This window comes from Asparagus officinalis, chromosome 9 (assembly GCF_001876935.1).
Source record: "Asparagus officinalis chromosome 9, Aspof.V1, whole genome shotgun sequence".
Classification (NCBI taxonomy): domain Eukaryota; kingdom Viridiplantae; phylum Streptophyta; class Magnoliopsida; order Asparagales; family Asparagaceae; genus Asparagus; species Asparagus officinalis.
In genome coordinates this window covers 29,245,700-29,311,071 of record NC_033802.1, presented here as the reverse complement: position 1 = coordinate 29,311,071, position 65,372 = coordinate 29,245,700, and the positions used below count along the sequence as shown (strand labels likewise).

General features: G+C 38.5%; 1 protein-coding gene across 1 annotated transcript; it reads right to left on the bottom strand.

The window, feature by feature from the left end:
• Window positions 35,066–40,152, bottom strand: LOC109823331. Its single transcript, XM_020389613.1, has 8 exons — window positions 39,805–40,152; window positions 38,847–39,032; window positions 38,487–38,589; window positions 37,373–37,457; window positions 36,274–36,321; window positions 35,754–35,817; window positions 35,406–35,639; window positions 35,066–35,122 (listed from the first exon to the last, which is right to left on the bottom strand). Exons 4-8 carry the CDS (start codon window positions 37,423–37,425, stop codon window positions 35,066–35,068), a joined length of 456 nt encoding a protein of 151 aa, XP_020245202.1. The 5' UTR covers window positions 37,426–37,457; window positions 38,487–38,589; window positions 38,847–39,032; window positions 39,805–40,152.

The following is a 65,372-nucleotide window of genomic DNA, read 5'->3' as shown; positions in this document are numbered from 1 at the left end:
GGGTCAAGGATCAGAGCAGGATCAGAGAGCACCGAAACAACGCAGGTTTCAGGGTGCATGCTTTCACTGCTACAAATTTAATCACAGAGCCACATAATCGTGGAACACCAACAAGAGGCCAGCAGGACAAAGGTCAGATTAATCACCAGAGCCGAGGCCATGACCAACAATAGAGAGTTGTGAAACCACCATATGTTTCGAGGATCGATGGTCAAGTGCATGCTATTCAGGTGTTATCTGATACTCAGATAGTTCCGTATTCTGCAGAACCTTCAGCACAGCATACCAAAGCTTTCGGTCGAGCTTTTATAATGTACCACATGATCATGATGCGAACAGGGCCGTAGTGGAAGGTACATTCCTTGTGAACTCCTTCCTAGCTCGTATCTTTTGGATTCAGGGGTTTCGCATTCCTTTTTACATATTTATGCTTTCATGAATAGACTTCAGTTAGTTACAGATCCCTTAGACACTCTTTTATTAGTTTCTATTCCTTTAGGAGATATGTCACTATTAGAGAGTATTTGTAGGAGATGTGTTATCAGCTTAGATGAGTCTAAGTTCATATTCGATTTGACCGTCTTATGCATGTTCGAGTTCTATGTGATTCTTCGTATGGCTTGGCTATCTTCTTACCATGTCAATATCGACTATTTTTCAAAAACAGTAAGTTTGTGAGCATCCAATGACACTGAGTTGGTTGTAGAGACCTCACAGGGCAACTAGTTTGCGGAGTCATTTGAGGCATACGTCAACGAGGTGATATTGCGGGATTAGGATGCTAATTTGAGCAAGACCACAGTAGTCTCAGAATATCAGGATGTCCTTCAGGTCATAGCTAGATCAGCTCTAGTGAGAGTGTGTTGAGTTTTGCATCGAGTTATAGCCGCACACAACACAGATATCCCTTGCACCTTATTATATGACACCTGCTAAGATGAGGTAACTACAGACTTAGTGAGAGGAGCTCATTTCTTATGGTTTTATTCACTGGAGTAATTCTCTATTGGGAGCACCAGTCTATTTTGCGAAGACGAAGGACGACAGCCTTCGATTATGTATCGATGATCATGAGTTAAAAAAGATTACCATCCAGAACAGGTAACCACTACCGAGGATTGGTGACTTATTCAACCAGTTGTAGTGGGCACAATGTTTCTTGAAGAATGATCATTGATCTGGTTATCACCAATTGCAGGTTAGAAAGATGGATATTCCCAAGACCACCTTTTTTACTTGATATGGGTCTTTTGAATTCCTCGTCATGCTATTTGGGCTAACCAATGCACCCACAGTATTCATGAATTTGATGAACCGGGTTTTCCATCCATACTTGGACCAATTTGGGATCATGTTTATCGACGACATCCTAATTTATTCGAGATCAGCGGCCGATCACGAGCTACACTTTTAATTGGCATTGCAAACTTTACGGGAGCACCAGTTATATGCCAAGTTTAGAAAATGTGAGTTTAGGCTTTCAGATGTTAGATTTTTAGGCCATGTCATTAGCAAGGAGGGCATTGCAGTTAATCTAGCCAAAGCATAGGTAGTTCTTGATTGGGAGCCGCCGAAGACCGTTACTGAGGTTCGTAGCTTTTTGGGGCTCGCCGGCTTTTATAGGAAGTTCATCCAGGATTTTTTGAAGATTAATACTCCACTAACATGCCTTACAAAGAAGGGTATTCAGTTTGTTTGGGGTCCAGAGTGTCAAAAAACATTTAATACCTTGAAAGCAAAGTTGACTACTGTTTTGGTGGAAAGTTGGTTCTTTCACAAACGGACTCAGTACAACTTTCGTCATTACAATGATCTCAACAAATGAAAATTAAAATTTCAACTTTTTGAAAACAGACATAACGGACATTTATCACCCGCTGTTTACATGGGATCTTGGCATGTGTCGGGTTTATCAGTGGACCACTGACTGATCATATCCAGTATAACGATTTCATTGCCTCGCAAAGGAGACAAGAAACTAAAATAACTATCTCGAAAAAGGAAGATAACCACTCTTCTCGAAAATCCTGGCTAGGTACAATCTTAAGAAAATGGATGAACCGATGCAGATCTCTTAACCTCTTCCCCTCCTTATGCTGAAGAACTCACCAAGATCACTTCCTCCTCTCTAAAATTCGTGCTCCTCACTCCAATTTGACAGGGATTTGCCGAGGCTTGAGAATTCCGTATCTCTGTAAATGAAGGCCCTAAGGCTGTATTTATACCCTGTAGGGTGGGGTATATTATCACGTTACTTGCGGGACAATGTACATTGTCCCTCGTTTGTAAAACAGTTGAAATCGTCTCGTCGATATGACCAAACAATAGTCCTATCTGGCTAATTTGCCAGGTGAGTTCAACTCCTCGTTTTATCTTAGAAATAATCTTTCTAATTGTGTGTTATTTGTTTCAGTTGAGTTCTCGATGGGTAGATTCCCACTTCACACGACGAGTGGTAATAATGGAGAGACCTTCACTGCTAATGTTATGAGACCGCTTATTGACTTGACTCCTCAGTTTGCTCCAAATGGGCCTAGGGAGGTTCATCGCCTGGTACAAAGTAGGACTCATCGTACATTGCACTAGTAGATCACAAATGCTCCACTTACTGAAGATCCTAGATCCACTCAATCTCTAAAAAAGCAGGATTATTTGTTTAGTGATCATGTCAAGGATCTGGATATGTTGACCCTTGATGATGAGGATTGGCTGAATGATGATAAAGGAAGTCCCCTATATATCCCTTCCATTCCTCGCCAGTACTCATTTGCACACATGAAGAAGCAAGCTGTAGGACGAGAGATGCCATGACATCTTATAGATGATCGTGAGCAGGTTCATTATGGCTTCATTTCCCATCATAGGACTCCGAACTCATATGGGTATAACTATATTCGTGGTCTTCAACTGAGAATTTTGGGGCTTGATACGGCAACGCCAGATGAAGTGTCAATAGCCACCAGCATAGTAAGGAATCATCTTTCCAGACTTGGGAGGAAACTCCCCATGAGAGACTTTAGGGTCTATGGTTGGGTTCACTTGTCGCCTAGGAAGTGGTGGACTCACATGACGAGCTATGTCCTTGGGCGCTTAGGGGAACGAACTGAAGAGTAGTGGATTGTAATCTCCAGTATGCGCCACCATGTACGGCTTACAGATCATCAAACACCATTTCTAGGCATTGTTAGAGCTTTACAATCCTAATACTAACAGTTTTCTAACCCGCAATGGAGATTTAGGGTTGCCTCTTCATAAGATGCAGAAAGTTTCCGGCCTACCGATGGGTGACAAAAACCCGTATCAATAATATTTTCCTTCGAATTGGCAGCTGAGACAGTTGAAGAGGGCCTCTTCTAACATATACGACACGTTCTGGGATCTTACCTATCATTACCACACATCCCTGATTAGCGTAGGTTCACTAGAGAAGAAGAGGACATAAATAAGCTTGAAGAAGTTTGCCGATTAGTTGTTTCAGCACTTGGAGAGTAGTTTTGGTGAAGTCATTCCTGAGTTAGCCTCTTTGACTCCTTCAGTGATTAATAACTTTATTACGGTGATTGGCACACAGTCATTTACTTCTTCGGCTGTCGAGGATCCTTTTCTGGCAGGGACCAAGTTTTAGGCCTTTTTGTGGCATGCACGGAAGTGTATCCTGCTTATGACTCTCCTGGCAGGGTATCTCGCCATTTGGTTGAAGAAGTGCGTCATTCCGTATCAGTTTTCTGACTCTTTGTCGATTGAGGTTCTATTCTCGGATGTTCAACTTGCTCATGGGATGGACCTTTCTCTACTTTCGGTCATGGTCGCCGGTATTCATTGTGGGCTCAGGTATATGGTCGGCAACTTTACACATATAGGATCCGAACCATCGACAGAGATTCCTTTTGTGAAGATTTAGTTCCCCTATACATACCTTATGACATGGCTCATCCTTCATCGGCCCGAGTTAATATCGACACCAAGCTCTGCAGACACTTTAGTACCTCTCTTGTAGTCATTAGAAGAGAGTAGATGGTTTGCGAAGCACTTTACTGATGCCAAGCATGAGCTTCAAGTCTATAATGGTTAGGAATACTTCAAATGTTTTCCTTGCTTCTCGGGTCGTTATGACTAGGTATTGATTTATAAAGAAAAGCCAAGGACTGGTCGAACGTCTCTTGTTATGGGTTGCTTCCGATGGTTGGTGAATATCGGCCCCGAATACCTTATCCTTCGAGTGAAGGGTCGTAGCCATATAGAGCTATATTTGCCATATCGGTTCGCTTGTCAGTTCGGTTACGGCCAGCTATATGTTGGGAATTCAAACCTAGGCCTAAGGACCGAGGGAGGTCTTGTAGACGGTGTTCGAGCATGGCTTTGGACTATGATAGGTTGCACGGGTGCCACCTTCACTCTCCCTGCATCCAAGCACAAGTCTTGACTTACCTTCCTCAGCTGCAAGTGGCTTATTTCTGTGAATGAGCTCCTAAATATAAGAGACATCGTAGAGTTGGAGGCTAAGAATTTAGTTTGAGCTAATGTTAAAGCTGCTCATGATGCTGAGCTTTTGAAGAAGCAGGGGAAGAAGCCTGTCAGACTTTCCCACAGAGGCAGAAATAGGGTGGAGGACGATGAGGAGCTCCTTCCTACCAATGACGATAGGGAGACTTCCAAAGAAGACCTTCGAGCTATGGATATCAGACTTTGAGGCGATGAGGGAGAAGATGAGACAGGTCTGTCAGACTCTTTCTTCTCTAAACTACTGAGTCTCGTGTTTTCTCTTCGGTCTGTCATACTCTATTTTCCCTAAACTTACAAGAGGTTTTGTTTACTTATCCTAGAAAGATGACTCTTGTTACCCCAGGTAGGATGGTTGAAGAAGACGAGCCTCTTATCCTCCGTCGCGTAAGATTACAGTCTTCGACTGAGTCTACTACACGGGTTGAGGTACGTGCTAAATCCAAATATGAGAGACCTAGTACCCACACAGAGGCTCGCTTCCCTAAGTGGAAGAAGATGGTGAGTAAGTCGTATGTCGGTCCGTGCGTTTGCCAGGTAGAGTTACTTGGCCATGTACCCATTGGCTGAGAAGGTAATCCCTCACCACTATGTAGTCTCTAATTGGATCTCTTATGGATTCTTTGAACTTAATCATGTCTTGTGTTTCAAGGGGTCATGGGGAGGATCTTCTCCAACTTTAACCATTTCGAAGGCCTGAGCTTCGTGCAGTAGATGTGTGATGCTATTGGCGATGATCTCGTGCATGTCAGGGCAGGTGAGGGTGTTAGCCAGGGTAGCAATGTTGAACCGAGGATTCTAAGCCAACATACTTCTAATACCGGTAGTACACCATTCGAGTGGAAATTAAAGGAGTTAGGCAATTTAGAACTTGTTCTCCCTTTAATCGTTTCCGCACTTCATTCTCTTTTAGACAAATTGAAGGATGCGTGCACGAATGTCGGGGTAAAAGAACCTTCTGCAACTACTGAAGGTGAATTTGATTCCCGCTCTTATGAATTCTAGCCTCTTTCTCTTTTACTTAATGTTTAAGCTCTTGTGTAGATGCCATACTAGAGAGACCGGTCGAGGAGGAAGCATTTCATGGTGTGGATCCTGGAGGATTCAACGAACACGTATTTTTCTTAGTGTCGAGCTTCTTAGGATCTGATACTAGACTGCTCGTTGATATGTTAGCAAAGCAGGCCAATTGAGGAGCTGCAGAACCATCCGCTGAGGGTGGTTCATCTGCAAGATACAACTGATTCACAGATTGTTCTCCTTCATCTTTCAATGTTTTACTCAAACATATGGGAGTTTACTGTAGGACCAGCTTTTGGGGCTAATACAACTATGATCCCCGAAATTTCTAGCATGCCTGAGAGTTGTGACCCTTCATCATCGGAGGGAGCTATGGCTACAACTCAGCCGCATAGTCCTCAGCTTCAGGCTACTGTTCCTTCAAATCGGATGGAGACGGAGATTTTGAGGTCTCCTGGTGGAGTCTATATACCGATGACAGTTATGCCTACAGTCATTTCAGGGATCGCTGAGATTAGTTCCGCAAAACCTAGTATAGGACACCAAACTGAAGGGACCTCTGCTGGTGCTGGTGAGTTCATAACTTACTCTGAGTTTCCCCACTTGTTCTAATGTTTCTTATTATTCTATAAGATTATTTGTAGGGCTTCCATTGTCTATATATAAGGGCATTATGGCCTTACTATCTGATACTGATCCGTGCATAGACATGTTCTAGATAGACCTTGAGAGTTTCCTTACCTTCTTGGGCAAGATGGTCAAGAGGATCGTTCATCATGGATTCCATTTTAATCAGTATAGACGATCTCTTGACCGCTATATGATGATGATTAGAGAGGAGGGGTACCAAAAGCTAGCTGATTCCCTCATTGCAGATCTTGTCGTACTGGAGCGTGAATCCTAAGAGTTAGGGGAGTGGAGGACTAGAGGTGTTTCCACTTTTGTTACTACTTAGTTGGAATCTGAGTTGAAGTAGTAGCATGACTCCAAAGCATCCATTGGACATGATCTTTAGTCACAGGAGAGTTTTGTTATGCAGATGAAAGCTAATCTCTTGAGGAAGGACAAGGCTAAGGCTGAATTACTTAGCTCTTTAGCTTTGGACGACGAGGAGATAGCTAAACTCAAGAAGGTCTTGAAGTATACCGAAGAATCTCATGCTATTCTTGAGGACAACTTAAACAATGCTAAAGACTCTCGAAGACAGACATTGGAGAAATTGGAGCATGCAGAAGAGAAGTTGGGTATGTTGAGGACCGCAATCACGAAGACACTAGATACATTTAAAGATATCATTCGGACTGAGTTACAGGCTAAACTCGAGCGGAGCTTTGCTGATGATCTCTCTATGTTGGAACTTCGGATCCTCAGTCATGGATTATACTCGGAGCGATAGTTTCTACTTTTGTATTTTCATTTTAACTTTATTAACGAAACAAAGTCTTTTACTTAGCGCACTCTTAACTTTATTATGATCATTATCCAATCTAGGATGAATAACCACAACACCTAACCACAACACCTATAGGAGTTTAGGAAAATCCTCAGCCATCAACGGATTTAGCATGCCTTTATCAATTACCGTTTGAATCAGGCTAGTATGCAGATTGTTTAAGTCCGTTCTGCATGGGATGTTGTGCCAAAAGAATGAATTCTTTTAGACTTAATGTTATGATTTTGGATACATAGACTTAATCATCCCTTGCGAGATGCTCATAGGATTTTTGTCAAATCCTTAGCCATAACCAGATTTGGCATACCTTTACTGATTATCGTTTGAATTGGGCTACCATGTGAATTGTAGGAACCCGTTTCACATGTAATGTTGTGCTAAAATAATGAATTCTTTTAGACTTAGTGCTATGATTTTAAAGACATAGACTTGGTCGTTTTCACAGGAACGTACAACTCGATAGCACGTATTAGGTGCAGACTTACCTCAGTTTGAGGATTGAGATAAATTCCTCCAAGTACGAATACTAGTGTCTTTTTCACAAAAAAAAACTAAATGGCAACGCATGTTAAGTGTAGATTTATTTCTACTCAGGGTTCGAGATAAAATCCCCCATGCCAAAAAGGCATGGATTTTGGTTGCTACGATGGTGAATACGTAGACTTGGTCATTTTCACGGGAACATACAACCCAGTAGTACGTATTAGGCACATACTTATCTCGGTTTGAGGATTAAGATAAATTCACCTAGACACGAATCCTGTTGTCTTTTTCGTAGAAAAAACTAAATGACAATGCATGGTAGACGTAAACTTATCTCTACTCAGGGTTTGAGATAAAATCCCCCATGGCTAAAAGGCATGGATTTTAGATGCTACGATATTGAATACATAGACTTGGTCGCTTTCACGGAAATGTAGAACCCGGCAGTACGTATTAGGCGCAGACTTATCTCAGTTTGAGGATTGAGATAAATTCCTCTAGAAACGAATCCTGGTGTGTCTTTTGATTAAAAAGTCTAAATGGAAATGCGTGTTAGGCGTAGACTTATCTCTACTCAGGGTTCGAGATAAAATTCCTCATGTCTAAAAGGCATGGATTTTAGTTGCTACGATGTTGAATACATAGACTTGGTTATTTTCATGGGAACGTACAACCCGGCAACACGTATTAGGCGAGACTTTTCTTAGTTTGAGGATTGAGATAAATTTTCTCCAGGCACGAATCCTGATGTCTTTTTCACAGAAAAGACTAAATTACAATGCGTGTTAGGCTTAGACTAATCTCTACTTAGGGTTCAAGATAAAATCCCCTATGCCTCAAAGACATGGGTTTCGATTGTGTGGAAAGATTTTGTCTTTTCTTAGGGCAAAGATGAACCCAATGTTGGAGAGGAAGAATTTTATATTCTATCTCCAGGTCTTCTTTTGAGGTAAAGACAAACCCGATGTGGGAGAGAAAGAATTTTATATTCTATCTTCCAAAGCTGGAGATGAAGAATTTTATATTCTATCTCCATTATATAGAAGAAACTAAAAGTGGGATCTCCGCTTTGAGAATCTTGGAAGGTGAAACTAAGAGTGGGATCTCTACTCCAAGAATCGAAAAGATATGGATAACCTTAACTTTTATAGGATTAGTTACCCGATCAGAAGATGACTTTCTCGTTTATCGAGATAAAATCCCAACTCTGGTGTAAACCGTGGGAGGTTTAACCGAGTGGGGGTTTGAGACAACCCTAACTTTTATAGCTTTGATCGTTCAACTTGGGTGGAGGCATTTTGTTTATCGAAAGGAAATTCTGGTTTTGAAGGTGGACCTCTCGTTCATTAAAGGAATCGAGAGGGGATTTTGGTTTTAGTCCTAACTATAGAAAGGTTTGACCAAAAAACAGTGGTAGTGAAGATTCTGATAACAATAGGAATGTTGACTTGTATAAATCACTCAGTGAGGGTTTTCAATATCAAGTAATAATGACTTAATACGAAGATGGGGGTGTCACGTCAGACCTTAATAGTGTGAGTGTTAAAGGCTTGTACACAGTAGGAGTTTCGGTGGATTTAACCATGAAGAATTTGGTAGGCCCACAATCATTTAGTTTGATTGATAAGGGATTTTATGATGGAGGATCATAAATTATCAAGCACTCCACAACTTGACTGTAGGGGTTTCGTGAGGAAAGATTGATCAAATAAGGTCATCAAATCTCATCTCGATGAAAGAAGGCTCCAAAATACAGTGAGAGGTTCTTAATCATCATTTTATTGAGATTAATAATGACTTATCCAGACAATTAGTTTTGATCTTGGATAGTCAGTCGATCTTGGGTTATCCTTAGGAACACCGTGAATAGAGTTCTCCAGGAACTTCTCGTTAAATAGGTTATCTCGAACATACTACGGATAGTACTTTTTCAGGAACTTCTCATTTATTGGCATCATAAGCTTATCACCGTTTTGAGTGACCAGGCGATATGCGCTGTTTGAGTAAACTATCTCTACCACGAATGGTCCTTCCCATTTGAGTTACAATTTTCCCTTCTTCTTGGAATTGAGGATCATCGATCATCGAACGGTAAGGAACAAATATCCTTCTTTAAAACTCTATTGTCGGACATTCTTATCAAAAGCCCTAGAGATTCTGGCTTGGTAGAATTGAATTTGCTGTTGAACTTCTAGACGCTTTTCATCTAACGCCTCGAGTTCTTCAAGATGTTTCTGATCTTGTTAATCAGTCATCATCCCTATTGCAAGAGCAATACGCATGGATGAAATTTGAATCTCTAACGGGAGGACAGCTTCACACCCTTACACCAGAGAATACGAGGTTGCACCAGTAGGCGTGCGCACTGTGGTGCGATAGGCTCAGAGAGCTTCACTAAGTTTGTCATCCCAGTTTCGCTTGTTAGTTCTCATAAGCTTTGACAAAATCTTTATGAATGTTTTGTTCAAGGCCTCAGCCAATCCATTTGCAATAGGATTGTATGCCGTTGATGAAACATCTTCAATCCTAAACTTCTCGCAAAACCTGATGAAGGTGTTACTGACAAACTAAGGGCCGTTGTCATACATGATTTACCTTGGCACACCATATCATTAAATAATATGGTGTTTGATGAATGAGATAATGTTGCTCGTCTTTACTTCTCTGAACAGAATAGTTTTGGCCCACTTGGAGAAATAATCAATAATCACTAAGATGAAATGGTCGCCTTTAACCGATGGTGGGAAAATAGGGCCAATGATGTCCATTCCCCATGTCTCAAATGGCCATGAAGTGATCGAAGGGTGTAAATGCATCATGGGTGGGTGCATGTAGCTTGCATTCATTTGGTACACATGACACCGCCGGACATAGTCAACTGCGTTCTTGACCATGGTTGGACAATAATATCATATTCTTTTGAGACGATCGCAGATCTTGGGACCGGCCTGATGTGCACCACAGGTTCCGTCATGCGCTTCATTGAGAGACTCTTCCGTTTCTTTGGTTAAAAGGCATCAGAGTAGCAAACCGTCATATGCATGACGATACAGTGTCTGGGTCATCATGTTATAATAAAATCTCGGTGCTCTTCGTCGGACCGAGTCTCTTTCTTTTATATCTTGCAACAAAATACCATGCACGACGTAGTCAATAATGGGGAATCGCCAATCTCGAGGCTCGAGTTCAATTCTGGTCGCGTGCGCTACTTTTGCATCTAAGGCGTAGTCTGGTATGAAGAGTTGGTGAGTCCTTAGGATAACTAATTGTTCAGTGTCGGGAGGCTGTGCTAGAGACACTGCTAATGTCGCTAGTGCATCTGCATGCGTATTTTGGAGACGCAGGACATACTCGATGTAGAATCCTTCAAATGAGTCTGCCATCTCAATGGCTGCTTTATGGTACAGAATCAAGCTCTGGTTTCTAAATTCATACTCTCTATGTATTTGGTTGACTATTAGTTGGGAATCGTCAAAAGCTTCAAGGTACTCGGCCCCTAGCTCTTTGGCGAAACTGAATCCAATAAGCAGTATCTTATTTCTAACCCTTTTATTGAAGTCGGGTTATCCTTAAGAATATTTTAATATTCTTCATGAACTTCCCATCAGATACAAGGGAAACTGTTTATACTCATATACCTGTTGGAGTTTCGGAAGAAACAGTTTATACTCATATACTTTTTGGAGTGGTCACTGATACTTACTTGGTTTGTTATCTGATTATGACGTCAGCCTCAACTAGGGCTTGGATTCGATTTTTAAGAACGAAGCAAGCCCTAGTGGGATGAATGACCCTCCTATGAGACGCACAGTATTTTTGGTCTGAACTTCTGTGGGCTTCCTCCTAATCTTTTAATAGGTGGCAGCTTGATTTTGTCGTGGTTCAGGAGGTACTTGAGTATGGCTGAAGCTTCATGATCTTTGAAAGGGTACTGTTGGGTTTGAGGCAACTGTTGTGGCGATTACTGTTGTAATGTTTGATTAACAGTAGTCACATGCACTGTTAGTTGGTTACTCTCAGCCCTCTTTCTTTTGAGAATGTGTTTGGCCGAGGTGGTGACTGACTCTCCATCCTTCTGCTTCTTGTCCTCACCTTCATCTCTCATTGAGCGATGTTGAGGAGAAGTAATCGGGCTACTCTTTGTATCATGGGGGGTGTAATTAAACAACTCCAAGTGTTATTAAAGGGTGTTTCAATCTTGATGACTTCATCCATGCTTGGATTGCTATCGTCTGCTCAATTTTGGATGGGTGTGATAGGTATAATGCGACGACTAGACTCTGATGACTGGACTCAGGTAGTTGAAGCCTTTGAGCCTGTACCTCCCTTATTTGTTACATGGCCAACTCTATCTCAGCTTCAAATTTTTCATTCTGCTTGGTTAAAGCTTCTTAAACTATTTAGGTTAGCTATTCAGGAATGATCGTGAATGCCTCTCTGGTACTTTTAGAAAGATGCAATAACTCACATAGTGTTATCTTCGCTAGGATGTTAGTCAGTTGGGTCATAACATCGAAGCGGTATGGAGTGTTCGAACTTCCTGGTTTATCTCCTTCAATCGAACGATTGAATCGAAACTGCTTTAGGTCTGAACCTCTTGATGCTAGGGATCTTTATCTTTCTACTTGGCTGCAATCTCCTTTTGTTTAGGGGTTGGCTAATGCCGATAAGTTCCTTCAGAAGGATTAGGAGTGGTCGTAACCACCCCCTGCTTAGCTGGCTGATCGGCCATCTTGGAATAGTCGAACCGATATTCATTTCCACTTCTAGTGGAAAAGGTCGGTTCTTCGCCGGTAGCAAAAGCTTCATGCTCATCATCGAAAGGTGGGAAGGTAGTGATTCCTTTATCATTTTCCTCTAGAATAGCTGTAGTTGCACGACAAGATTTCCCCTTACCTTTGGACTTGGATTCCTTCTTGGAGGAGGATCATGTCCATTGCTCATCTTGAAGTAGATTAAGATGAATCCAAAGAATTTCACCGTTGGGAGCCGTGTGTGGGACTAGCCCTTTCTGGCATTGTCCATGAGGATCCTCATTAATTGTCTTCATCCCTACCCTTGTCACAGGTTCTGGTCAAAACCATATAAGGGGAACAGAGCCAAAACTGATGCTTACGGCATTTGCACCCACTTCCTTTTCCTTAGGCTACTTTACAGTGATAATCCCAACGTCAATCAATGCTTGAATTTTAACCTTAAGAGCATAGCACGTCTTGGTGGGATGATGAACTGCTCTGTGGAATGTGTAGCACCACGGATCTGTAGTCTTCCTAGCTTCCTCATGATTGGTGATTGGAGGTAGCTTGTTCTTGTTGTTTTCTAATAAGTATTTGAAAATACCGGAGACCTCGTCTTCCTTAAAGGAGTATTCCTTCAGGAACTTTGGTTTAGAAGCCTTCTGTTGCCTTGGAGATTGTTGCTGCCATTGAGGCGATTGCTACTTGGGTGCTTGTTGTTGTGACTGTTGTTGGGGTTGCAATTAGAATGTTTGATTTGCATCCATCACATTCGTCTGTGCCTTCCCTTTACTACGAGGGGTGAAGTTCTGTTTTGGGGCATTAGTCGCGACTTGACCTATTTCAGCTTTCTTCCTTTTGAGGAAGGGTTCAGCTTGCTCCCCGCGTACTTTTAACTCTTTCCAAGTCTTAGATAGTGCGATGGTCATAGCTTCTAGTACGTCTAAGTAAAGGTTGTTATAACATATTTGGAGGATGAATTCCTCAGTGACCGGATCTCGGCAGTTCATCGCCTTATTCTCGAAGCGCTTGACGAAGTTCTCGACTGATTCTTGATCTTTTTGTTTCTCATCAAATAGTGTCCCGATTGACACCTCCGTGTCATTATCTAAGAAGTTGGGGAGAAATATGCTCTTTATGTCATCCCAGCTATTGATACTTTCTGGCTTGAGATGGTGGTACAAGTCGAAGGCGGTCACACGAAGGGTCCCCACGAATGATCGTACCATCAGAGGTTCATTACGTAAAATGACCCCTATGTAGGACTTGAAGTAAATCAAGTGTTGAGTGGACGAAACCTTTTCGTCGAACGACGTGAAGTTAATCGACTTAAACTTTGCTGGTTACGGAATCGATTCCCACTCCCTCAGATAAGGACATGGAATGTCGGTCTTCTTTACCTCTTGAGCAGACATCAAAGTATTGATTTTGCTTTTGAGGTCTTTCATCTTTAGATCTTCGCCTACATATTTCGTTTGGCAACCTTGAAGAGGAATGGTAGGACCACCCCTAGTGTTGTGTAGTTAGTGGGGTCACCCCCAGCGTTGAGGCCATCTTCAGTATTTTTATCATCAGAAGAGGTATCGATATTAATATTCTCCTCAACTTCTAAGTCGCTATCTACCTGATTGGTGGTATGGCGACGACTACATTCACTGTGCTGATTTGATAACTCTTGGTACTGCATGACATGTACATCCTTGACCCATTGTATGACCATCTCCATCTTGAATTTGAAATCCTCCTTCTGCTTAGCCAAGGCTTCTTGAAGGAGATAGGCCATCTACTCATTAGTGATCATGAACGCTTCTCGAGATCGTCTCGTACTAAACACGATGTTATCAGAGCTAATTGCAGAGCATGTATCTGATGTCTCATCATCTAAAGATCGTCCTCTATTTGGTCTAGGTCTAATAATCCCGGTCCGTACCCAAGTAAGGCGCTGAGATGCTCCGAGGAAAGGATCGGGACTAGGACGCCGAGTTGACTTCTCCTTATCGACCATGTTAATGGTGAATTCTGGAAGTTTGACACCCTGACCAACTGATCTTCACTTACGGAAGCACTTTGGCTTAGGTTTCAACATTCCAGTAGAGATCCTTTCGAATACCGAGACACTTCGTGGAGCGGTCTTGAGGCAGCTATATTATGATAATAATACCTTGATTAATCTCTCAAAAGGATAGTGAGAGTCAACTTCTGGGGTATTTCTCTATCGAGACTCACCCCCAGTTTGATAGTACAACTCATCAGTGTTACAGCAAGAGCAACCTATTAACTGTTCACTTGTTCTTTCAGGTATAATGCTATCATCTGTCAGACGCATCTTCATCTAATTAGATAACGCCTTATTGGCGTTCACAAGAGTCACTCATTTGGAATCACGCCTTTGTAAGGGTGAAACCTTAACAAGCTCCTGGTTTTTTGCACGCACACCCAAGTGGGTAGTTACAATAATAGTCTTGTTAGGAGGTCGTGTACGACCCCCGATCTCAAGAGTCATTCGGGATTTGTTCGCTGGTCCTAAGCATTCTTTGATAGGAGTTTTGCCTCGATCTTCGTGTAGAGGACCCAGGCGATCCTTCAACGGATTTCTAAATTTGTAGGGATCCATGCTGTTATAGGGCTTCACCGAAGGTGCGAGAGCATGAGGAGCAAGATAAAATTGATGAAGGATGGGGAGAAGCCTTGGAAGTAGAACTGAGTGAGAGACATGACTGGGGTCTCTTGTCAGGTAGAGACACCTTAACTATCTTCAGTGCAGCTTTAGGAGTTGTCTTGGGCTTTAGCACCCAAACCTGCTTAGATCATGGTGATTCTTTGACCACCTCTTCTTTTTGTAATTCTTGTGCCTTTCACACAAGGATCCGGGCATGTGCAAGAAGTACACGGCACTTCTGGATGCGCTCCTCGAGAGTAGAATGGGTTCGTTTGACACGATCTCATTTGTTAGTCGGCGGTTAGGAGGAGGATCCCGATGCTTACTGTGGAGATGGTTTAGCCACTTGGCGCCTTCTAAACTTTATATTCACTTGGTAGAGGAGTCCATCCACCTGTTCCAAAGCTTTAGCAAATTGGCGGGAAAGACGTTGGCGGCGCCTCTGGCGAGCTTCTTCATAGACACTGGTGCGCCCTCGACGGGCAACTCTGTGACCTTTGAGGACTTATCACGAGCGTCATATTCGGCTTTCTTAGAGGATGGAGAGGAGTCTTCAATAACATTCGGGTGAAGATTATTATCCTGAGTTTTCAGATCTGAAGGCTAATTAACCTTTTTCGAGTCCATCCACCTGTTCCAAAGCTTTAGCAAATTGGCGGGAAAGACGTTGGCGGCGCCTCTGGCGAGCTTCTTCATAGACACTGGTGCGCCCTCGACGGGCAACTCTGTGACCTTTGAGGACTTATCACGAGCGTCATATTCGGCTTTCTTAGAGGATGGAGAGGAGTCTTCAATAACATTCGGGTGAAGATTATTATCCTGAGTTTTCAGATCTGAAGGCTAATTAACCTTTTTCACGGAAGTGGTCTTCCTGCGCTTTTAGGGAGAGGAAAATTTGGAGGAGGAGGAGGACGAGACGTACTCCTCGAACTTCTGCTGGTCGAAGTAGTTTTCGACCTCTTAATCCACCAGGATCTTAATCAGCGGCTATGACATGATAGCCTCAGCAGCGAGGCTGTTGGCTTTCACTGTGGTCGCCAGTGTGTTTTGGTGAAAAGTTGGTTCTTTCATTAACTTACTCATTACAACTTCAATCATTACAATGATCTCAACAAATGAAAATAAAAATTACAACTTTCTAAAAACACACACAATGGACGTTTATCACCTGTTGTTTGCGTGAGATCCGGGCCTGTACCGGGGTTTATTCATGGACCATCGACTGATTAGATATAATATAAAGATTTTGTTACCTCGAAAAGGAGATAAGAAACTAAAGTAACTATCTCAGCAAAGTGAGATAATCACTCTTCTCGAGAATCGCAGCTAGGTACGACCTCAAGGAAATGGATGAACGGATGCAGATCTCTCGAACTCTTCCCCTCCTTATGCTAAAGAAATTTCCAAGATCACTTCCTCCTTTCTGAAATTCATGCTCCTCACTCTTAAATTCGATAGGGCTTCACCGAGGCTTGAGAATTATGGATATCTGTAAATAAAGGCCCTAGGGCTATATTTATAGGCTTTAGAAACTTGGTTTTCGGATAAGAACGAACGATTTGATCTTATCCTTAGTTGTAACCACTTAACCACGTTCAAAGATAACTCAGTTGGAGAGGCTTTGGATCAGAATTGGAGCAGTTAATATCAAAGAAATGGAAAAAAGTAGCATTTTCGGGACCAAGACTGTCTCGGCCAGGACGAGACTGTCTCGGCCTTGGTCATGACACAAATGTGTCTTGTTCTTGGTCGAGACGCCGTTTTCCCCTTTTTGACTATTTTCTCATAATTTTCCGATTCGGTTTCTGAATGACGTGATTCAAACTGTGTTAGAAATCTAGGGAAATGATCTACATTCTCCCATGGGTGAATCATATGTGGAATGGACGAGACACGAATAGTGTATCATCTTTTGTGGTCTAAACATAACTCCCGATCGAGTTGTTTCATCACCGTTTGATCGTCTTGTTGACTTGTACGCATGGTCAACTTATTTCATGTATTTGTTGACAATAGATTATCCTCCTTGACTTAGATAATGATGTTCATCATATTCTCTCTGCCTCGAGTTGCGTACAGTAACCCGTAGGTAATTTTTGACGACTATAACTACTACACCAGTGTTGATCATTCTTAGCAATGACAAGACCTTTGTTGTCTACATGGATGTATCTTTGTCAGAACTAGGAGGCGTTTTGGTGCAGACTCAGAGAATGGTTGCATACATTTCACGGCAATTGAGGACACATGAGCAAAACTATCCTACACATGATTTGGAGTTGGCAGCAATGGTATTCACACTTATGACGTGGAGACATTATCTTTATGGAGATCAGTTTGTGCTATTCACCGACCATCTGAGTCTGAAGTACCTCTTCTTTTAGAAAAAACTCAGTCAAAGGTAGCAGTGATGGGTCGAGTTCATCAAGGATTACAAGTTCACACTACAGTATCATCCAGGGAAGGCGAACGTCATAGCTGATGCTTTGAACAGGAGTCGTCATCATGGGCTTGAATCATTGAGGTGCTCATTGTATCGAGATCTTCTTACCCTTAGTCAGTTTGACTTTAGGCTAAAGATTGGTGGGAGCAGCATATTTTTAGGAGCTTTAGCCATACAGCCGTCGTGGACTAATAGAGTGGTTAGTGCTCAGGCGAAGGACTATTGGATTCAAACCTAAAAGGGGGAGGACTATTTGACCATCAGAGCAGACGGAGGCCTTCGGATGAAGGGCCGGTTGATAGTGCTGGATAATCCGTAGCTTAAAAAGGAATTATTTGATGAGGCACATCGGACCAGATACACAATGCATCCAGGTACAACCAAAATGTACAATGACCTGAAGAGACATTTTTTGTGGAGCAGTATGCATAGGGATATCACAGAGTATGTATCTAAATGTTTTACCTATCAGCATGTGAAGGCAGAACATCAGAGACCCGCAGAAGCCCTATAGCCTTTACCCATTCCTGAGTGGAAGTGGGCAGATAACTCGATGGATTTCATTGTAGGCTTGTCGAGGTCTAACAAAGAGAACGATTCGATTTTGCTGATTGTTGATCGACGGTCAAAGTTAGCGCACTTCTTACCAGTTAAGAAAACTTACACGATAGAGACTTATGCGAGGATCTTCATCCAGGAGATTGTGAGACTACATGGAGTTTCAAAGATAATTGTATCAGATCGAGGCACAGTTTTCACATCCCATTTTTGGAAGAGTTTTCAGAATTCTTTCCGCAGCCAGCTACCATATAGTAGTGTTTTCCACTCGCAAACAGATGGCCAGACAGAGAGGGTCAACTAAGTGTTGGAGGACATGTTGAGGGCATGTGTTATCGATATTCATGGTAGCTTGAAGGATCATATCCTATTGACTGAGTTTTCATATAACAACAGTTATCAATCGACGATAAGTATGACTCCTTATGAGGTGTTGTATAGGAGACCATGTAGATCCCTAATTTCTTGGCAGAGCCGGAGGATAGCTTGCTACATAGACCACATTTGGTTAGACAAACTTCGAAGAAGATAGCATTGATTTGGGAGCGTATTCTCGTGGCCAGAGTCGGCAGAAGAGTTATGTGGATCAGAGGCGACGACCATTGGACTTTTAGGTTAGAGATTATGTTGTTTTAAAAGTATCACCGATGAAGGGTGTTCAACGGTTTGGCAGACAGGGAAAGCTTGCCTCGAGGTTTATTAGACAATTTCGGATTGTGGAACGTGATGGAGCAGTCTCATATTAGCTAGATCTTCCATCATCGATGTCGAGTATGCACGATGTTTTTCATGTTTCGATGCTTAAGAAGCACTTATGCGATGAGGAGCAACAAAGAGTATTTGATGCGCCAGATTTAGTGCTTCAGGCAGATTTGATCATCTTGGAGAGCCTAGTTTGTAATCTTGCCAGAGAAGACAATAGACTTAGAAATAAAGTGATTTCATTAATCAAAGTGTAGTGGAACCAGAAAGGAGCCGAGGAAGCTTCTTAGGAGCGCGAGGAGGATATATGCCGTGACTACCCATACGTGTTTGAGCAGGTATAATGTTAGCTATGATATTATGGTGTTCATTTTGTCTTTATAGCCATGTTTACATTTAACACTAGAATATGGGTATTAATACTTAGATCCTAATCATTCGGAACATATGATATATACATTAGGGTTTTCTTGTTTACAATTTTTGCCCGACGTAATAATTTCGCTAAATTAGGGCTTAAGTATGAAGATTTACTTTAGTGATTAATGAAGTGAATTCCTAAATACAGTCGGGTTGGATTCAAAATTTCTACTGCTAGCAACTAAGCAGATAGACTATATGTATGAACAATTATTTGTTTTTCACTAGTTTGACTTGGATTGTTAACCTCTTAAGATGTGGTTTTATTTAGAGATTATTTTCTTAGCACTAAGTTACATTCTTTCAATTCTTGTGCAATATGCTTATATTTTTATTTCAATGTAAGCAGGATAACATATGAAGATCCATGTTTATCATTCTTTGTGGGATTTGTTTGTGGTGAAGATTTAGAACTTAATCATCTCAATAGAGACCTTTTGACTTTTTGATTTAGTAGTAGACTTTTTGTTTTAATCATGGAGGAATTTTAATATGTACTTTGGACAAAGCAAAAACTTGTGGTGAATCTAAATCCTATTGCTATAATGTTATTCTTTATTGTAATGAATTGTTCATTATGTTAAGATAAAAGTTTGGTTAGTTTGTGTGTAAAACTTGGACTGTTGTTTCTTTGTGATAATATAAAGTAGGTAAAAATCGCTGCCATATAAGGGGTAGCATTTGATTTTTTTAAACAACATGCCTAAACCGTTACCGTTGCTCTACCGAATGTTACCCATGCTATATATAAAAATAGGAAGACAACTACCCCCCTTGCAATCAAGTCGTACCCATAGATTCAATTTCAAAAATGATACCCTTGCAATGAAAGTGTTACAAAAGCTTCAAAGGAAACCCATTCCCATTGCCATAAAATCATTCCAGCAACAGCAAAATACATCGTTCTCATTGCCAACAAACCATTCCCATAGCTTAAAATCAGATCATTCCCATATCTATAAAATCGTCATCATAGCTTGAACGTAGAACTGTCCCCATAATGCAACTGTCCCCCTATGACAGCAATGAGAACAATTTATGAACCACGCTAATAGGATTACTAACAATCACCTTAGACCAAAGAGAATGACAGTATCTGAATCGGATGCGGAACCATTCCTGTAGATGTCACCCAATGGTTCTTTTATCTAAGGATACGGATTGCAATCGTTTCGATGGACCTAAAATGTGGTAGTGACTCTCTAAAAATTTTTAAGCTTCATCGGGCATTTATCTTCATAAAATTCCCTTGACACATGGATTCTATAGAGGCTATGAAGAATAATCCAATCATTTGTAAATAAGAATATCCTTAAACCTATCAACAAACTTCTAGAATGACTCCCTTAGAACTATCTTAGAAATTCTAAATGATGTTTCTAAGCTTAACTATTTTATGGATTTGAAAAAAATTTCTTTAAAAAAAGTAATAAATTCATGACCATTTCTTGGCTTTTTTTCTTAAGAGTAAATGTGATAAATCTAAGATTAATTGCTTTCTCAGATAATTCTCGAATCTTAATTACAAGACAAACTTTCTCAAACTCAGATATAAAAATATAAGCATCTTCCGATTCATTTTCTAAAAAGTTTGGAAGCATGTTTATGAAGTGGGTCTAAGAATAAAATTAGCTTATTTAACATTGGTAGCTAAATGCAAGACGGGATTGCATTCCTAGTGGGATAACACATGTCTTGAAGAACAGGTGCATTAGGAATTTCTATTTTTTTAGTCTTTAAAATTGGTTCAATACAGATTGAACAATTAGTATTATATCTAATCCAAACTCTTATACACTAAACAAATTCTTTTTAGAGTTCTTTTGATATTTATAAAGAGAAAGTCAAAGAAAAAGAACTAGGAAAAACACAAGTTAGTAAAAAAATTTCCTTTCTTTTTTCCATTTTAAGGAGAAACTAAATGACCTAAAAAATAAGTGAGAGAAAAGAGGAAGGATAAAAGAAAGATCTAACTAAAAAAATCAGAAGCAACCACTTTGAAACAAACACCCTTAATTATAAGGTTAGCCTACACTCAACTAGACCAGCTCCTAACTAAAAACTCCTTGAAAGAAAAGATTGAAGTTTAATTGGTCGGTTAGTGAGCTAAGGAGAGAACCAGAGGGAGGTCAAGGAGCAATTAAATACCTCTTTCCTTATGAAGAACTATTCACAACCCATAAACCTTGCCTTAGATAATAACGGATTCAAATTAACATAAACTAGATCACTTACGAATTTCTTGTTCTCTAATGAGATTGACTCCTTAGGTGCCAATGTCTAATGAGTTTTAGAAGTTTTGGGTTTGTGTAGTGCGACCTAGTGATTTGTGAGCTAAGAAAAGGGTGATAAAATCCCCCACCTTATCTTAATTAGGTGGTTTTTGCCCTTAATAGTATTTTCAAGTGAGTGCTCAAATCAAAATGTTCAGATCACTTTGATAAATTTCTATTAATTATATGCAATGTAATCATAAGAATTAAAAGCAACTACAAAGGATGCAAAAAGAAAATCTTTTCATTTTTAAATTTAGATTAACAATAAAATAAATTTGAGAAGGAGAGCTCTTACTTAAATTTATTATCTTTTTAGTAGTTGTTTAAGTGCATGTGGATTTTATTTGGATGGACAAGAGATTTTTTTTTATTAGTTCCTAATTGTTTCTAATGTGAAGAGCCTGAATTAGAGGGTTTAAGTTTGTAAGCAAATCTAATCTTTAATCTTTAATCTTCAAGCCTAAAGCTTCAACCTTTTAGTTTAGTCCTTCACAAGAGAACGTACTAATTAAAGAACCAAAATAGAAAAATTCTAATTACAAGCACCTTTTTCGACAACGGTGTTAAAAACTTCATAGCAGGGTAATACATGCACAAAAATTATAAGAGGATAACCATCAAGTTATAATAAAGTTACAATATCTATCCTAAGAGGAAGGTGCGATAAAAATTCTAAATTGAATCCCTAGAAATATGTGTAGAGAAAGATGAGTGCAAATATAGAGGTATAGAGAGTGTATGATTACGTATAAATAAAATAAAATAATAACAAAAGGGGAAAAGAAAGATACTAAACAAATAAAAGAAAATAAAAAATAAATAAAAAGGAGAAATAAAGAAAATAGAAAAGAACAAAATTAAGAAGAGAAAACATAATTAAAAAAAAATCAAAATAAGTAAAAGACGTAGGAAATCAAATAGAGAAGATATGAATATAGAATTGAATCCACTAGTTAATTTCATTTAGGATTTATGAACTATTATTCTTATCATATTTTATTTTAGATTTACTAAGCATAGATTATCAAACTACTAAAAGAAAACATAATCTATTAAACTATCATGTAAACAAAATTTCATTCTTGAAAAGAACAAGAACTAAATAATAATTTATGAAATCATAAGTATAACCTATCAAACTACTTAAAATAAGTATATATTATCAAATTCTTCTTCTACTAGTTAGTTCTCTAGTTGATTATCCTAAATATGATTATTTTAAGCATAAAAGAGCACTCTAACCACTCACCCTCTACCCTTATTTATAGCCTATAGAAATCAACAAGAGTCAATTTTTTGGCTTGAGATTTTAGAAATAAATTTTAGCCATACGTTGTTTTTGTTACGAACCAACCAGTTGGCTAATCGGTTTGCCAATCGCTTGGTCAACCAATTGGCCAATTGATTAGTGAACTAATTAGTTCTTAAAAAATTGATTTTTAGTTGACTTGTTAACTAAAATTTTTCTCGATTCTTTTGGCTTTAGTAGGCCTCTTTTGGGCTTGATATTGCGCTTCATAGAGTGGTAGGAAAGTGACAGAATTTGGTTCTTTTGGACTCTAATACCTTAATACTTCTTCCTGCAAATTAAGAGAAAAATACGTTACTAGTGATATATTTATTCAAATAAAATATATAATGAGAGTTTAAAAGTATAATAAAATTTGATGATCAAACTATTTTGATGACCCATCTTGTTTTTTCTTTTGAAACTTTTTGAAACCACTTTTTTCTTTCTTTGTAAACCTTTATCACCAAAAAATTCTCATTTTTTAATTTTATTATTTTTTTATTTCTCTAAAAAATGCACTAAAAAAAGGTCATTTTCGGAGAGACCCAAAAGGTAGTTATGCTTCCCTTCTATAGATTGTTAAAAAACAAAAAAATATATCCTTTTCTTTATTATTTGATCTTGCTATAATTAATCTTCACCTAATCTTTAAAATGATTCAAAGATTCTCAATTCGGATAAGACATGATCTTAGATCTCAAATTTTAGACCGGATATAATTTTCAATGTTCCAAATTTAACTCTTTTCTTAAAAAATGTTCAACTCTTTTGTAGACCCTAATATGGAAATTATTATACCTAATAGTAAATGAAATACTAAAGCACAATAAGATCTCTCCATATGTCCTCGAAGGATCTCCATGACAACTCTGTGACCTTAGAGTACGGGTTGATGGTATTTCTCTATGTACTAAAACACCAACACATTATTGAATTTTGTCAACTATTATTTGACAGGCAAATTATCAGACCATTGAAGAATAGCTCTAAAACCTTTTTGTGCATGTTTTGACTCAGGCTTGCCCGCACCATGTCGTCCCAATCCATTGGAATCAGTCTTCACACCTATGATGAAGCGATATTAAATTATAGCATATAGTATAAAAATGAGATTGGATACAAGAGAGATATTATATTTACCTCTTTCGACATGTCCATTTTTCTTTTGTAATTTTAGCATGTTTTCTAGCCTGTGTCTTAGGCTTCAAGTCCTCTAGCTTTTTTAATGCAAGTTGGTGGCTCTCAATATGAAAGAGTTCAAATAGAAATAAAAATCTAGAGTATCGGTGCAGCCCGAATAGAGGCCCTTTTCACTATTCTCTTATAGTTTCATTATTCAATCCAAGTCCTCAGAAGCATGCACATCGTCAAAACTTTCCAACGACATCTTCGATCTCTGCTACATCTTGGACGTCAACCTTGGTATCACTATCATCGTTGATATCATATTCAGTATGGTCAGGTATAATATCATTTTGAAGATGTCTATATTGTCTATCCTAAAACCATCAGCTATACCTGCTAGCAGATCTCGTTCTTCATCTTTAATATAGCCTTCTCCGTAATATGACCTATCATTATATTCCTTATAAACCGTGAATTTGGTAAGTGACTCCTTATTTCCTCTTTATTCTCCAATTTCATATTCTTATACCTACAATAATTGCAGTACATTGCACAACTATTTCAATATTTGGATTCATTTCGGCACACTTTAGGAAGGTTCCACATCTATTTTTATATCATTAATAGCAATATCATTCAATCCTTGGAATATTTATCCACGATCTGTCTGGAATTATCATCATCTTTAGATAATATATAATTAGAAACTCTAATTATTCTCACTACTATTAATAAATTTTTAAGTCTTCAATACAATGTACATATGTACACATATCATGGTAATACGCTTCATTCGTTTAACAACAAAAAAATATTTTTCCCTTCTAAATGCAAACTTAACTATAGGTTGATTTGAACACTCTAGCGACTGCTTTATGAAGACTTCTATCCCGTTAATAATATAGTAGTGCACATATATAACTTTATATTATTTGTGCATTTTTATTTCTACAAAATTTCGGTAGCACCTACCTACTATACTCCAAGTATAATGTGCAGATATTATTATGTGTATTGACAATGGACCAAAATGTAGAACAATATACCCTTATTGTACACAGAGAACAATGAGTACATATTGAAAATATTTTCTAGAAATGAGAATGTAAAAGTATATAAAATTAGATAATGCACTATTATATTCCTAACTTATCGAAACTGGACTGATCCAATAAATAATGACATTTCTTTCTTCTTATAACATTAGATTTATGATCCATTTTTTAGGTAGAAAACTTAATTTCATATCTTAATTGAGTTATCTATCTTATATTTGAAGTCCAAGAAATAGATATTAATTAATTGACAAAAGTCTAAGGATAACGTTAAATATTTTTGTATTCATCTAAATTGGATATATAACACATTATTGCATTATATGTCACAATATTTTCAAAATAGTTATATTTTCAAAAAACTAACTGATTAAACCAAACATTGTCACAACATAAACAAACTTATAAAAACACAGATATAGCAAATATATTAAGAATATAGTTAGAAATATGGTTAAGTTAGTATTAGGGTTTCTAATTAAGGTTAGCTTTTGGAAATTACTCAATTAGGATCAATTTCTAAAACTTGTTCAACTACGGTTAGGATTAGGAGAATTAGGGCTAAATGAAATTCAGCTAATATTATTATGGTTTAAATTAAAACAATAAAAATCAAAATTATTAATAAGGATTGTGGTTGAGTCAATAGGGGTTAGGGTTTAGGGTATTTGTTCGAGAATTTGACCTTGTGGTAGTGATAGAAGCAGTTTGGTTGTGATCAGAGGAGCGACAGATGTGATAGAAGTGGCAATAGCAGTAATGACACATCAACCTTTGAATTTGAGATAAATCGAGGAGGAGATGAGGGGAGATCAATAGCGGCAATAGTTTATCGATTTAAGGAGAAGCGAATAATACGTGATGTCATCCGCATCAATTTGAGGAGAAGATGGGTTACGTTTTCTTTAGGGCTTTATCAGCAATGATCTGTGTGTTCTCATTAGCATCGACTTGAGGAGAAGAGACGAAGAGGAGATCGGGTGGGGGAAGGGGGGAGAGAAAGAGAATGAGAGCAACGAGAGAACTGAGCAAAAGAAAGCGGGGGCATAATTAAAAATTTGGGTTGGAGTTCTTCTAGACGTGAGTCCCACTATCCTAGATGAAAATTTCAATCTATGATAATGGGACACATATAAAAACATGTTATTATTATAATTTACTATCTAGGATGCACATCCTAGATGGATCTTCATCTAGCATGTTTGCATCTTAGATGGAATGGTTCCACCTAGAATGCCTGCACCCTAGACGTGATTAATTCTGTCAAGAATATTCTTTCTAGGATGAGTTGTTTTCTATAAGTAAATGGAAGGGCTTTTAGGTGAATTATATGCCCTATGTTATCTCTTTGAGAGTATAGATTCTTATAAGATTACTTTCCCTGCATGAAATGTGTATGCACTTGCTTTTTCCTAAGACACTAATTTGTATTTTACCATCATGATTTTTTCTACTAGGATATAGTATCTCTCAAAGATTGAAAATTTCCTTAGAGAGGCCAAGTCTTTGGTACCTTTTGTTTTTAAGGATAGATGTCACTTTTGTTAAATAATGTTGTTGTCATAAAGAGTGTGCATAGAGTGTAATATACCAGTTTTGCTGGAAGTTTGTTTTTGGTTTGGAGTATTTTACCCATATTGAGAATCATAATTAGTTTTTTAGTAATTAGTAATATATTGATGTATAATTTTTATTATTTTTTAACTAATGCTTTGGATCATGCAACTAATCTTTTGTTTTTTTAGTCTCATGTGAATTTTGTTAAGTATGAATGTAATATGGATTTCCCATCATATTAGCCATTATACATTTGTAATATAGCATAAAATTATATGTCTATTAGATCGAAGTTCTAAATTACAAGTTGGGATTTTTAATATGTCTGATAGATCAAAGTTCTAAAATCTGTGAGCATAACAAAATTCAATGCATTATCAAGTTTGATATTAGTCCCCAAAAAGTTATCATCAATAAGTAGAAGTTTAAAAATATGATCTTATTTTATGCAATAAATTCATGGTAAGCATGAACTATTTCACCCACACTACAACAAAATACAACATTGCCGACGAAACAAAAACGTAGGCAAAAGTTTAAAAAACGTCGGGAAAAATCTTTCCTGACGCAAAATGCAGCGTCGCTAACGCGTCGTCAAAAGTGCGTCAAGGAAAGTTGTAGGCGTATAAAACTACATATGGGTCCCTTAACACAGCTCAGCACGGTGATTCGATAAACCAACGAACCATCGGGCGACATATCCAAATCAGAGTTCAGATCAACAATAAAACTTGGATAAACCGCAAAACCGGACAACGGACGTAACGGCGAACACCCGGCCAAAAACCAAGCCACCCAAGGGTGGCTCGGTGGCCGAGCCACCCAAGGGTGGCTCGGTGGCCGAGCCACGCTCTGACCTGGGCCTAGATCTGGGCCCATATCCACTTCCAGAGGCTATAAATAAAGGGGGAGGTTCATTTTTTAGGAGGTTGGACCTTTTGAGCCGAACTCCTGCCGGATTGAGAACTGAATCTTGGATTTTTGAAGCTTTGAAGACTTGGACATTTTCAGATCTGGTTCTTGGTGAGCATCCACGTCAGAAAAGGCAGGACAGTTCGAGAGAGGAAGATCAGATCTGAGATCCACACGGTAATACTCGGCGATCAAAACTTGGTTTTTGATGCCTGAGAAGGCTATTATTTCCTTGGTGAAATAGTACCTCGACTGTTATTTCCTTCGTGAGATACACGCACGCTAGCCCTATACGTGTAGATCGCGACGGGATCTAGATCGCCGGTAGTCCACGGCGATTAACCCCGGCCAAGCAAAGAACCCACAAAAGCGAGTGACCGCAAACAGGAGCTCGTGATTCATTCGACAAACAAGGAAGATTGTAACTTTTTCTTTTTCTTTTGATTTTATTGTAACCGGATCTTATAAAAAGACCGGATCTTTCTGTAACCGATAAACTATTACCAAAGAGTGCAATGACGTCAATGAAAGCAACAATTTTTCCCGTGAACAATCTGGCGACCACAGTGGGAGCCACCGATCTCGCTGCCGAGATCGTTGCGTCGCAGACGCGGATCTCAATCCCGGTCGAGGAGGAGGTCGAGTATGAATTCAACAAACAAAAGTTCGAGGAGTATATGTCATCCTCATCCGGATCCACCTCCCCTCGCAAGTCCAAGAACTTCTCCTCTAGGAGAAAAGTTCGTTGGTATGAAGAAGTACAGAACGCCAACGAAGCTCTCACCCCAATTGTCGCCAAAGTTGCGTCGGGTGAAGTTCCGCCAACCTCCAACCAGGTCAACCCTATTCTCGCTGATGCCTCCACCGTTGAGGGCGTTGTGACTCTCTCAAAGAGAGCCCGCCAGAGGCGACGTCAACGCCTGGCATGACAACTCGCAAAAGCGATGGAGTCCATGGACGGAATCTGCTACCACGCGGATCTGAAGAACAGGAGAGGCAAACAGCCTCAATAAACGGTGAATGGTAGCTCCTCCAAGCCGCCAACTAACGAATGGATCCGTGTCAAACGGAATCGTTCAACGCTTGATGAGCGCATTCGCAAGCGCCGCGCACTGTCAGCGCAAGCATGGGCTCAAGTCCAAGAAGCACGCAGAAGGCTACAGAAGGAAGTGGCCAAGAAGCCGCCACCAACCCGCCAAGTATGGAGGCCGAAGTCTGAAGCAGTGATTCAGGCTAAGGCACAATTGTTGCAGCCTTCAATGCAAATCCAACCTCCGGCGAAACACTCTAAATCGCCGATAATTCCCATGGCTACTCCGGGAGATCACGCGGAATCATCCTGAAGAAAGAAGTTAGTTCTGGAGCGCCTCGGTCTATTTCCCGATGAAAGAAGCAAAGCTCCAGTTCAAGAACATTTGGGCCCGATGAAGAAGCCCCTAACGACTCAACATGCTGGGGGTCGCCGACACCTCCAACATGACAAAGAGATCAGGGCAACTAGGCGTACCAATTTGCGCATTGAAGTCCAGGAGCCCGCTGAGAACTCACACCCGCAAAGGTATGTTTCGAGGCGCGTGACTTTTGAAAGCCCAAAGAAGGCAGTTCACCCTCAGAAGAAAACATTATCGTCTGATGACGATAGTGTTATACCTGAGAAGTCGTGCCAACACACGATAGGTCACTCCGACATTCAAGCAGACGAATTGTACTATCGTGTTGGGGGTATGAGTAAAATCAGGAAGAGGAGTCCTCGAGAACAAGAAGCTCAATGGCCATGTTCCAAACTCATTCGGACAGTATTGTCTGAGTGTAACTGCATCAAGACAGTTCCTGAAAGAGTTTCGGCTTTCGAAAGGCTCAGTACCGAAATGCCAAAACCAAGGCCTAGGCGTTTCCGATGAAGAAGAACGGTGGTTGAAGACGGAGAATTTCTGAGGGTCACCACTAACATGACCAGTAAGGGGACATCGGCATGGGATAATCTCGAGTCGATTCTGAAAGCACCCCGACGTATAACCCGTCTGCAGTCCGGAACCACTAAACGAGCAACTTATGGTAGGGTTCGGACAAGAATACCTTCAGAAGATGAAGAATCTGATGCCGACTCCGCGGTTGCATCAGATAATACGGTATCCAGCGAGGGACAACCCCGCGAGGCACTTATGATAAGTGCGGAACAAGTGGCCAAGATGCTTGAAGAGGCCATGGCTAAACAACAGGAGAGCTTCAGGTTCGAAATGCAGATGGTCATGCAGAACATAAGAGAAATGCATGACCAACAAATCCAAGCATTGACGAACCAGCAAGGCGAGCCAAGTCGTCGTAACCAGGTTAATCTGGATGATGAGGACACAAATGCGAATGAGACTCATAATGCCAATAATCCTCCCGTCAACGCAGGGGGTGGTAACGAGAATACTAGTGAAAACACAAGTGAAAGCTTGAAGATCAAAAACCTTGAGAGCAAAATCAATACATTGATTTCCGCTCAAGAGATGAAGAAAACAGGCATTCCTTGTCCATACCCAAGAGAATGGGAATCGATCCCATATCCGGCGAAGTTCAATCTAATTAACTTTACGCCGTTTAATGCGATGGGTTCACCCACTCAGCATTTGATTTACTTCAAATAGCACCTGGGGGTTATCTCGGGTAATGAGCCTCTGATGGTACGGTCCTTCGTTGGCACTCTTCGTGGAGCCGCCTTCGATTGGTATCGTCGCCTCAAGCCATGAAGTGTGAATAGCTGGGACGACATGGAAACTAAGTTCCTCGCTAATTTCTTCGACGATGACACTGAGATATCCATCGGAACGTTGCTCGATGAGAAACAAAAAGACGGGGAATTGGTCGACACCTTCGTCAAAAGGTTCCGAAACAAGGCGATGAACTGTCGGGACCCGATCACTAAGGAGTTCATTCTCCAGTCTTGTCACAACAACCTCGCATTGGACGTATTGGAGGCAATGGGAACATCACCGTCTAACACTTGGAAAGACTTGAAAGTGCGCGGTGAACAAGCCGAACGCTTCCTCCGAAGGAAGAAGGCCGAGAGGAACCTACCGACGGCTAATCCTCTGAACTCAAACTTCGCCTCTCGTGGTAAGGGCAAGGCACCTGCAGCTGCTGTTGGTGCTAATCAAACGTCACAACAGCAATCCCAAAGGCAGCAAAAGACTTCAGACCCAAGACTCAAGAAAAAGTATTCCTTCAAGGACGAAGACGTTCCAGCCATCTTCGAATCCCTCCTTGGAAGCAACAAGATCAAGCTACCACCTATCACAAATAAGGAGGAAGCTGACAACACTACGGACCCAAAGTACTGTGCATACCACAGGAGGGTCGTTCATCCCACCAAGGAGTGCTTTGCTCTTAAGAATAGCATCCAAACCTTGGTTGAAGCCGGCGTTATATCGCTCAATTAAGTCGAAACAACACTCCGAAGAGTATACGAGTATAAACTGCTTCTCAATCCTCCAACAGGTGCATGAGGTTAAACTGCTTCCTTATATACTCCAACAGGTATATGAGTCTAAACTGTTTCCTTTCTTTCACGGGAAGTTCCTAGAGAATACCATGCCTGATATTCTTAAGGATAACCCGGATACCCAACTGAGTACAATACCAGACCTAGTTTTGCAAAGAAAGCTGGGGGTGGATGATTCATTTAACGGGAAGTTCCCAAAAGAAATCCATATAGTGTATTCTTAGGGATAACCCGGTCACCACAGCAAGGTGATGAATAAGAAACTCACATTCAAATTCTCACCGCGTTTGTGCATTCAACACTCTCATTGTTAGAGTCTGGACATAATATTCGAAATTGGTCAAACATTTCTACAGTTAGGACCAAAACCAAAACCCCCTCTCGATTCCTCTAATGAACGAGAGGTCCACAAATCGAGCGATCTAACCTTCCTACAGTTAGGATCGCCTCAAACCTCCTAATTGGTCAAACCTTCTTACAGTTAGGACCACAGTCAAAATCCCCTCTCGATTCCTCCAATGAACGAGAGGTCCACTTTCAAATCAAGTGATCAAACCATCCTACAGTTAGGGTCACCTCAAACTACCATTTCGCCAAATCTTCCTACAGTTAGGGTCAAAACCATAATTCACTCTCGATAAACGAGAAATTCACCTTTAGTTCGGTAATCAAACCTTCTGACAGTTAGGATTATCCGAATCTTTCGATTCTCGGAATGGAGGTCCCACTCCTAGTTTCACTGTTCCGGATTCTAGGGGTGGAGATCCCACCTCGAGTCTTCTTTCCAACTAGAAATAGAATATAAAATTCTTCCTTTTCAGAATCAAGGAATAGAATATAAAATTCTTCCTTCCTTGTATTCGGGTTCGCCTTCACCCTAAAAGAAGACCGGGAGATAGAATATAAAATTCTTCCTTTCTAGGATTCATCCTAGGAAGTTTATCCCGAATCCTAAGCAGGGATAAGTCTGCGCCTAACACGCGCTGTCGGTTTAGTCTTTCTCCGTAGAAAAAGACACCAGAGTTCGATTCTGGGGTATTTTATCCTGAAGCCTAAGTAGGGATAAGTCTGCGCCTAACCTGGGCTGTCGGTTAGTTCTTAACCGTTAAAAAGAACACCCGCCCACATATTCAACATTGTGGCAGATTGTTATTAATAACACCAAAATACATGCCTTACACGCATGGGGAATTTCATCCTGAATCCTAAGAAAGGATATGCCGACGCCTAACACGCGTCGCCGGTTTAGTCTTTTACCGATTGAAAAAGACACTTCTCCATAGAAAAAGACACCAGAATACCAGTCTGGGGTATTTTATCCCGAAGCCTAAGTAGGGATAAGTCAGCGTCTAATACACGTTGCCGTGTAGCCTATTCCCGTAACAATGGCGAAGTCTATGTATTCGATATCATAGCACAAAGTCTCAAAGAATTCACTCTCTTAGCACAACGTTACATGCGGAACGGATTTAGATAATTCGCATGCTAGCCCGACTCAAACGGTAGTCGGTAAAGGCTAATCAAATCCGTTGAAGGCTGGGGGTTAGCCAAAAATCCTAAAGTCAACACCTAACACGTGTCGCCGGGTAGCCTATTCCCGTAACAATGGCGAAGCCTATGTATTCGACATCATAGCACAAAGTCTCAGAGATTTCACTCTCTTAGCACAACGTTACATGCAGAACGGATTCAGACAATCCGCATGCTAGCCCGACTCAAACGGTAGTCGGTAAAGGCTTATCAAACCCGTTGATGGCTGAGAATTTGCCAAAAATTCTATAAATTCAAGTCATTGAAGCATCATCTTCATTAGTTGGTCTTGTGACTTGAGCATCTAACAACTTCAGGATAAGATCCATACACGTAGATGAATCGACTTTCATAGTTGGTCCAGTAACTCCGACATTTAGGACCGCCATGCTCTAATACCTCAAGAGCTTAAACTGTGTATACTCCAACAAATGTCAAGCGATCCGAAACCCTAGGGTCAACGCCGATCAACGCGTAACCCTAGGTCAACGCCAGTCAACGCGTTGCGATCAAAAAGTCAACGTATGACGTTCGAAACCCTAGGGTCAACGCCGATCAACGCGTAATCCTAGGTCAACGCGTAATCCTAGGTCAACGCCAGTCAACGCGTTGCGATCAAAAAGTCAACGTACGATGTTCAAAACCCTAAGGTTAACATCGGTCAACGCGTAACCCTAGGTCAACGCCAGTCAACGCATTGCGATCAAAGTAGTCAACGCACGACGTTCAAAACCTTAGGGTCAACGCCGGTCAACGCGAATTCCTAGGTTAACGCCATTCAACACGTTGCGAGCAAAAAGTCAACACGAGTCAATATATCATGACGGAGATAAATCAGTTCAAATGAGGCTAAACCAGTCTTGAACCAGGTTGAACCAATCTGAACCAGATTTGAACCTGATTTGAACCAGAATTCAAATTGAAGCTGAACCGAGCATCGAAACAACTTCAAATCGACCGAGGGTTCAGTCCTTTGTTTATTCTTTCCTCTCCCACACATTCGGAAGGGTCGGAAGATTTTTTGAGCCTAATTACTGCCTTTTTTAGGTCATTATTAGGCCGGTTCGGCTTATTCGGGCACGAAAAATACTCCAATAAGGTATACGAGTATAAACTATTTCCTATTTTTGGTTGAGAAGTTTCTGGAGAATATTTTTCTAAAAATATTCTTAAGGATAACTCAATAACACTTCGCCGGACAACGCGTCACAAATGAGAACTCAACGCCAACAATCGATGGTCAGTTCTATGTTGAACCAGCAAACACGAGCTAAAGATCAGAAAATCAGGAATCGACTTCAAGTTCAAAATTCTGACAATGGTCAGACAATAAATGCAGCACCGGAACCCATACAGACATTCGACAAAGTACCAAATAGCCTGAAGGATTGAAGGAATCAAGAACAGAAGCCATTCCAAGGTCCCGTTACACCGACTGAAGGTTGGGACAATCATATCCAAAGTATTCCAGACTCTTCTATAAAAGAATGAGGCTGAAATACTTTGGAGGGGGTATCTGTAGGCGTATAAAACTGCCTATGGGTCCCTTAACAAAGCTCAGCATGGTGATTCGACAAACCAACAAACCATCGGGCGACATATCCAAATCAGAGTTCAGATCAACAATAAAACTTGGATAAACCACGAAACCGAACAACGGACGCAACGGCGAACACCCGGTCAAAAACCAAGCCACCCAAGGGTGGCTCGGTGGCCGAGCCACCCCAAAATGGGTGGCTCGGTGGCCGAGCCACCTAGCCGATGGCCGAGCCACGCTCTGACCTGGGCCCAGATCTGGGCCCAGATCCGCCTCCAGAGGCTATAAATAATGGGGGAGGTTCATTTTTCAGGGGGTTAGAACTTTTGGAGCCGAAACTCTGCCGGATTGAGAACTGAATCTTGGAGTTTTGAAGCTTTGAAGACTTGGAAATTTTTAGATCTGGTTCTTGGCGAGCATCCACGTCAGAAAAGGCAGGAGTTCGAGAGAGGAAGTCTAGATCTGAGATCCACACGGTAATACTCCGGATCAAAACTTGGTTTTTGATCCCGAGAAGGCTATTATTTCCTTGGTGAAATAGTACCCTCGGCTGTTATTTCCTTCGTGAGATAACACCCGCTATACCGTGTAGATCCGACCGGATCTAGATCGCGCGGTAGTCCACGGATTAACCCCGACGCAGGCAAAGAACCCACAAAAGCGAGTGATCGCAAAACAGGAGCTCGTGATTCGTTCGACAAACAAGGAAGATTGTAACTTTTTCTTTTTCTTTTGATCTCATTGTAACCGGATCTTATAAAAAGACCAGATCTTTCTGTAACCGATAAACTGTTGCCAAAGAGTGCAATGACGTCAATAAAAGCAACAATTTTTCCCGCGAACAAAAGTATTTGGCGACGCAAATACACTACGTCGCCAAAAGTACACTTTTGGCGACGCGTCATGCGTTGGGAAAAGTATATCTTTTAGCGACGCATAATAGTTTGCGTCGGCAAAAGTGTACTTTTGGCAACGCATGCAGCGTCGGCAAAAGTGTAGACGCATGCAGCGTCGGCAAAAGCTATGTGTTGGCAAAAGTATAGCTTTTATCGACGCAAAATTGTTCGTCGCTAAAAACTATACTTTTGGCGACGCAAGTTAGCGTCGGCAAAAGTGCAGCTTTTAACGACGCAGAGTGAAGCGCCGCTAAAAGTTATACTTTTGGTGACGCAAGATAGCGTCGCTAAAAGCTATACTTTTGCCGACGCATACTCTGCGTCGCTAAAAGCTATACTTTTGCCGACGCAAGATAGCGTCGGCAAAAGTATAATTTTTGACAACGCATAATTATGCATTGGTAAAAAGTATAATTTTATCGATACTAATTTGCATCGCCAAAAGTAATATCTTTTCTATCAACTACAAGCCTACACTGAACCTGAACATCCACAAAAAAATTGCTCCCATTCACATCAACAAAGAAACCAAACATCAAATTATACTCCAAACAAGTTGTATATTATGATAAACAAAGAATTTGCTCCAATTGCAAAATAATTACATTCATTTGCATTTCTAAGTCAACACTCAAAGGCCTGTTTAAATATTCCAGTTTGTCATATTCAGTGTTTTCCATTTCAGAGAATGACACATTATAAGATTTACAGGAAACTAAACTAAGTTGAAAAAAAAAGAAAACTTGAAGTGAAAGAACGGGACACATTATAAGATTTACAGGAAACTAAACTAAGTTGAAAAAAAAAGAAAACTTGAAGTGAAAGAACGGCACGATAAGTGAACCTCTTCACAGATGAAGGTATATTCTCTTGTAGAGTTTTTGCGACTCTATCTAACTCCTGTATTTGTTGCTTTGCAGTCACTCTGTCAGGACCACAGTACATATCCATAAACTCTTTCATGTGTGGTAGCCTTTCCATCAGTTCTTTGATTATTTCCTGTTAGAGAAAATGCAACGTCAGATTATCAGCTACATATTCATTAACTGAATACCTAAGCAAACCTTGAAGTTTCAAACCAAATACACACAAATTCATTCACCCAATTTTTACCTGAACCAAAGCACTACCTTTATCAGAAACCTCAACAGGGGGAAGCCAAGTTCTATATGAATATCTGCAAACAATGCTCAAATTAGCAGTAGCACCTGCAGGCTGCAGCAATAATCATAACACCTGTATCCCCAGGATGAACAGTCGACGATGAGACACTCACTTCTAATACAGTAATATTGCCAAGGGAAATGTAAACACTCCCAATGAGTGGAATCATTATTGATTTCTCAACGTCCTTGAGTTTAAGAGGAACAAGAGCTCTAAGCTCCTGTTCTATTAGCAAGTCCTTCACAAAATCGAGACCCTTTTCAGAGATTATAGCAGAGATGGACCCAGAATCATCAGATAGGGATTGGGCAGCAACGGGACTAGAGAAAATTGATAGGAAAATTAAGAAGAAAAAGGCTTTCATGGCTTATCAAGAGTTTATAATTCAAAAAATTGACGGGAAAATTAGGAAGAAATTAATCAAATTATAGATTCATCAACACGTGCAATTTCAACATTGAATATGCACCTTACAGGTTTGTGATCGCTGTCCGTGGCAACCATTGAAGCTTCGTACCTACCCAAGTTAATGTTCTGAGTCAACTTATTTGCCACAAGGATATAGATTATCATGTAAGTGTTGCCTCCTAAGTGAAGTAGGAGCTCTAAGATGTCTGGCCACAAAATGAGGTCTGATTACCCAATTGTTTAAGCTTTTGACAAATGTTGTAATGGTTACAACAAAAAAGCAAATATTTATTATTGATTTCTATTGCAGAAATATATTACATAGGTCAACCTAAAATAGAAGCACATAAATAAGAAGACAAGCATTTAGAGCTCGCTCTATTATTTTTTGTACAAAATGCTTCTGCCATACACTATAACACTTGCCATACACTATAACACTGCCAGTAAACCCTTTAAGGGCTTTTTGGTTGTTCTTGGTAAAATTTTGTATTTATGACACAACTTAGAAAGTTATTGTCCACCTCACCAATTTCACTTGTATACTTTTCTTTATTTGTTTTTGATTCCATTGGAATCATAAATTGCTTGTTTGGTTTGCAAATGTAACTTTAATCTTTATTTGTTTTTGATTCCATTGGAATCATAAATTGCTTGTTTGGTTTGCAAATGTAACTTTAATTGTTTGTTTATCATAAATTGCTTGTTTGGTTTGCAAATGTAACTTTAATTGTTTGTTTGGAAAGTGTAAAAAGTTGTCTCAACGGTCAAATGATCATATTGGTTAGAATTATTTTTTATTATTGTTTTCTGACTTCAACGTCAGCTTTCTCCTAAAATTATGTCTTTTTTTTATGAAATCACTTTACAAGCCACATCAACATATGAAATCACTTTACACTATTTTTACAACTAAAAACAAATAATTGAAAGTGATGAAAGCTGACATTAGGACTCACTTTTTTATACTTTCCATCCTTTTACATGGTAAAAACATACAACCAAACAGCCCCTTAGAAAAAGAGCCTCGCCTTGGAGACCTAACAGACCATTTTCCTACTTTTACCATCCTCTGCTATCGCATCACACTAACATTTTCCAAATAAAGTACCAAAATATGATTAAACATGCGTAATAATTGAATTAAGTGAAACTAGTACCTTGTTCCCACTTGCCCGCCCAAATCCACATGCCACTGCTGCAGCATCAACATCACCAATATTTGGCCTAATACTTTTCAGAGCCCTAGCAAGTGACAAAAGGTATAACCCATAAATGCACATATCGACCAATAAGCATAATAGCTTTAAAAGAAACAAAAGAATAAATAAGACATATCAGGATGCGTCTCTAGCATCAATAACCTAATATGGGATCAAAATGTTTAATGAAAATATTACCATGCACAAATAAACAGACCAACCAATTGCCTAGAACCAACACGTTCAAATGATGACCCATCATCTAGGGTCTTTCCAATAGGAGGGGTGATAGGGGCACACCTCCAACCACACCCTCCACCACACCTCCTCTCCCTCTATAGTGCATTGGGCCCCACATTAAATTTTTTTTAAAAATTTGATGTGGGGCCCAATGCACTATAGAGGGAGAGGAGGTGTGGTGGAGGGTGTGGTTGGGGGTGTGCCCCTAACATTTCTATTCCAATAGTGTCCAACCACCATTGTCCATTAGCACTCCCCTCAAGTCCTACCTAATATCAGTTTAATAGCTGTAAGCGATAACTTGTTGAAAATCAAACATTCAGTTACCGAGACTGTATACCAACATATATGAAATTTTGCAAAACTGTTTACAATTTACCACACAATATTGACTGGAACAAGTATCTGCAGTCTGTTCATAGCAAACAATTTATGGTACAATAGAAAATTGATGTATGTCAGCCCTCTTATCAGAGGTACTTTCTTACAGATACTCTGCACATCATGATGATAACAAAAGGCGAGAGACCACTATATTGGTCAAATCCTCTGGCGCAAAATTTTGAAAACGCTTCGATCTTGTTGAAATCAGACTTGGACTGCAATTGAATGTTTTCAGGAGGTCTTATGCGGAGAAAAAAAATATGTAACCAATTATGGTTAGAAGTCCAATCCAGACTGGATAAGGATATCGGGAACCAGATATATGATTGTAGGGCAACTTTGATCGACTCATCTTTGGTTTAACAACCAATATAAAATATATTATTAAAATATATCACAACAAATAAAATTAACATGACAATTTAATAAAGTGATTTGAGATCTATACCTTTCATTCTTCAGTTTCCCACACATCGATCATCGATACCCAATCAGTCTTTTCAGTGTCATCCAACATTTATCCATATGAACCATTTGAAGCCCGACTGGATCTGACAACTCGCCGCTGTTAGTTAGAGCCCCAAGTAAGTATAACTGCTCCATAGATTTAACAATGCCAGTCATGTCAACAGTTTCAGATCCATATGAAGATTAAGGAAATTCTAATTATTAGAAACAGAATGTCATCAGCTAAACAAGTGACCTATTTGAGGAAACAAATATTATAGTTATTGATATTGTATCGCAGCCAAGTATATCAGACAACAAGTTAACTGGAAAGCGTGAAAGATAAAAAGAATGAGGGAACCTTGAAGGCTTTTCCATGAAATCAAAGGAGAAGATGTCCTTAATCCCAAGTGCTTTGAGCTGTAATACAACGTTTGATAGGTTGCACCTCTTAATTTCAGGAACAGCGGAATCCATAAGTTTGCCAAACTCACTTTCTGGGTAAAGCCGAAAGCACTTACCAGGCCCCTCACATCCAGCCCGTCCACTGCATTATGCACACATTTAGGATGACATATTCATAAAATATTTAGTTAAGGATCATATATCCCATGTCATAAGTGCAGTCAAACACCAGACGCATAATATATAACTAGTGCATCTGTCCGTGAAATTATATAGTCGAATCATATATCAGCATTTAGCATTTGCAAACTTTGCGACGACATCGTACTTTCATTAGGAAATGTCACAAAATATAGGTCAGGTTAGCAACAAAATGCCATTACCATGGTCACTCTTTAAACATTAACCATAATCAAGGTTTGATATGCAGCAGAATACAGACAGATACCCTACAAAATGATGGGACAAATTATACCAAGTAAGTTCAGGAAAATACTTTGCTACAAAAATTACAAGTAAGTGCAGGGCTAGCCACAAACTTATCAGCTCAATGGTAAGAAATATTACCTAATAGATCACAAACTTTAAGCCGATGTACCAAGCTTTTCAAATTACCTTAACTAACAGGTATTCTAGGATGAAAATATCATGGGGAAAAAACCCTCCATATGTGACAGTCCCACACAATTACCTCCTTTGAAGAGCCTGTGCTTTTGAGGTTGGGATGATAATTAATGATTCCATTCCCGTAACTACTAAAAGTATTTGTATTCTCTGCGGACGAATTTTCTCAAGTAAAAAAAGACATGCCTTGAAAATAAATCAATAGTTAAAACTATAAGAAAATTTAGTGATTTTATTTGACAAAATACACGATCACAAATGTAGAAATGTACAAAGAGAATCAGATTTACCTTGCGGCTGCCAAATGGCGCTGGCTTAAACACATTCATCGGCGAAAATGAGGAGGAGGAGAGGCGGCGAGATCCGATTTGGGAAGGAAGAACTAGGGTTTTTTTATGGGGATTCGTCGGCAAACAACAGAGTCGACGGCGGCGGCAAACTTCAGGGCTCGATGGCGGCGGTGAACTCCGACGGAGGGGCGATCTCCGACGGTAGCGGCGAGTTCAGAGAAGGCGCACGGATTTGAGGCCGGTTTTCTGATGAGAGAGAGAACGAGGGCTGTGGGGGGTTTTGGGGTTTTTTCTCTCTTTTTCGCGAAAATAAATGGGCGAAATTTCCCTCCCTTCTGCGTGTAGGGTAAAAAGGTGCGGGGTTCTTTTTGGCGACGCGAACGAGTAAAAAAGCGTCGTTAAAAATACGCCTTTCAGCCACGAAAAGCAGATACATTGGGAAAAATAGACTTTTATTGACGCTTACCTACACGTCGCGATATATGCACATTATTAGCGACGCCAGCTCTAAAACGTCGCTAAAAATATATATTTTTGCCGACGAAAATAAAAAAACGTCGGAAAATCCATACACTTTTACCGACGCTAAGCTAAAACGTCGCTAATAATATATACTTTTAGCGACACTAATTATAAACGTGGGAAAAAATATATGTTTTCCCGACACTAACTAAAATCGTCGGGAAAAACATATTTTTTTGCGACGTATTTAACCATGTATCGGGAATAAGCGTTGGGAAAAGTGTAATTTGTTGTAGTGCCATGAGTTATAGTAAACTCATAAATCTATTTCTAATTTATGTTTCTCGAAAAAAACAAAGACATAAACCTGAGAGAAATAATCAAATTAGTTGTCTAGATGCAATGCACATGTATCCCACCTAGTTCAATATAAACCAACAGTTCTAAGCAATTTGCGAAAACATATTTTTGGTTCTTAACCTAGAAAGTAAAAACATTTTCTTAAATTAAAGGCTAATTATTTGGAACAATTATTCATTCCCCTGAATTGAAAAATATGTATTATGTAATTTTAGGATTGCTTGAGGATTTAGTTACTGTAGCACGTTTTTACAAACAATTGGAGGATTTATTGTAGTAAATAAATTTGTTCTTATTAGATATTTTTAATATTTGAATATACAATATGTCAATTATAGTTATAACATAACGTATTACCATTTTTAGTGCTCTTTTGGATAGCTTAAGTTCTAACTTTGGTATTACTAAATAAACAAACTATTATTCAAATCCTAGGACCATTGAGATTCACTAAACTTTTCATCTCTTATCACATTGCATTTGCATACATACAAAAATTATCATTGCAATGAGCACATTGACCTTATGCATAAATATAGAGACAGGAACAAGTGCAAAGAACATGCACCAAACTAATCATTATTAAACAAAAGTAGAGCAATGCACAACCTTTCATCATCATCGAAAGCTAAAAATACAACATGATAACAACTTTCACCCAAGCAAAGTAAAGAACAGCCAAAAAAACTCCTACATAATACGATACCCAAATGGCGCAGTATTAATTTTGATGATACTATTTGAGACTTGGAATACGAGATTAAGTGATTTTTATTATTGCCCCTTGGTTTGAGGATATATTGGAAAACTCCAGTTCCATGGTTTGTACTTCTAATACCTCCCCCGCCGCTGCCTACTCCTCCAACTTTTCCTCCTATGTTTAACTGGCAATCCCTTGAGTTGCATGGACAGGTTATGGTACAGTTACTGCCGCACCTCTAATGAACAAGAAAGTACAAGTGTTACATGGGGCAACTCCATGAAAATTCCGAAAACTACAAATGTTGTGTGGGGAAAATAAAGAATTCAAATCCTTTAAATTTTTATTTTTTAGATTGGCATTTTGAATTCTGAATCCAAATTTCAATCACATCAGATTGGCATTTTGAATTCTGAATCCAAATTTTAATTTTTTGTCTATAGTATTAATATCTACATGTTGAATGCTATTGATAGTAGTCTACCTCAACTTGTAAAGTAAAAAGAATTTATGTGGAGAAAATCAGAAAAAATCAGTTTTTCTCCATTTTCAGCATGTGGGTCAACTCATACATGCATATGAGTCGACTCATCAGGTTGAGTCGACTCATGCCTGTCATGGGTCGATTCATGAAACTCAGTCATTTTGTATGAAGTTTCTGACGAGTCGACTCACCTCAGTCATGAGTCGACTCACTTGGCATGAGTTGACTCATGCCTATCATGAGTCGATTCATCAACGGTTTCCTGGTTCATTTGGGTTTCTGTTTGGATATAAATAGGAACACGATTTTCTAGGGTAAAGATAGAAAAGATATAAGAAAATTGAGTATTGTGAGAGAGAGATATTATGAGCAAGTTGAGAGCTTTGGTTGAGGGTTAGTTGGAGTGATTTTGTTTTATTGTAACCCTTTTGTACTTTCCTTGATTTAGTAGAATCTCCTCATCCTCTCTCCGTGGGTGTAGGCAAATTGTCGAACCACATATATCTCTGTGTTTGATTGGGATTTGTCGTATTTAAATTGGATTGTGCTTGTGTGTGGTTCACTTCTTCTTAGTGATCTCAGACTCGTTCGGTGTGCGCGTGCACGCTTCCGCATAGGTGCATGACATTGGTGATCAGGTTTACAACAAGTGGTATCAGAGCTCAGATTTCAGATCTAGGGTTTTAGATTTGGTGGAGGAAGATTCAGTTGGAATCTTGGTTCTTGGAGTTCTAGGCTTCGGTGGAGTTAGGGTTTGAAGTTGCCATTGAATATCTCGGTTTACTCGTGTGGTTAGGAGTTCTATTTGAATCAAATCTAGGGATCAGTTGGGTAACTTCTAAATTCTATAAGTTTGATTTTTTCTTTGCAATTTGGAGTTTGTGATTATGGGTGAAGATGATGGTGAAAGCAGCAAGATGGCGGGTACATTTCAAGTTGGTTTTCAGAATACTAAGATTAGTGTGGTGAAATATTACGACAAAATAAATTTTGGTTTGTGGATGAGTGACGTACAGGATGCGCTCAATGCTCAAAATTTGGAGGAGACCATCATGGTCAATGAGAGGCCACCTAAATATGAAGAGGCGATATGAGAAAAGATAATTAGGAACGCTTGTGGGATGATCAGGTCTTGTTTGGAACAGGAACTAAAATATGATGTGATTGGGGTGACGTCTGCAATGAAGATGTGTGAAATTCTCAACAATAAGTACCTTACGAAGAGTGTTGAGAATCGTTTGCACTTGCTGCGAAAATTATTCAGATTTCAGATGTCCAGAGGCACCTCACTTGTGGCTCATATAAACAACTACACTAAGTTATTGCCGGACTTGACGAACGTGGATGAGAAGATTACGGATGAGTACAAGGCTATTATTCTTTTGGACTCCTTACCGGATGAGGAGTATGATACCTTCATGCTTACTTTGTTTAATGGAATATCTTCTATCACTTATAGTTAAGTGACTAACGCATTGACGAATTACGATTTGAGGAGGAAGGATAATGAGACTTCCCGTGCTAGTACTTCAGAAGAGGCCTTATCGACAAGAGGTAGAAGCCCATATCCGAAAGGTGGAAATAGAGGAAGGTCAAAGTCAAGAGGTCATCACCAGCTAGGAAAGAACCAATGTGCATTCTGTAAGGAATAAGGGCATTGGACAAGAGATTGTCCAACGGTTAAAGAGAAGGAGAATAGCAAGAAAAAGGGCCCGAAGGCCAATTAGGTTTATGTTGCAAAATGCGATGATTTTAATGATTCGAGCTTTTCTCTTTTGATTACTCCGAAGGTGAACCATTTGGATGCATCAGATTGGATGCTTCATTCCGGCGCTACTTATCATGTAACCCCTAGATGAGATTAGTTTGTATCATTTAAGAGACTTGATGGGGGTGTTGTTGTCATGAGAAATAATCAATCCTGTGGCATTTGTGAGATATGTACCGTGCAGATTCGGATGCACGATGGGGTAGTCTGTAAATTTAAGGAGGTGAGATTCATTCCTCAGCTGAAGAAGAATCTTATTTCTGTTAGAGTTTTGGAGGCTAAGGGATTCAAGGTGACCTTTGAGGACGCTATAGCAAATGTTACTAAGGGATCTTTAGTGGTGATGAAGGGAGTGCGCAGTCAAAAGTTATATTATCTGAAGGGGAGTACCAAGGTTGGCCAGGTTGCTTTAGATATTTAATAGGAGGGCATGAGCAAACTTTGGCACTACAGGTTAGAGTACACAGGAGAGAAGTCACTGCAGGCTTTGTGCAAGCAAGGGCTATTGAAAGGAGCCAAGAGTGAAAAAGTGGATTTCTGTGAGCACTGTGTTCTTCGCAAGAAAAGAAAGGTAAAGTTCGGGACTGCTATTCATAAGATAAGGGGTATCTTGGACAATGTGCACACAGATGTTTGGGGTCCCACCAAGACGGCATCACTTGATGGTTGACATTGGTTCGTCACATTTGTTGATGACTATTCTACGCGTTGTTAGGTGTACACCATGAAGCATAAGTATGAAGTCCTAGATTTGTTTGTGGAGTGGAAGAAGAGATTAGAAATGCCAACTGGGAGAAAGATCAAGACGTTGCGATTCGACAACGGCGGCGAGTACTCTTCAGACCCCTTTCAACAGCTATGTCGAGACGAGGGCATAGAGAGTCACTTCACAGTTAGTCATACACCACAGCAAAATGGGGTGGCAAAGAGGCTGAATCGGTCTTTATTAGAGAAGATCCGATACTTATTGGCGCATAGTGGTTTGGAGAATATTTTTTGTACTGAGGCACTTTCATATGCGAGCCACCTCATTAATAAGCTTCCTTCATCTGCGATTGAGGGGAAAACCCCAATGGTGATGTGCTCAGGAGAGACAACACATGACTATGACCAGCTTAAGGTATTTTGTTGCCCTGCATATTATCATGTTAGAACTGATAAGTTAGAACCTCGAGCTAGGAAGGCCATATTTGTAGGATTTAAGCATGGTGTCAAAGGATACAAGCTTTGGGATCCAGTTGATAAGAAGATTGTGCTGAGTAGGGACGTTACATTCGATGAGGCTTCTATCTTGAAGCTTCTCGGCTCTCATCAGGTGGAGAGCGACCTGACAGAGGAGATATCACAGGTGGTGGAGATTGATACAGCTCCATAGTTTCCAAATGGTACAATATCCATTAGAGTGCCGACTGAGGTGACGCCAGATGAGCATGATGATGACACGGAGGATACAGGTACTGATGTACAATATCAGGGACCGACAGCTCAGGTTCGGGATTCTATTGCGGTTCGGAGACAGAAGAGAGACATACGGGTGCTAGGATGGTATACCGATACAGTTGCGTATGCACTTCTGGTGGAGAGTATCAATGAGATGATACCTACTACATTCAGAGAGGCCAAGCAGATTTCGGAGGCTAATTTGTTGCAGGTAGCTATGCAGGAGGAGATGGAGTCTCTTCATAAGAACGATACATGGGAGCTTGTTGAGCTTCTAAATTGAAAGGGGGGGGGGGGGAGAATAATTGGTTGCAAATGGGAATACACAAAGAAGGAGGGCATTAAGGGTACTCCATTGAGGTTCAAAGTTAGGTTGGTTGCGAAGGGGTATGCACAGGAGGAAGGTATTGACTATAATGAGGTTTTCTCTCCGGTGGTGAAGCACTCTTCTATTCGGATTGTGCTAACTTTGGTGGCATAATATGGATTAGAGTTAGATCAGTTGGATGTGAAGACTGCATTTCTTCATGGTGATCTTGATGAAGAAATTTATATGACTCAGTCATTGGGATTCTGAGCTGTAGGATAAGTTGGTTTGCAAGTTAAAGAAATCGCTATATAGATTGAAGCAGTCTCCTCGATAGTGGTATAGGCGGTTTGATAGTTTTATGCTTGGTTATTCGCACACTAAGAGCCAGTTTGATCCTTACGTGTATTTTCACAAGTTGAGAGGATGTGTGTACATTTATTTGTTGTTTTATGTCGATGACATGTTGGTTGCCTCTATTTCCAGGTTGGCTATACATGAGTTGAAAGTTTAGCTTTCAAATGAGTTTCAGATGAAGGACTTGGGCGAGACAAAGCACATTTTAGGGATGGAGATTGACAGAGACAAGAAGAGGGGCGGAATTTGTTTGACACAGATGGCTTATTTGAAGAAGGTTTTACAGCGATTTCATGTTTGCATGATACAAAGCCAGTTAGTATACCATTGAGAGTCTATTTAAAGCTTTCAGCTGATCTTTCACCAAAGTCAGTTGAAGATCGAGAGTTGGTGTCGAAGACTCCATATGCGAGCGTGGTTGGGAGCTTGATGTACGCAATTATGACGCCCCTGGTTTCAACAAGGCTGCAGTCCGAGGTAAAACCAAGAATGTCAAACCTTCCATACACTACACCATACAATAACATATTTTACCATCATAATAAATATCTATCTAGTGAAATCAACAACATGTGTAGGTACAAAACAAGTAAAAGAGAATATACAGAAGAAATATTAAACAATAGATACTCTGAAGGAAATAACCACCACTGATATGAATTAATAAATCTCTAAAAAAGGAACAACCTCTGAGCTGAATAGAAATGTCTCGACATAGAAAATCATATGAAATGACATTTAGGCACATCGCCTTTACAAAGCTACAAATAACATCTCAATGTTCATAAACATAATCATCATGGAGTTTTAACAATAAACTACTAATAATATCTATAAATAGCTGTTAGAATAACTTTATCAAGCTACAGCTCTCCGTGCACCTGGCTCGTTACCTGAAAGTGGGGAAACAACGAGCGTCAAGCGCTAGCGAGTAACATCTCAACCAACCCCAGGGGAAGGGCTAGAACCATATGAAAATAGCTGATAATACATGTAGATAGTCAAACATCAACTCTGAAATAAAATGGAGGTTTGATATTTAAGAATTTACAACATGTGCATGGGTAACTCCAATCCCATAAGCTCATATTGTAAATAGCTAAATGCCAAATCTGAACTACAACATGGAGTAATAACTCCATCTCCAACCATACCATCAATGATCTGTCATATGTCAAAATATTCCAACCTGAAATACCTAAAGTCCAACACGAGGATCGTAGTAAATTATAGTCCAACACAAGAACTTCAATAGCTTATAGTCCAACACGAGGACTTTCATAGTTTATAGTCTGACACAAGGACTTCAGTAGCTTATAGTCCAACATGAGGACTTTAATAGTTTATAGTCCAACACAAGGACTTCAGTAGTTTATAGTCCAACACGAGGACTTTAACATGTGAATAATGTCAAAACCAACATAAATACTGTTCACCCTCATACCCCGGTAAAAAAATCTAAGACCCATGTCTGTAGTCAACTCATGTATACCAATCTCAGTGTATAACAAACCCAAATAACCTAGAAATCAAACCATCAACACAACCTATGCACAAACTGAACCAAGCAAAAAAAAAAGTCACTTGCGGTCGACCGTCGTGCCCACCACGGTTGACCGCCCAGAGAGCAGGAACTTTCCTGTTCTTTTGTGCTCCCAGTGGTCGACCATCGTGCTAAGCACGATCGACTGCAATCAAAATAGAAACTCAAATTTGGCTTGTGCACGCTACGCGGTCGACCGCCGCGTCCACCGCTGTCGATCGCGTAGAAGCAGAACCCTATTTCCAGGTTCTATTCCACATGTTTTTTATCTCGAACTTCGTGTGTGATGTTTATAAATACTAGCAACCCTATACATGTGATTTAGCATATCTGGAACATGAGATAAATAGTCTAATCACTATAGACAAAACAAAACAATTTAAAACATGCATATATATGTCGAAACCTTCAAAAACAATTATCTTTCTTTCAAAACTCTTGTTTTAAAATGTTTTCAGATCTAGATCTACATTAATAAATTCGTTAGTGGTCTTATTAACTAAAAACTTATTCTCTTTGCAATATACAACATATAGATCTATTTTTATACATAAACTAGCATGTTAGGCACATAAATCATAAGAAAACATTGTTAAAAACATTTAGAAAACTAGGTGTAGGATTGGGCAAGATGAAACTTGCCTGAGAGGTGAAGAACTACTATAAAGAATGACATAAGAAGGTTCTGCTCCGCTGAACGCCATTGGATCTCACTTAAACTCCCAAAACCCGCCAAAAATCACCCGAAAGAAGAGCTAGAGTTTGCAAGAGGAGGGGAGCAGGCTGCTAGGGTGTACTCTGATGAAGAGGACGCTCTCACTAATATTTTAATATATATATATATGGGCCCACAAACCCGACCCTAAACCCAAACAAAACCGAACTGGAAACTAGAAAATTTGGCTGGAGTTTGCAAGAGGAGGCTCTCACATAAATACACTTGTTTGATCCCCAAACTCTTGTTATCATATTTATCGGCAAAATTTCCAGATTGGTATATTTTTTCGAGGCTTGGTGACATGTTGATATATTTCCTTTTAGTTTTGTCAGATTGATATATATTTTCAACTCTGACGCCATATAGGCCTTAAATTTGACCGGAGTTACTGTTTCGACCAGGACTGATGTGATTTTTTACAAAAAACTCCATCATCAAATACAATTTCCTATTTCTAACCCCCCTCTCCCTCCTCCTCCTCATCCTCTTCCTCCTCCTCTTCAACCTCCCTCATCAAATACATTTCATCGTATATGGATTTAGCTAGCTCAAGGTGGGGTGGCTCCTACAATATGCCAAGAACTACTATGAGGTCATCGTCCTCATCTTCGCTCGTTGTTCCTTCCTCATTAGGGCTATTCACTGGCTGGGGCACAAACGGGGTCTTCCGGTTCTTCATCACCTGTCAACTGGAGCACTCGCGAGATGATACCTCAGTGTAACTACACCAGCATAGATTGGATCTTGGACTCGACGCCACTACCACTATCGTCATCATCTATAAAGGGTGAGCGGTTGTACGATAACTCATGGTAATCTTCATACACTCCGTCGTCGAAATCTTCGAGGCCGGTTTTCAACTATAGAGGCCTGATGGTTGAGCGTCCTGCTGCACCCTCTGCAGGATCTCCAGAGTTGACCTCCTCATTTGGTGGGAAGGACCTCTTTAGGATTTTGAGGAAGTTTGTTACATCCCCATCCCCATAGTGGAAAAAATTGAGGGGTCGTTTGGAAAATGGTGATAAAAGAAAATGGACTCTATGGTTGAAAATTGTTTGTTGTTTTCTTCTGAAATCTTTGTGATGTCTAATTTTATAATATCTTAAGTGGTCTTGCTGGGGTTAGTTGTGTTTGGGATGCATGCTGTAACGCTGTCCTTTACCATTATTCTTGATGCATCGCTGAAATTGGTCTTTGAATCTCTCCTGCTTGCAGGAATGGCTCTTGAATTCTGCTGACTGAAGCTTAAAAGTGTCAGGCTGCTGAAGCTTGAATAATTATGTCTTCTACTTATTTACTTTGTTTTAATGGGTTAGTCGTGAAATATTGTGATAGTACATAGGGGCTTATGTTTAATTTACCCTAGTATTCATGAGGAAATGGTAGATGACATCGGAAATGAAGTTCTTTCCTGTATGGACAAATTACCGAACTATACGTAATCTTCTTTTGGGTTTTACTCTTTCTCGGAAGAGGAGGAGGAGGAGGAGGAGGAGGGGGGGTTTGAAAAGGAGGAGGAGGAGGAGGAAGAGGATGAGGAGGAGGAGGGAGAGGGGGTTTAGGAGCAGGAAATTGTATTTGATGAGGGGTTTTTTGTAAAAAATTACATCAGCCCTGGCCGGAACAGTAAGTCCAACCAAATTTAAGGCCTATATGGTGCCGGAGTCAAAAATATATACAAATCTGACAAAACTAAAAGAAAATATACCAACATGTCACCAAGCCTCGTAAAAATATACCAATCTGGCCATTTTGCCCATATTTATCTATGATATAAACTTATATTTCACCAATAAAACTTATTAATTAAATTTTTTTACGAGGTTTTACAGCGATGGTATGTACGAGGCCGGATTTGTCACAGGAGGTGAGTATGGTTTTGAGATACATGCACGATCTAGGAGTGGGTCATTGTGACGCCTTGAGATGGACTTTGATGTACATTAGAGGTACACTCAATGTTGGTTTGGTTTATGAACGGGACACTATAGGTGGGCAGCTATGCATTGGCTATGTTGATTCAGATTATGCCGGGGATTTGGATAAGCACCGGTCTACGATGCGGTATGTGTTCACTTTGACCCGTGCGTCGGTGTGTTGGAGAAGCACCTTACAGTCGACGGTGGCTTTGTCTATGACGGAGGTAGAGTATATGGCGATTACGGAGGCTGTGAAGGAGGCTATTTGGCTTCGGGGACTTTTGGAGGAACTTGGTATATCGCAGCGGTCTGTCAGCATTCATTGTGATAGCATGAGTGCTATCTATTTGGCAAAGAATCAGGTTTTTCATACGAGGATGAAGCACATTGATGTTCATTATCATTTCGTTCAGGATGTTCTTGAAGATTTCAATGTGGAGATTGTTAAAGTCCACACGAAGGACAATCCGGCAGATATGCTCACTAAGGTGGTTCTGAGCAACAAGTTTGATCATTATAAAAACTTGTTGCACATTCATCATTGTTGAGGCCGTTGGCAGCCATTGGGATGAACTTCGGGCGTCTTGATCCCTTAGGAGAGGGGATATGTAGGCAACCATGTTTGTGTAGTCGTGTTTGGGGAGACGACACATTGGTGCTCTTTATTTGGTGTCGGCTAAGTTTTGACAAAATTTCACCGAGGTGGAGAATTGTGGAGAAAATCAGAAAAAATTAGTTTTTCTCGTTTTTCAGCCCGTGAGTCGACTCATACATGCACATGAGTCGACTCATCAGGTTGAGTCGACTCATGCCTATCATGAGTCGACTCATGAAACCCAGCCGTTTTGTATGAAGTTTCTAACGAGTCGACTCATCTCAGTCATGAGTCGACTCACTTGACATGAGTCGACTCACTTGACATAAGTCGACTCATACTTGTTATGAGTCAACTCATCGACGGTTTCCTGGTTTGTTTGGGTTTTTGTTTGGATATAAATAGGTATACGATTTTCTAGGGTTAAGATAGAAGAGATATAAGAAAATTGAGCATTGTGAGAGGGAGATATTGTTAGCAAGTTGAGAGATTTGGTTGAGGGTTAGTTGGAGTGATTTTGTGTGATTGTAACTCTTTTGTACTCTCCTTGATTTAGTAGAATCCCCCATCCTCTCCCCGTGGACGTAGGCAAATTGACGAACCACGTATATCTCTATGATTTGTTTGGATTTGTCGTATTTGGATTGGATTGTGCTTGTGTGTGGTTCTCTTCTTCTCAGTGAACTCCGACTCGTTCGGTGTGTGCGTGCACGCTTCTGATCATGTTTATAATAATTTAGGAGCTATTAATCCATAAAAGTATTTGATAAACTTACCACAATCTGTACTCTGTAACCTTGAGGGAGGACAATAATTTTCTTCATGACATGGCCCTTCTTCAACAATTTTGTCCTCGTCTCAGTGCCTCACCACTCCAGGCCGTTAAGCTCTTGGCAGAATCCAACTCGGACGCATCCTAGGGCGTAGAATTTAGATACTCGTTGCCAGCGGTGCAGCACCCTTTGGGGAAATCGAGCCTTAGGTTCATTAGAGCCCACCACCATCCATCGAATGGAGCCACCATGGTCACGTCGAACCACACATCGTACCATGCCCCGCATGTGACCTTGACATGTCGAATGAACCTTTGACTTCGAGCCATCACACTGTTTGAGTTATAATAAAGATAACTTAAAACTTGACATTATAGTGGGAAAGTATAGTCCCACATAGGAAATGGAATAGGAAGGAAGGGTCTATATAAGCCTTCACTTTCTCTCCTATGCCTAGAAGAAAATAAAGGTTATGCTCCACACCACACACGCACGCGTAGGCCGGGCCGGGCTCAGGTTCGGGGTCGGGTCGGGTCGGGTGGTGCGCGCACACGACCTGCGGACACGAATGCAGCTCCGGATTGAGGGACCTTTAATCTGCTACATTTTAATTTTCTCTTTTGAACTTTTCTTTTTGCATTAAAAATGTGATTAATATTTTCAAAATTTGTTAAACGGCTAGCATAATTAATAGGCGAAAATTAAGGATCTAAACAGATAGTATTAAAGCGTGTTTATCATGAAACAAATTAAAAACATGGTTAATATTTATTAAAACATAATTAAGTTTTAAAAACGTGTTAAATGAGAGAGAGAGAGAGAGATTAACGGATATAAATGATAGGAAAACCACTGGTATTAACTTGCGAAGTTTATGGATTTTAAATGTTAATAATTAAAACGTGCTAATTACTCTATTGCGGGAATTATGGGCGCAAATGACTCATTGAAATCCTATAAAAGAACCTAGCCGCAAGAGCTAAAACACAGTGTGAAAAATACAATGTATTCTCTCTTCTTCTCTGTTCTTCCTCTTCATTTTACTGTTGTTACATTTTTGTTGGTTCCCTGAAAGTCACGAAGAATTCACAAAGCCTTCTTAAAGCTCGTGCCGACAAGAAGGAGGTCGCCTGACCGAGGGTCGTTGTATCTTCAGGAACTTTTGCCGCATAACCCTGTACGAGAGGGGGCAATTAGATTCTTAGGACAGTGCTTGCACGTCTCGACCATCAGGCCGTATTTCTAACTTTTATTTACTTTCATTTGATTCAATTATATTTCTGAGTTATAATATTTATCTGATATTATATGATGTAATAATCAACTATTTAAAACTTAATTCGTGTTAATCTTTGTCTAAACAGATTATATTCCTAACAATGCAAGAATCTAATTGTTGTTGTTTAGAATAATATCATGCTTAGCACATTTAGTATTCTGTTTCATATTATGTTTGTTATGTTAATACAGTCTACAACCGACATGCTAAACTTGATTCTGTTGCTTGAATGTGTTAATCATATCTGTTGCATTATAATAACAAAATTATTCATTAATCATCAGATTATGGCTACAAGTGAAATTATATCGGCTAAACCAGAGAAGTTTGATGGGAACAATTTCCGTCGTTGGCAAAACAAAATGAGATTTTGATTAACAACTCTACATCTAATAACAGTCATAGATCTAGACAACCCATCTTCATCTAGATCAGTTACTAGGCAATCTTCCTCATCTTCCTCCATAGATTCCATTCCTATCCTGAGAACACCTCAAGAAATAGAGTATCATTGCCTACCCAGAATCTTAGGAGCTTTATCTGATAGGTTATATGATATATATTATACTATCACTAATGCTAAAGTTCTGTGGGAAACCCTAGAGAAAAAGTATGGTTTAGATGATATGAGAATTAAAAGATTTAAAGCTTCTGATTTTAACAAATTTAAAATGGTAGATTCTAAACCAATGAATGAGCAAATTCATGAATTTGAACATATAGTTCACCAATTAAAAGTGAATGGATCTATCATAGATGAAACGTTTCAGATAGCCTGTCTTATAGACAAACTTCCCGAGTCCTGGTCAGATTTTGCCAAAAACCTTAACCATACCCAAGGAGATCTTACCCTTGAACAAGTGTTGAATTCTATTAGAATTGAAGAGCAACATAGACTCAGGGAGAAAAATGTGACAAAATCCAGAGCAACATAGACTCAGGGAGAAAAATGTGACAAAATCCGAACCCAAAGAACCCAAAGTAAACAATGTCGACTTTCCCCAACACAAGAAACGTCCTTTCCACCAAAATTAAAATAAAACATTTAAGAAGAAATCCTTTCATCAAAATAAGAACCCTGTCCACTTTCAAAAGAAGGAAGGAGCCAAACGTCGAGCCTGCTTCGTTTGTGGACGAACCAACCATATTGCAAAGGACTGCTTTTACAAGAAGACAGAACCACCCAAGCCTAGGAAGGGAGGATCTCCACCTAATAAGTCACAAGTAAACATGATGACTTCCAGTTCAGCTGAGACTACTTTCAGGTCTGTTCACTTCACCCCTGAAGTAAACATGACCTTTCAAGCAAATGATTGGTGGATTGACACTAGAGCTAATATTCATGTTTGCTCTAATCAATCTTTTTTTTCCACCAATCAGGTCTCAAGTAGAGGAACTGTGACAATGGGAAATAATAATATGGCTCCTGTATCTGGAATAGGTCGGATCAACCTAAAGCTCACTTCAGATAAGACTTTGATCTTGCAGGATGTCCATCATGTACCAGACATTAGGAGAAATTTAATTAGCGGATCTTTATTAGTGCAACAAGGCTACAAACTTGTTTTTGAATCAAATAATGTTATAATAACTAAGGGATTGAACTTCATTGGTAAACGTTTTTTATGTGATGTTCTTTTTAAATTGAATGTTAAGAATTCTACTCTTGTATCTCCAATAGCTTTGAATATCGAACCTTCTATCACTTGGCATCAAAGATTAGGACATGTGAATTATAATTTAATTAAAAGATTGATGCATGTCAATATAATTCTAAAGCTTAATATAAAAGATGATGAAAAATGTGAAATATGTGTAGAAGCCAAACTTTCTAAGAAACCATTTAAAACTATTGATAAAGATTCTGAGATATTAGAACTCATCCATAGTGATGTCTGTGATTCAGGAAGAACATCTAGAGGATGTAACAAATATTTCATGACTTTTATAGACGATTGTTCTAAATATTGTTACCTCTACTTAATTAAGACCAAAGATGAAGTCATAAACAAATTCAAAATATATAAAGTAGAAGTTGAAAATCAGTTGGATAGGAAAATTAAAATACTAAGATCAGATAGAGGTGGTGAGTACACGTCTAATGAACTAAAATAATTCTGTGAAGAGAATGAAATTATTCATGAAATAACTGCTCCATATACACCTCAATCTAATGGAGTAGCTGAGAGAAAGAATAGAACACTAATGGACATGGTAAACTCAATTTTAATTAATTCTGGTGTGCCAGAAAATTTGTAGGGAGAAGCTCTCATGACTGCATGTCATATACTAAATAGAATTCCCTTCAAGAAATCTGATAAAACCCCTTACACAATTTGGAAGAATAGAAACCCTAATTTGGATCACCTGAAAGTGTGGGGGTGCTTAGTAAAAGTTAAAATACCTGAGAATAAGAGAAAGAAGATTGGACCTAAAACTATAGATGAAATTTTTATTGGCTATGCTTCTGATAGTAATGCAAATAGATTTTTAATAATCAACTCTAACATTAATGAGATAGCCAACAACACCATAATTGAAGCTATGGATGCACATTACTTTAAAAATATTTTTTCTTACAAGACCAGAGTAAACAACACAGGCCCTAGTTCTAGTAATTCAGAACCTAGTTCTAACCAAGGTGAAACTAGTTCTAAACAAATTAGACCACTAGAAAGTCCAGAGGAGCCTAGGAGAAGTAAAAGAACTAGAATAGAAAAGGTCCTTGAAGATTTCTATGCATTACTTGTAGAAGATTCTCCAATTACATTTGAAGATGCTATGAAATCAGTAGATGCTCCATTTTGGAAGGAAGCTATAAATAATGAGATACAATCTATAGTTCAAAATCATACTTGGGAACTAACTAATCTTCCTTCAGGCTGTAAAACTATAGGATGTAAATGGATATTTAAGAAGAAACTCAGACCAAATGGATCAATAGATAAATATAAGGCCATATTAGTAGCTAAAGGATATACCCAAAAATATGGTATTGATTATTTTGATGTCTATTCTCCAGTAGCTAGGATTACTACCATAAGAGTCCTTATAGCTCTAGCATCTATTCACAAATTAATTATACATCAAATGGATGTTAAAACTGCATTCTTAAATGGAGATTTAGATGAAGAAATCTATATGGATCAACCTGAGGGATTTATAGCTTCTGTACAAGAAAAGAAAGTATGCAAACTTATTAGATCACTATATGGTCTCAAACAAGCTCCAAAACAATGGCACATAAAGTTTGATGAGATTATACTATCTTATGGGTTTGAAATTAATCAAACAAATGAGTGTGTATATTACAAAATAGACAATAACAATAAAATTGTGATTTTATGTTTATATATTGATGACATTCTTATTTTTGGTTCTGACATACAAATCATAAATAATATCAAACACTTTTTATCACAAAACTTTGACATGAAAGATTTAGGTCAAACTGATTTAATTCTTAACACCAAAATCTTGAAGAATGAGATTGGATATGTGCGGTCACAATCACATTATATAGAGAAAATTCTCAAGAACTTTTATGATCTAAACTGTAAACCTGTTTCTACTCCATATGATCCTAATGTACATCTAAAGAAAAACACAGGTTATCCTCAATTACAAAGAGAATATGCACAAATAATTAGATCATTAGGATTCCTAACAAACTACATCAATTACAAAGAGAATATGCACAAATAATTAGATCATTAGGATTCCTAACAAACTACACAAGACCTGACATTGCTTATGCAGTAAATAGACTTAGTAGATATACATTAAATCCTGATAAGAGTCATTAGGATGCTCTAGAAAGAGTTTTGAGATACCTAAAAGAAACTATGAATTATGGTTTACACTATAAAGGTTATCCATCTGTACTAGAAGGTTATTCAGATGCAAATTGGATTAGTAACTCAGTAGATGTAAAATCCACCACAGGATTTGTGTTCCTTTTAGGAGGAGGAGCTGTTTCATGGAAATCTACCAAACAAACTGTAATGGCTAGAAGTACAATGGAATCAGAAATGATAGCCCTTGATACTACTAGTATAGAAGCTAAATGGTAAAAAAATTTACTAACTGACATTCCACTAATGCAAAAACTATTACCAGCTATTTCTATTCATTGTGATTGCAGGTCAGTGATTGACAAATGTCATCAAGAAAATGCAGATGTAAAAATGAATCGACACTTGAAAGTGCGACACAAATCCTTGAGATATAAGATAAAAAATAACATAATAGCCTTAGACTTTATAAGATCAGAGATAAATCTTGCAGATCACTTAACTAAAGGCTTATCTAGGGCAGTGGTACTAGAATCATCAAGGGGGATGGGGTTAAGCCTATAAAGAAAAATCACTGCAGTGGCAAACCAACCTCGCAGAGGTTCAATGGGTAGAAACAAACTGAATGAGTGATTAATTATGAGGAGCACTGAATTTATTTACTCCCATCCCTAGGGTGATCAGTGCTCATAAAAAACAAGTAAAATGTTGAGTCTAACTCTTAATGAATCCAAGACCCATGAGGCAGGATGCTTACTTGCTCACATCCTTATTAGGATTCACCTATACATGTGTAGTTGTGAGGCAACGACTATGGGATCAGGGATGCTTCCTAATAACACACATGAAAGATACCTGCACATGGCTGATAATAGCGCAACCCACTTAGAATTCTTCAAAACTGTACTATGTGTGCTTTCTATAGAAATCCGATAAATGGGACTAGTTCAATGCGAAGTCCACCACGCTCTCACGGATCTATACAACCGTCTAATGCGGCATAAACATGTACCAAAAAGTTACAAGTGCACAACCGTGTCAAGTTATAGTATTTAAGATATCGATCCCACGAGGAAGGTGTTTTGTAGGAGAAAATATGAAATCGGTTCTTATGTTGTGTGCGTGACAAGTAGGAGTGATGAGTGAATGTGATTGTGAAAAGATTGAGAGAATGAAAATGGTGTGTAAATAGGTGCAAAGTGTAAGTGAGAGTGGATTTGATAAAGAATGAGTGTGATCAATAAGGTGAGAATAAAAAAAATGAATAAAAACAAGAAACAAATAAAAAAACAAGAATGAAGAACAAAATTCTAGAATAAAAGAAAATGTAAGAAATTAAAGATGGTGGATTCAATTATAGATATAGGTAATCTAAAATTGAACCCACTTCTTAGAAAAGGGTGATTCCCTAGAGGGTTCTAGCCTAAAGGTGAATCAAACAAAATAAAAATAAATAAAAAGAAAAACTAAACCCAAGAGGGTTCTAGCCTCAAGGTGAATAAATTGCAAAATCTAAACTATAAAATAAAATTGCAAGAATTAAATGCACGAAAATAAATCTACTCTATAAGCATAAAATAAATCTAAGGAAAGAGGGTTCTAGCCTCTTGGCTGTTTAACAAGAAAATTAAATCTAACTACAAGCATAGAAATAAATCTAAACAAATAAACAATAAAAGAGAAAAAGAAAAGAAATGCAAACCTTCATCTTCATCTTCATCTTCATCATCCAACAAAGAGAAGAAGAGAAAAATTTAAAGTGGTGAAAAAATTATTATTATTAATTGCAACGAAAAGTTACAATTTTGGAAGGCCTTCTCAATTAAGAGTAGCCCTCCTCTCCAAAAAGGAGTTACAAAAATTTTCACCCTCTAACCCCTCACTCTCTACCCCTATTTATAGTAAAATTCAATGAATATGAGCCATTGGATTTGTCTTGAGCCCCAAGCAAAGCAATCTCCACCTTTGAATTTGCTTTTTGTTCTTCTCTAGCCCAAACATAGGAGGCCCAATTGATTTTCAAAAATAAATGAAAATCAAGTTAGCATTATGATCATCAAGTCCGGCCCATTCAAATTTTAAGCAACCATTCATAATCCAGCTGCAGCATCAGGTCCAGCCCATTGGAGTTTCCCATTTTATTTTCAAAACCGAATATCAAGCATAGCAAGCAATCAAGTCCGGTCTCCTGCATTATTTGATTTTCCAAATCCGGCCCACACAAATCTTCAGCTTCCAAATTGAAGAGCTGGTTAATGAAAATCAACCACAACAAATCCGGCCCAACTCAATTAATAATTCATTCATTTATTTGAGAAAAAATAACAATTCAAGCCAAGCCCACTTCCAAATCTCTAGCCCATTTTCATGATTTTCTTATGAAAAACTGCAGCCACATCCGGTCATGAGAATTAATTCAAATCTTTGCATAAAAGCCCACTTCATTCCAACTATTTGCATCCAAGTCCACGTTTGATTTTGAAATTCCAAGCCTCTACAACCAAGTCCAGCAGTCCGGTTCTATTGGCTTTTTGCTTCAATGTGCTTCTAAAATGCTACAAAAATAGAGAAGAGATATTTTGAGGGGTTTTTACATTTAATAATATTTATTTATATTTTTATTCAATTATGTGGAAACTAAGCTAACAATAACTATTAAAGGTATATTTATTCATGTAAAATAGATAATGAGGATATAGAATTATAATAAAAATATGATTATCAAATACCCCCACACATAAACTTTTGCTAGTCCTCTAGCAAAGAAAATAAAAAGAAAATCCTAACTCACTTTCGTAGGAATCGCGGTTGTATTTAGCGCATACAATAAGCCTTTAAACCCCTACGTTATCCTAGTGGATGAGTTATAGTCTCGTGAGGGTTTGCAGTGAATATACCCATAAAATTCCGTCAACTTGCCAAATTAAAGAAGTCAGTAAATAACTAAATTCACTTGATAACTTTTAGATAATCTAATTGGAGCCAGTTATCACTCAAGAAAACATTTTTATATATAACTCTAAGGTATATTTTTAAGAAAATTTTCTCATTGTAGCAATACAAAACCAAGTCAAACTTAGAAATTTAATTTAAAAATTTTGAAAAGAACATGCTAACTCTTTGTTTTAAATAATTTTCAAGTTGCTTGATTTAAAATATTTTCCAAGACCATATATACAATTATAAAACACTTATTAGCTTTTTTTTTATTTAATTTTTTTAACTCTTTCTTTCTCGGTGATTTTTTTTCTACCTTAACGGGCTTTCTAAGTGACCATTTAATGAGTTTTGGGCCAATGGATCCCAATCCAAATGGGCTTAGGTCATTAAATATGGAAATACTCCTTGGGCTTAATTACTCGGTCAGCTTAGGCTAAATAAGATAGAATCACCTTAAATTAAAGAGTTTTTTTTGTTTTTGGTGCCCATTTTTCGCAGTCTTCTTTTGTAATTATTTTTTTGTATATGTATATGTATTTTGAAAATATGTAAATCAAGACACTTTGAAAAAAAATTATTTTCAACTCTAAGTTAAGTATGCAAAAATTTCATTATTTTTAAATAAAAGTCCAAGTTAAGGCTTAAGTAAAGTATACTACTTTGAAAATCCTTTCTTAAGAAATTTATTAGAGTTATCATAAAAAGTGAACTTAAGTAAATAACCAACTAGGGATTAGAAAATTTCAAATTTATCAAATAAATTAATTATTACATAACTCTATCAATTTGGCAAGTGACGATATTTTTATAAATTTTTTTTAAAATAAGAAGGGGAAAAAAACAAAAATGTAACTAAAAATGTAAAATAAAGAGAAAAAAATAACTAATTCCCACCCCCACACCTAAATTTTGTATTATCCTTAATGCAAACTCTATGATACATAAAGTAAAACAGATAAGAAGTGAAGCACTTACATTTGGTCTGCTGATAAAAATCTGTAATTACCTTTGGTCTGAGGAGGATGAAAAATTTATTCTTCTTTCTCTTTTTTTTCTTTTTTTTCTTTTTTCTTTTTTTTTGGTGAAAACTGAGTAAGAAACTCTCAAATGAGAGAAGAATAAATTCTTTTTATTATTCTGAAATAAACAAAATAAACAATGTAGAATGAAATATTCAACATGAAGAGTTCATGTTCTACATTGAATGCTACCTTATTGCTGAAAATTCTCTCACGGATTTTAAATAAATTCAACATGATATAATCAACAATGTGCTGAAATTCTAAGCATTCCGGGGTGTTCAATGAATTATGTGGCAATGGAAGGTAGGTATTATTGGTGTCATGCATATTGGACTTAGATTCTTGGTTTGTGAATGTTTGTGGCAATGGAAGGTAGGTATTATTGGTGTCATGCATATTGGACTTAGATTCTTGGTTTGTGAATGTTTGTTCTCTGACAACCAATTTTTCTTTAACAATTTTCTCAGCCCCAAGATTCATGGTTCATGTGTAAAAATTTGGTTGTTGTTTATTTTCCAAAAATCTTAGTTCATCAAGAAAGAGTTTTTCAAAATTTAGTTCAAAGCAACAATTGTCCAACACAGTTTCTTTATTTTAACAAACCCGATCTGCTTCTCCTAATATATTCAGGTCCTCACCATAAATTTCCTCAAAACTTGGATCTGACTCTTCTTATTCTTCCTCTGGTCTTTCCTGAATTGAGTTATCAGAAGGAAAAGGAATTGATTCTGGAATAAAAGTTTGACTTGAAGGTGTTCTTTCCTGATTATCGACCTGTTTTCCTGACTGTAGTGTAATCATTTGAGTGTCCTTAGGATTGACCACGGTTTGACTCAGAATTTCTCCTTCCTCTCCTTCACTTATGGCACTAGCTAGTTGATCAATGTGGGTTTCTAATCTAGCTATGGCTTGAGTGTTAGAGTTAAGTATGAGTTCGGTTGATTGCATAAAGGAGTTCATCGTGTAGGATGTTTGAGTTAACATATCCGTGGCTAGTGTGGAGGGCTTAACAATGATTTCAAAACCTTTTTCCAAAAAATTGAGACGTTCATCATGATCTGTATATCAAGAAGAATTTGAGTTACAACTTGATGATGAGGAGACTGATTTTGATGTGACAGATTGGGTTGTTAAAATTGTGGATGAGAATTGAAAGGAACTGTGTTTTCCCTAGAAAAATGTTGGGTCAAAGAGGGAGTGAAGTTTTGAGTTTCAGAGTGATTTCCCTGATTCCATGCAATGTTTGTGTAACTTGCCCAACCTAGGTTGTAGGTTGTAAAAAATGGATCATTCACCGAATACTGAGATGGACTCTCTACAAACTCCCGAGCTTCATTGGAGATTTCAATCCTATTGGGATAACATAAATTTTGAAAAACTTGTGGATTATCCATTTGTTCAAAATGAATTTGTTGATGTGTATTGTCCCTAATCCATGTTTTGCATGCACCAAAAACAATTTCTTTTTATATAATAATTTTTTTGTTTTGGAAAAATAAAAGTTAGTTTTTTTTTTGAAGAAAAAGGAAAATCCTAACTAAAACAAATCAAAATCAATCACTTTTCAATCACTTTAACTCTAGGGTTTAGCCTAACTCAACTAGACTAGCTCCTAACCAAAAATTCCTAAAGTGAAAAGATAAAAGTTTTACCCGGGTAGTTAGCCAGGTAAGGATAGTACTAGAGGGTGATCAGAGATCAATTAAGTACCTTGTTCCTTACAGAGCGCTTTAGACAACCCCTAAATCTTGCCTTGGACACTAACTAATCCAAGAAAACTTAAACCGGTTCACTTAAGGATTCTTTATTCCTTATTGAGCTCGAATCCTTAGGGTCAACGTCTAATGAGTTTTATTAGGCTTGGGTGGTATAGTGAGGAATTAGTGATTTTTAGGCTAAGGAAAGGGTGATGAAATCCCTCACCTTATCTTGATTAGGGGGTTTTACCCTTAAAAATATTTTTGAGTGTGTGCCAAATCAAGATGCTCAAATCACTTGGTGAATTCCTACTAACTATATGAAATGCAACCCTAAGAATTAAAAGCAACTAAAAAATGAAAAAAAAATCTTTTTTTAAAAATTAGGGTTAACAATCAAACAAATGAGAAGGGGAAAATTTGTTTGAATTTATTATCTTGTTAGTAAATGTCAATGTGGAAGGTGAATTTTATTACGGTCAACAAAATTAAAATCTTTTTTTTTAAATCCTAATTGTCTCTAGTTGTGAAAAGCTAACTAAAGGTGTGGAATTAAAAATATAAAGAAAAAGACATACCTCAAGCAAATCTTTAATTTCTCAATCTCTAATTCTTGATCTTTAATCTTCAAGTAGTTCTTTCACAAGAAACACACAAGTTAAAGAACCAAAATAATTAAAACCTACTTCAGCACCTTCCCCGGCAACGACGTCAAAAACTTGATGCGGCATAAACATGTACCAAAAAGGTTGCAAGTGCACAACCGTGTCAAGTTATAGTATTTAAGATATCAATCCCACGAGGAAGGTGTTTTGTAGGAGAAAATATAAAATCGATTCTTATGTTGTGTGCGTGACAAGTAGGAGTGATGAGTGAATGTGATTGTGAAGAGATTGAGAGAGTGAAAATGGTGTGTAAATAGGTGCAAAGTATAAGTGAGAGTGGATTTGACAAAGAATGAGTGTGATCAATAAGGTGAGAATAAAAACAAGAAACAAATAAAAAAACAAGAATGAAGAACAAAATTCTAGAATAAAAGAAAATATAAAAAATTAAAGATGGTGGATTCAATTATAGATATAGGTAATCTAAAATTAAACCCACTTCTTAGAAAAGGGTAATTTCCTAGAGGGTTCTAACCTAAAGGTGAATCAAACAAAATAAAAATAAACAAAAAGAAAAACTAAACCCAAGAGGGTTCTAGCCTCAAGGTGAATAGTTTAAGAAATTAAAATCTAACTACAAAATAAATTACAAAATCTAAATTACAAAATAAAATTGCAAGAATTAAATTCACGAAAATAAATCTACTCTGTAAGTATAAAATAAATCTAAGGCAAGAGGGTTTTAGCCTCTTGGCTATTTAACAAGAAAATAAAATCTAACTACAAGCATAGAAATAAATCTAAACTAATGATCAATAAAAGAGAAAAAAAAGAAATGCAAATCTTCAAATAATTCTCCATCTTCATCTTCATCTTCATCATCCAACAAAGAGAAGAAGAGAAAATTTTAAAGTGGTGAAAAAATTATTATTATTAATTGCAACAAAAAGTTACAATTTTGGAAGGCCTTCTCAATTAAGAGTAGTCCTCCTCTCCAAAAAGGAGTTACAAAAATTTCCACCCTCTAACCCCTCACTCTCTACCCCTATTTATAGTAATCTTCAATAAATATGAGCCATTGGATTTGTCTTCTCTCTACCCCTATTTATAGTAATCTTCAATAAATATGAGCCATTGGATTTGTCTTGAGCCCCAAGCAAAGCAATCTCCACCTTTGAATTTGCTTTTTGTTCTTCTCTAGCCCAAACATAGGAGGCCCAATTGATTTTCAAAAATAAATGAAAATCAAGTTTGCATTATGATCATCAAGTCCGGCCCATTCAAATTTTCAGCAACCATTCATAATCCAGCTGCAGCATCAGGTCCAGCCCATTGGAGTTTCCCATTTTATTTTTAAAACCGAATATCAAGCACAACAAGCAATCAAGTCCGGTCTCCTACATTATTTGATTTTCCAAATCCGGCCCACACAAATCTTCAGCATCCAAATTGAAGAGCTGGTTAATGAAAATCAACCACAACAAATCTGGCCCAACTCAATTAATAATTCATTCATTTATTTGAGAAAAATTAACAATTCAAGCCAAGCCCACTTCCAAATCTCTGGCCCATTTTCATGATTTCCTTGTAAAAAACTCCAGCCACATCCGGTCATGAGAATTAATTCAAATCTTTGCATAAAAGCCCACTTTATTCCAACTATTTGCATCCAAGTCCACGTTTGATTTTGAAATTCCAAGCCTCTACAACCAAGTCCAGCAGTCCGGTTCTATTGGCTTTTTGATTCAATGTGTTTCTAAAATGCTACAAAAATAGAGAAGAGAGATTTTGAAGAGTTTTTACATTTAATAATATTTATTTATATTATTATTCAATTATGTGGAAACTAAGCTAACAACAATTATTAATGGTATATTTATTCATGTAAAATAGATAATGAGGATATAAAATTATAATAAAAATATGATTATCACCGTCACTAAGTGAAGGTTCAAACCGAAAGGTACCTCCACCTATTACATAGTATAAGGGTACCAGCAATCTTATTTATTTGTTTTGAAGTTCTTCTTTTACTATTATTTCTGAATTATTTTAAGTTTTATGTTATGTGGGGGATTGTTGGAGTTATAATAAAGATAACTTAAAACTTGACATTATAGTGGGAAAGTTTAGTTGTAAAACCCCAAAAATTTTGAAAATATTATTATAAATGATAATAAATGAGTTTTATTATGATTGATGATCATTCTGGGATGAATGGATCAGATTGGAATTGATTTGAGATCGATTCGCAGTTTCAGCCTCGATATCGCGAGTCTACTGAAAACTGATACTATTTTATTTTTAGAAATTTTTCTATTGATCAGATGGGCACGAGATTTATGTCATTGATCTTAGAATATCAATAACCTGTTGTGGGTAAAGTTTCATTGAGTTCTGACGACGGAGACTGAAATACTATTTTGAGACAGTATCGCGTCTACTGTCATTCATTGCATTTGTATTTTTTTATAATTTTTATATTGATCATATAGATATGAGGTTTACACCATTGATCTTAGAATGACGAGACGGTGCTATGGGTAAATTTTCATTGCTTTCTGAGAACGAAGTCTGAAATCCTATTTTTAAAATAATATAAAATATTATATATATATATATATATACTCTCTTATTCCTATTTCACCTACCCTGCCTAACTTCTCACCTACCCCTCTCCTCTCATCTATAAAAAAAGCATCTCCCCTCCCTCTCTTCTGAGCACGCAGAAAAGAGAAAGAAGAGAGAGAAAGAGAAGGGGAGAGAGAGGGAGAGAGAGAGAGAAAGAAGGAGAGAGAGAGAGAG

Excerpts from the sequence above, each read along its gene's own strand:
- LOC109823331 (XM_020389613.1), bottom strand. The coding sequence starts at position 37,425 with ATGTTGATGCTGCAGCAGTGGCATGTGGATTTGGGCGGGCAAGTGGGA. Across the intron at positions 36,322-37,372 it reads GGCGGGCAAGTGGGAACAAG|GTACGAAGCTTCAATGGTTG; the intron begins GTACTAGTTTCA and ends TAACTTGGGTAG. Across the intron at positions 35,640-35,753 it reads AAGGTAGTGCTTTGGTTCAG|GAAATAATCAAAGAACTGAT; the intron begins GTAAAAATTGGG and ends TTTCTCTAACAG.